Source organism: Serinus canaria, chromosome 2 (genome assembly GCF_022539315.1).
Source record: "Serinus canaria isolate serCan28SL12 chromosome 2, serCan2020, whole genome shotgun sequence".
Lineage (NCBI taxonomy): Eukaryota > Metazoa > Chordata > Aves > Passeriformes > Fringillidae > Serinus > Serinus canaria.
In genome coordinates, this window is record NC_066315.1 from 39,483,953 (window position 1) to 39,556,041 (window position 72,089).

The following is a 72,089-nucleotide window of genomic DNA, read 5'->3' on the forward strand; positions in this document are numbered from 1 at the left end:
TTAACAGATGTAATTTGCCACTGCTTCTGTTTCTGGTAGCAAGACCAATTCCACTTAGTGAAAAAATTATCTTGTTACAAGCCAACTAAAAACTTCTGTCCATGGGGAAATGCTGGAAGAAGTTGCTGAAATTGAGAGGATGCTGTTAGAGAGGTGCCAGAGATAAAACCTTTGTAGGCCTACTCCTCCCTTCTCCTTCTGTATCTCTCAGTCTGGGGCTGGGGTTACCTTAAGAGAGAGGGATCTTTGCTGGTGAGATGGAGGAAGGGCAGCAGACACAGACTTCACCTGCAAAGACATCATTCCTGCATGGAAAGGAAAGGTGTCCCAGTCCCATGAAGTCAGTACTATCAGGAGTTGTGGACCCCAAGTTAGAGGGGAGAAACAAGGACCCTGGCATCTCTGACACAAACCTGGCAAACACTGAAGGGTTCCTGTAAAGCCCTTTTTAATGCCATGGTTAGGCTGAGTTTGCCACAAGTGTGGGCACATGGAGCAGCCTTGGGGTGAGACACCATTACCAAGGCAGCAAGGGAACAGCACAGATCCTGGGAATCACTGATTTTGCCATAGGTGAGTGTGCCTTCATGGAAAGCAGGAGACAGGCTTTCCCAACCTCTCTGTGGTGAAGATGAACTCTGGCTGTGCTCATTTGATGCTGGGGTTTTGTTAGCCTCTGTCAAAATGAATAGAGAGAAAAAAAAGAGCAACACGTGAAAGGCATGTTGGTTCATTGTGTGGTCATCCAGGATCCAGAGGTGAAGAAGCACCAGCAAGGACAGTGGGGGTGTCCTCATTGTGCTCATTCTTCATTGCTTCCTCAGATCAGAAATCTTTCCTCCTGGTCAACAGCAATTTCAAAGAGAGAGCAGCCTGCTCCCATGCAAAGTTACCACATGAGCAAGGCAGATGAGGAGGTTTTCCTTCTTACTTAGCAGCTGAAAAATGGAATCTAATGTATAAAACACTTCTTGTAATTAATCAAGTGGCTTTTTTATGCCTCCTAAGCTCAAATTTGAAAACTGTCTGGAAACTTGAAGTACCTTGGTGATAAAATAATGGGCATTAGGCTTATTTTCTAGCAAATGAAACTTTGGGAATCTGCCAGCAGTAGTCAGGCTTACTGGACCATATCTATTCAAAGCAAGGGAAGGCATGAGCTGAAGTCATTGACTACCTGAAAGTTCAGAGAGTGATGAGCAAGAGTGGCCTCTCCCAAGATGTGAAACAAATAATAAATGGCCAAAAAGAAGTGGTAAAGAGCTAAAAATAAAGTCCAACTACACTGTAAACCCTTGTACAAATGGTGAGGATCATTTCACATTTCAGCCTCTTCTTTGCTTCATTTCAGGGAAAAATGTGTTCACAGAGCACCTCACTAAGCAGGCTTTTTTCCCCTTGCTGTTCAACTGCAAGCTCTGTAATGAATGTGTCAGCATTCTTGGCTAGAGGCTATGTAACCCTGAGGAGTGTGGTTATCCCTTCACATCCACACTGAAAAATTCCACTGACTCTGACTCTGAAGTTGCCAAGCAAGGGCTGGGGTATTAGGAGGTGAAAATGTATTTGCAGCACCTCCTTTTTAGAAGGAAAAAAGAGGTGTCTTCAATGCTAAATAATCTGAAGGTGTTGAATGGGTCTGTTTGAATCATGCTAATAAACTCTTTGATGAAATAAATTGGTTTTAAATGGAGGAACTGGACACACAACCCAGCAGACCTGAGAGAAACCTTAGGTAAGGGATAGATCTGTCAAAAAATGTGAGACTTCATGAAGCCTTGTGTTGGAAAAAGAGAGATGTGGGTGCAGGTTGCTGAATCTTCTGAGTGCTGCCTCCAAGCTCTTACCTCAGCGTGAATGGACACACACATGCAGTCATATCAAAGGTATTTACTGAATTTAACCAATACAGAGAACACATTTTCCAAATTAAAAAAGGTGACTTTGATGATTGAGTGAAAGTTGATAGAGATGTTGGTTCTCTCCAAACCCCAGGGTCCAAAGCTGGACTGAGAAATGAAGAGCCCACCTCAGATTGCAAAGGAAGGAGTGATTTAAAGGCAAGAAACACAGAATCACAGAATTGTTAGAGATGGAAGATACCTCTGGAGATAATCTAGTCCAACCCCCAAGAAAGCAAACATTCTGCACAAGGCTCTTCCTTTTAAAAGAGAGTAATAAGATGGAGCTGTCTCCCTTGCTATGTGCTGAGTAACAGCTGTGAAGGTATCTTCAGTCAAGGAGCAGGGGGAAGCAGATGAGATTCATCAGAGAGCTGAGACTGAGCAGCAAGGAGCTATGACAGGAACTGCAAAAAGGGAACGAGTCAGAGACAACACACAGAGGCAACGGTGTCTTCACAAATCCTCCTTCAGATGAGAATTTCCTGTGAGTGGCTGTCAGGAAGAAAAAACAGACAGGATAATGTCGGGTATGATCATAGTGGGCATGTCAGAGCAATGATACAGCAAAACCTGGGGTGAGAGAGAGGAACACTGAGGGCAAATGGCAGAGCAGGGCTTTGAATTCAGAGTGAAACAATTCCAGCACAAAGGGAAGCAGCACTGCAGATACACAAGCAGCATCTTGGCTCCAGCAAATGCATTTGGGGGAAGCACAAATGGTAAAGGCCATTCACCTTGGTTGCATTAGCAATTTCCACAGCTCACAATAGTGCAGTTTTGCTTAAGCAGTTGTGCTTGCATGTAACAAGGCCCAGCCCAATATCCACTTCCACTGGAACAGATCCCAATTTGCCTGTGTGTGCCCTCCTTTGCCTGCTGACTGGGTCTCACTTGACAGAGTGTGGGTTGAGACATACTGTGCTTGCCATACATATTTGTCCCGTTTTATTTGGTACCACCACCAGGATGCTTCCCTCTGCTAGTACTTCTGCAGGCTTTATTTCATTACAGAAATAATGCACGTCCTCAGGTTCTTTCCCTCACACATCCTCTGTGTTTAGTCTCTGAAAATATTTTCAGGCACAGTGCTCACTGTCTTCTGGCCTATGTGACATGTGAGAATGGAAAACTGATATTTACTACTGACTCTTAGTTTGGTCTTAGACGAGAGGTGAAAGCAAGAACAGCAATGAAAAACAGAAGATGTATATTGGAAAGATTAAAAAAAAGATTAAAATATCAAACTACAACAGACATGTGTTGTGTGTATTAGGAATTTAAGGTCCTCTTTCATGTAAAACTTCATGGTGGTCTGGATTTTTTGAAGCTGCTCAAACAGCTGCTTCTGATGTCACCTACAGGGCCATTTTTTACATGGCAACTTGCTTCTTAGCCCTTTTCAAGCACTGTTGGCATTTTAAGAGGAGTATGGCCAGTTTCTCCTTTATTTGAACTGTGTAAATCTACAGAGGCTTCTCTTTGTTATCAGAATATTCTCTGTTAGTCTACTGCAAATTCCCTTCCTCTTTTCCATCACATTGTAACTGCAGTCTTCCATTTGCAGGGAAATGGTCTCACACAAGTAAAATTATATCCAACTCAAAAACTGCCAGGAATCTTGAACTAATCTTTGCTGTTGTTATACTGCTTCACAGTCCATCTCTGACAGAGATTGTATTTTTCCCAGTGAATGAAATAATGAGATGTTTTCAAAAAACTTGACTGGTTTTATAGCTTTCAAAAAAAGCACTGCATCCCACAGGACAAGGAAGGTCCCAGAGCTCTGTGCAAATTTTCCAGTAATGCTGTTTTCACCTCCTAGCATTGAGCTGCAACAAGACCCAGCCCATCACTCCTCCTGCAGCCCTCTGATAATGCCACTGGTGGTGCTTTCGTTCTGAGATTGTGAAGCCCCACCTTACCTTCAGATTGCCATTTATAATCAGAAAACACAGGAAAACTGCACCACCGTGTTATCCACATGTCACTGGTGCAAAGTTTGAACTGGTTTTTTTGGTTTGCCCTCAGCTGGAAAGTGGAATGAGCGTCTCACCTTTTGATACCAGTGTTGGATCCATCCTCATTCATAACGAGCCAGGAAAAAGCTGAGAAATCACTTTCACTCATTTATGAGCAGTGTCCAAAGATTGCTAACAAAGACTGGATGACCAGAGCCCTGACTGCCTCCCTGCACTGCTTGCAGTAAGTGCTCATCAGCCAGTGTGAACGTGCCTTTTTTTGCAAGTGGAACACAATGAAATCACATCTGCTCCTTTTCGTGCACACCACAAATGTGGCTGTGGCCCATCAGGGCCCTCTCCTTGTGCTGACAGGTGGCAGAAATTGAGTTGGTCCTAAGACCCTAAAAGTTAATGAAGGCAGACATCTGCAGCAGAGCAGTCTGTAGCTGAGCCACTTAGAAAACTCCCTGTGCAGCCAAGAGGAGAGAAGACACTTCAGTGGAGCCTTAATTTAGATGTCTATTTTAGGGTGGGCTGAATCACACTTTGATGCTCATTCAGCACTGACCTCTCCTGGTCACCACTCAGCCCAGGTGACCTACATTTAGGTGAGTGACTCCCACCCCTGCTTTATTCAGGCAGATGAAGTGCCTCTCTGGAAGAGCACTTTTGGCTGGGTGATGTCTGTAGCAGAGCTGGCTCTGCCTTTGCTCCTGTAACCATGACTGCTCGAGAGGTTATTTTGGGGCACCCGGGAGCAGTTTAAATTTGCTCTCCCCGGCTGCAGACAGTTTCCTCCATCTGGTCCTGAGGTCCAAGAGCTACAGCTATTGGAAATGCAGTTTGCATCCCACTGCATCAATAAAGGTGATTCAAGCACAGTAAGGGGCTCTAAAGGCTCATTTCATTGATGTTTGCTGTTATTGAGTACATACATAACTTTCCAGCCAGCTGGAGATGGCTGTAATAAGACCAGTCTCAATAATATGGAAAGGGATCCTTCCAGAGAGAAAACACAATGGCTCACACCTCCTTCCCGAATTGTTTCTTACTTACAAGTTTCAGAAAACAAAGTTCTGTTGCCAGGATGTTTTCCTTGTGTTTCTTCCCTGCCTGGAGGGAACTTGGGGACAGACACAGACAGTTCTTCTCATTTCACAGAAAGACTGTGATACCCATTCAACATGCAACAAAAAGGACGAGTATGACCAGTGTTGCTAGAGCACAGACAGCCCCACGGGTAGGGGTAAACCCTATAGGCATTTAAACCAAAAACATCAGCACAAGCATAAAATTACCCTCACACGCCCATCCTTGAACATCTCTGAGAGACCTAAGTGGTAACAGGAGGAAAGATCTCAGAGTGACTCTTGTCTGTTTAACCAACTTTATGCTTAAGGAGTTTTTTTTTTACCACACCAAGCGACCTCTGTCTGACTAAAAACTATTTTCAAGGCATTTTCTTCTTAATAGAGGTGAAGATTCAGAAACAGATTTACCATCCCTTTTAAAATTTTTTTCAAAGATTCATACCCCAATGTTAAAGAAATGGTGGGTCTTCTTGTCCTACAACCCTTTCTGGCTTCCAGAATTTGAGCTTAATAACCCCTGTTCTTGTTTCCTGCTGAAATCTGCTCACTAGATTAAGTATTCACTGATCCCTACCTTCCTTTTTTTCCCTATTTCAGCTGCTATCAAGCTACTTCACAATAAATAGATCAAACCCTCTACAAATAAACCATTTTCTCAAACTCATCAGGCCTCAAATCATCTCTGCACATTTTCATTTTCCAAAATGTTTTTCAAGATGCCTGCATCAGGACTTCAAGCAATATTTCAGTTCCAGTGGAATCACTTCCCTGCTCCTACTTGTTCATCTCATGTTTATGTAGCTGAGCGATATATTTGCTTGTATTGCCAGAGCATCACAGGGGGACTCTGCTTGCTCTGTGGCAACTCTGAGACTCTCCTTGTTAATCCTGCTTCCACAACTCTGCAGTCTCAGCCATATTAAAAAGCTTTATTTGATTATACTCATGCACCTATACTTCATGCACCATTTCATATAGTTGTCATTATAATTTCTATTCCAGCAGCATATGTGATATTCACAGGTTTGTTTTAAATCAACAGGAATGTTGCATTTAATTCCAGATCACTGATGAAATTGGTTGGTCAACACTATTTCTAGTACATACCACCATGGGATGCCACTAGAAACATACTCATTCAGAGAAAATTTTATGTTAGCAACAGCTTTGCAATCTGCCATTTAGCAAGTTCTAAATTCATCTTATCCAAGCTTTATTGACACTAATTGCTCATTTTTGCAACCTTGCCATGCAGTTGCTCATTTTTGAAGAGCTCAGATTATTCTATGCCAGCAAACAGTACACATTAAACCATAGAAATCTTTTATGTCTACATGATAGTAATTATCAGCCAAACATATAATTCCTAGTAAAATCAGGCTGTATTGACAGGATTTATTTTTTAACAGCATCATATTGACTGTCATGAAATGGTATTCACACCTTTTACTTCTATTTACATTTTCATTAATTAAAACATGGCAATTTTTCCTCTTATTTTTCAAGAGACATACATCAGGATAGCAAGGTGATTGCCCATATTAGCCCATTTTTCCTTTTTACTGTACCATCACCAAAGGATTGAAGCAATTTTGATGCAAGTTGCCCAAGTCGGGTGATTTATAAACATTCCTTTTAAAGACATGGCAAAACTTCTTACTTTTCAATGGACTGGAAAACATTTGAAGTTTTCTCCAAATACAGAATATAAATATCCTTTTCTCCAAATACAGAATATAAATATCTATTGTTAATTTCTCTCTTTTTATGTCTATTGAAGTTATGAATGGTCCCATTTTCACTTTGCAAAGGTGATCTTTTATTACTTCATCTGCTTGTACTATGACTCAAAAAGTCCTTATGCTAAACCTGGCAGACCTTTTTTTCTGTAATTTCTTCACCTTTCTTTGTGTGTTTTGTCAAGTGCTAAGTTCTGACTGGTAGCTGTTGTTTACCCCTTTCTAACACTTTTACAAAGCACCAGCCCTGTGGTTTATATTCACTTCTTTACTTACAGTGGGAGGTTCAAAGCAGAGAACCATCATGCATGTGTAATAACAGCAAATCACAGGGCATGAGAAGAAGATTAACACTACTTCCTCTGTCACAGTCTGAGAGAAAAGAACATCTTAAACTTCTCCTGGTACCCCAATCTTTGACCTTGCTGGACCCCTAAGCCATGTAGAGTGCCCAACACTAACTCACCCTTAAGAGGATTGATGGCCTGAGAGCAGGAGGTTTCAGGCTTTACATAAGACACGTAGGGAACATTTCTGAGCATGAAACCATTGTTTCATGCTCTCCACAGCTCTGAACTACTGTAACTCTGCTGAAAACATTGAGGTCCACATTTCAAGGCCTGTTTCTTAAACAAATTAAAATATTGCAAGGATCCTGGAGCTTGGAGGCTTGCACATTTTTTTCTCGAGGTTAGGAGTTCATGTAGTGAACTGTTGGGTGATGGCTTGGGTGATGACTGAGGTGTAGTGAGCTGTGCAGAGCAGCCATTATATTTACTAGGACAGAGGGGCTGGTAATCAGGATCACAGAGTAACTTGGGTGGAAAGGGTCAGGAGGTCTCTGGCTCAAGCACCTGCATGAAACAAGGTAAACTTCAGACCATGCTACTTGAGGGTTTATCCAACTGGGTCTTGAAAATCCTCCCAGACAGGAGACTGACTGCACAGCCTCTTTGCTTTGCTGCCTGACTGTCCTCGCAGTGAAAAATCTTCTCCTTAAATCTCATGAGAATCTGACTGTCTGTCCACTATTGTGCCCAAATATGAACAGCTCGGTTTCATCTTTTCTGTGAGTTCCTTGTACTCACCAGGCACCTGTTGTTAAGTCCTTCCAAAGCTATTGTATCTCCTGATGGAAGAAGCCCATCTCTCTCAGCCTCTCCTCATAAGGCAAGTGCTCCTGCCCCGATCATCTTGGAAGTTCTCTGCTGAACTTGCTCTGGGTCATTGGCGCCTTTCTGGTGTTGCAGGAGGCAAAGCTGGACACAGTACTCTAGATGTGGTCTAACAAGTGCTGAGTAAAAAACTTCCTTCATCTAACATCTGTCTTTCAGCCCCAGTCCTTTTCTTCACAGCTTTTCCAGGTCCCTTAAGTGGATTGCTTGTACCCTGTCTCCATTTCTCGTGTCATTACCGCTTCAGTACAACAATCTGTTGCCCTGCTTTTGAAACTCTCACAGCTCTGCCTTGCAGTCTGCCTGAGTAATCAGTATTCAGAAATAAAAGTGATATTTTGAAAAGATGAGCACAGGTCTGGCTTTGCTAATGCTGGCTGCTGTGGCAGACTATACAAGAGAAACCAAAGAAAATCAAAAAGTTCTTCTGTCCCTTCCCAGAACAGAGAGTGACAATAATGGATCCGTTTCCTACAGCAGCAGCCATGGGAGCCTTTTCTTTGCTAAAAAAATATGCCCTCTCTGCCCAGCCTACAGCAATTTTTTATCAAGGAAAGCCTCTCAGCACTGCCTTGTTATTTATTCTGCCTGCATGGCCCTTCAGTGCTGTGGCTGCCGCCAAAGGCAGACTCAGGATGAGGCATTGCCAGAGAATGTTAAAAGCAGAAAAAGTCCCAGAAGCCACACAAATGGATGCAAAACTGTACATTCTCTTCTCACTCCAGAAAAAAAAAAGCAGCAACTGTTGGTTGTACACAGACTTCACGGAACGTTTAAGCTAAAGAACCCTGAAATGTCAGGGGAATCATTCCAGATGTTGTGAAAATGGATGTGATTCTACACACAGAATATTGAACATTTCATTTTAGGAGGATTGCCAGCATCACTCACTACAGTGGCCAGATAGACCTGTTCAACATCAGACTTTTCTATTAGGCAAGGAGCAAACCTCAGCCGTGTCTTCCAGGTTGGTGAGCTCTGAAGCAAATATGCACAGGAGTGCCCAGTATGCCATAAAAACTGTAATTAATACAGGAATTAGGTACTCCTGCAAGGAGAGGACAGATTATATAATATTCAACAACTAAACAAGGCAGATTTTCATGACATTGCAAATTTTCATGACATTCTGTGTGTTCTTAGAATTTCAAACTTCCATACCTTCCCTTTTCCACATGCTCTGTCACAATCCTTTCTCAGCCCAAGCCTTCCCTACTGGTGATCCTAGATATCACCTTTCTTTCCCAGGGTCTCTCGGATTCTTCCTGGTAGGGTCCATCTTTCCACCTGTGTGCTCTGCATCAAGAGCAACAGAGAAAAAGAGGTTGAGATCCATCAACTGGGAAGCTGTGCAAAGACAGAGGGCTTAGTGTTCTTTGACAACGTGATTTGAACAGGGAAAAGGAAAGTTTTCCAGGGGGTAATTGGCAGTCAATTATGGCACTTAGCAGCAAGACCACATATCGGCCATGTTGGGGTGCCTGTGGAGTAGGTGCAATAAACACATGAAAATGAACCCATGTGGTCAAAATCTGCAAGACAGACTGATGTGCAAATAGAAGGACAAGCAAAAGTTTGGGGTTCTTATTTCTTATCAACGTGTTTTTTCATCCTTCAGCTCAACCTGTTGCAGCTGCTCTCCCAGACATTTCATAAATTTGTAAAACCTTTAGGCTACCAGGCCCAAACACCCAAATAGATAACTTATTCAACCATTTTCCAAACATGACATTATCTGTGATTGATGATAACAGAGTAAATGAAGTAAAAAAACCACAAAAAATAGAGAAGTTGGTAACATGGTGATTGGGATGCTCCATTTTAAAACAAGGCTGTTGGGCACTGTGAATACCATAATTAAGGATAATACAAACCATTTTTGCACACTGATTTCCTGTGATAGGTCTGAATTTCCTCAAAAACTGAGGAAAGAATCAGTAATTGTAAAGATTATGTAAGTCTGGTAAGCATTACACCAGCCAGGGAATGTATTTCTTTTTAATCACTTAAACACGTATATTGACAGTTGTAGAACTGACTGAAAGCTCATTTAGGCCTGTTCTAAACTGGGAGCTTAAAGAGGAATTTAGACCTGATCCTTATTTGCTTAAAGTAGGAATGAGGTATTTCAAGAAAATACTTTGTTGAGAACAGTGAGGGGAGAAACTCTGCTCAAACGAAATGGCTTTTTTATGTTCTAATATCTATTCCATACAATCCAGTGCACATGGAAGGTCATTCAAGCCCAGGGAAATATTTTTCCCATCTCACTGTTGCTTGTTTCCAATTTCTGGAATACAGCAGTGTCCAGTGGCTGTGCTAGCTGCTGGGGGAAAATGTCTGCCCCAAATGTGCACGGTTTGAACACATCAGAAAGATGATAAACAGTGGGAGGCCGTAACCCTCGTGTTACAGAGGCTGACCCAGAGACACTGAGTGACTGCACTTGCCAAAGGTGACCATGGCAATCAGCAGCAGCACCAGGCACTGGATTGCTGACTGCATTATTGTCCCTGAAACTCCCAGCCTCTGAAAGGACATCTTTCTTCCATTATTTTTTCTGAACACGCTTTGCTTTTTAACAGGTGGTGAAACATAATCAAAGAACATATTCATTACTGATGTTTGTCCAAGAAGTTTATACTAACATCAGCCTCTTTTCCTCCATACAATGCCAGTTTCACAGAGTCATTTGCATCACATTGGGGAAGTCCTATTCATGCATCATTTGCAATATGAACCATCTGTTTTACTCAAAACAGAGATAACAGACAATGCAGTCTCAACACTGAAGGGATTCAATTTTTAATCTTTGTGCACATTTGTTAAAATAAGCTACCTTTGAATTTCAAGCTCAAAAATACTGTCAGAGCAAACACCGGCCTGCAAAGATCATAGTGATTTAATTAAAAATGTATAAAAATGTCAAAGTTGGCTTAATGCTCCAGTGGGAAGGAAATATGGCCAAGTTTCTACCCATCTTAAGTATATATTGGCTTATATTAATTGCCCCGGAAAGGAAACAATCTTTTCAATCAGAATTAATTATAAATTAAAATTAGTACAAGTGTATTTACATTTGATGGTGACACTGGCACATACAAAGCCATATGCAATCTCTGTTGTAATGCTGAAACTGTTCTATGGCTCATTCTCAAGATTTCATGTCAGAGAAACCAATAACTTCCTTTTCAGCTTCAGAGATTATTTATATATTCACATCTACAATAGTTATTCCATCTCAGCAGAGAAGTAGCCAATTTTTCCCTAATTAAAGCCTCATTATGCCATCTTAATAGAAACACATAGCTCTCTTCCACCTCAAAACCCTTGCTAAGTTTTAACAGTGCCCAAGGACACTCTATAAATCAGTAGTGGCAGTACAATTAGTACTGAGGATTTCTTGGCTCTTAGGTCTATATTCAGCTGCTAAGCCAGCTCTCAGTTTTCCATCCCCTGCCCGCTCTTTTTGGTCTGTATCAAGTTTTGTAGGTCATAAATACATGCAATGTCAAATTAAGTACCCCTTAGCCTCCCCACTCACTCAACAACAACAACAACAACAACAACAAAAAGCAGAAAAGAAGATGAATGAATATTCCTTGTCAAGGAATAAACCAGTGTCTATTTAACAAAAGAGATAATGTGATACACCTTGAGGGTTCATGGGCTCTTTTCTTCCCCTTTCTGGCAATATATTCCTTGTGCTATTCTGACAATATAATATGTTCCAAAGAGAAAACAGAGAGCTAGTTATTTTTTTTAATAAGGTACCATATTTTTATTTAACATCCAAGCAAAAGCTTCACAAATGGGGTTGAAATGTAAAGTAAGCTGTTTCCTAGCACCAGTGGAAAAACCTTCCCAGTGACATTAAAGGGAGGTCTTCATGGACTTCAGCTTGTCCCTGGTTACCTGGCACACAGTACAGCAGGATGGCTGTATCCCTCTTACTGCACTGGTGCTAGACAAGAGGTTAAGGGATGGGAAGGACCACTCATGTCTTTTTTCTCTGAACTCAAACAGGCATAACTGGACAAATATATTTAGTGGTATTAGCTCCAAAGGCTTTCTTCCCTTAGATTTCTTTGCAACACCTGTTGCCACATTTTGTAAGGAGCAATTTCATATGTCAGTGTCATACAACAGGCTTGGTACTTCTCTTGATGTCTATCCTAAACCTTTCTCTTATCTATTTTCTGCCATGGCTGTGTGTTTCTTTATTGTTCCTTCTTCTCTACAGCAAAATAAACCTTCATTAGATATTGAAATGCTCTCCTTTACTGAATGGAGAGGGATGATCATGTCTCTGTCTCTGCTCACAATGTCCCTGAGGATGGAGCCCAGGATCTGATTTGACTTTGTGGCTGCAGTAGCACAATGGGAACTGGGGTTCAGCCTTTTGGCCAACAGGACCCCCACAGGAGATTCTCTACTTCTGCACCAGTGAAGATTTCCTACAATTTCCTTCTAGGTCCAGCTACCTGACCTAACTCTAATAATGAACAAATCTTCTTGTAGTCTCATCTTCATGTAATTTTAGATGCTCCTTCTCATCCTCAAATTCAAATCCTGATGATAGGAAATGCTCATTTTAAATCCATTTCGCATTAAAAATCCCCCATGTTAGGACATCACTCCATCTGCCATCTCAATCAAAATTGTGGTTTATTTGACTACTACATGTTTGATTTTGTTCAGTAGTGTCCTTTGCCGTGTTTTTCTTTCCAAAGTCTTGGTGAATTCCAGGGGAGGAAATGCTCTCATAACCTGCACTGGGATTTCATACAAAATCAAAACAAACAATTGCTCTCTCATGTCTAGTGACACATTAATGCCAAATTTCTCTGCTTCGTCTCCACAGATCTCCTTGGTTCTCAAATGACCCATAATCTGTGGAGCAGGAAGGTTGGGCTGAAAGCTCTGGTACAGCATTTCCTGAACCCTACAGATTGCGGCATCCCTCTTGTGTGATCTGAAGCTGTCACTGCTACATGGATAAAAGCAGCTTAGTTTAGAAGCATAGAAATGTTCAACTCATTAGATTTACCAGACCTTCAGCTGATTTCCAGATGTGGTTCCAAGTGCTGGCTTGAATCAAAGTCTGTTGGTAATTTCTCCAACATCCAAAATTGTTACTGAACCAGATATTATTTTAAGTCAAAAGAACAAATTTTTTTTTCCACAGACATAGAAAAAAGGCAGATGCTCATTTACCCTCTGTCTCTTTCCCTTTTATTAATTTTGTGTTTTAGGGAGAATGGGGGTGAGGGGGCATGTTGGAATTTTTTTTCTTCTTTTCTATCTATTTAGGTAAAGAGAGAAACTGGGGTCTTTTCGCTCCTCTAGTTTGCAGCTGAAGAAGTGTTTTACCTTCTGTATTGCTTTCTTTCAGTTCAATAAAAAGGATTGAATAAAATATGACTATTAATTATTATTATTATTATTATTATTTTATTATTATTATTATTATTATTATTATTATTATTATTATTATTATTATTATTATTATTATTATCTCATTTGGTTTTTCAGACTGAGCTAAATGACTGCTAAGATGTAGAAGAGAATGAGAAGAGAACTCACTTTTATACCACATCCCTCAGAAAAGTTTATTTTTCTGACAGAAGTTAAATCTGCACTTTTCTGTAAGGCTACCTTAAGCACAACCATCATGAAGGGCTTATATCATGTTGTAGCTTCTGGGTATTTCTGTATTGTTGTCAGAATAAAGGTAAGGCTGGTGTCATGAAATGCCAGGAACGCCATGCCCAGCATAATGCAGATAAGCTAAAAGCAATGTAACCTTTAAAAAAACATCAAGCTGCTATTTAGCTACTGCACACATTAGCTATCTGGCACCCCAGGCTAGAAAAGTGGATGATGCAAGTGTCTAACCTTTAGTGCAAATATATTTGTATGTGAATTATCCCAGCTTTGTGACCTGTGGCTTCCTATCCAAACTCACCTTCCGGCACAGAACATGGGATGAGACATTTTTCCAATCACAGGGAGGAAATAAAGAAGGGGGTTTGGCTAGAGAATGGGAGACAGAAAAATCACATAGCAGGGAACAGAGAAAGTGATTCAGGCACTGCTTAATGAAAGTGGTAGACATGCAATGAGCTGATGCAAAGCATGACAGCAAGAAATGTGAAGGAAATATAATGGAAAATTGTTACATCAATTTAGACCTGCTCTGGCACCATGGACCCAGTGCTTTTAAACAGCCTGTGAGTCCACATCCCCCTACTTAATGTCCAGTCAGCTGTAAGTAGAAGATTGTAGATTAAATAAATACTATTGTAAATGACAACATTCATCTCTCTAATTACCTGCTTGTTGCTGTAATTTATCTGACTTGCAAATCTGTCTCCAGCAAGGTGGGAATAATTTAATTACTCCTCAAATGCAGGAAAACTTGGCAGACACAGATCTTAGTTAGAGGTGCTGAAAGTGTTTTCAAGCATAATATAATGAGGTATTTTATTCAGGTAGTACTCTGGGGGTTCTTGGTTGGAATCTCAGTTGAAATTATGATGTACTGTTCTGCTCCATATTTGTTCTGCTCCATATTCACACACAGAACATATAATTGTTTCAGCTTTAAAGAACAACCTTTTAACCAAAGAAGCATGCAAGATACTACATGCTTGTTTCACTTTAATGTTTGTGGTTTTTTTGAGTCTGAGCAGAAGGCAACAGCCTATAATAAGCAATGATGAGAGATCTATAAATACGTTAAATATTCTTTTTGTTTTCCAGGAGATTGTTTGACTTTGGGTTTTCTTTAGCAGGAGAAGAGCACATTAGTCTAGTAAATGATATTAATGACAGACTCAGGCCTGGTCTTCAATAGCTAGAGATACTCCCCTTAGGCAAGGTAGGATAAATAGGAAAGGCATGCAGCTATGTCCAAGGGAGCCTGTAAATGTCTGTGGCAAGTCAACCGTCTTTGGGCTTTAAAGTGTATTTTTATAGGACTGAAAATTGAAAATATGAAAATAGAAAGTCTCTGCAGACCAGCGGGATGTAGGCAATGGTTGTTGTGCAATTCATTTGGTAGCAGCAGGCAGCTGCCTTCCAGACCCTCTCCTGCCAGAACAGAGAGGAGTTTATAGGGGAAAGGAACTTAATTCCCACAGTAGCATGTGGAAGTGTGGAGAAGCATTAAACACACCTAGCTGCATTATATCCTACTTTCCTCATGTGATAATCCTCACACTATGCATATACGTAAATAGGTATTTGTTTTTAGCACAGCCTTCTTCCCAGAAACTCCTTTCAAATAATTTTCTGACTAGCAATTTATCTTCTTTTGATATAACCATGATTGTTCATGCAAACGCAACGCAAGCTGAACATGGATATCTCTCCAGGATTAGAGCTGCTGAGTGTCCAGCCTGGGAGACCAGCTACAGTAATAGCAACACCTCCCTAAGCAGAAGAACAGCCCCTGGCAATGCACGGAACACATGATTACTGTAAACCACAGACTACAGCCTTCTGTGCCCTCCTGGTCGACCGTGTACACACTGGTGGCTCTCCCAAAAACAAGCCTGAAGCACCCTGACACACAGATTAGGAACCCACTGCCTTCATTACAAGCCTCCATTTCAGATGTACTCAACCTGCAAGGCTTGTCTTTCTGTTCACCTCCGTAGTAAAATACTGGATTTGAAAAAGAGAGTACTTTAAGATCTCTGTTTTAAGTATTCATAGTCCTTGGGACATGAGTTTGGAAAAACTTCTTTGCCATCAGTCTAAAAACAGTTCCAGCTGTGCTGCCTTACACTGGGGATGGGACAGTGTCACTGAGAGCAGCCAGGATGAAGTGCCAAGTTTCAGCTTGTATGGGAGTGATGCTGACTGCACCCAGGCACAGCTCTCTCATTGCAGCCTGTCCAGTGCCTGGCTATAACCCCTGAGAGTATCCTTCCCAGCTTGGCTCCCAGAAGGAGCCATTACACACTGTCCTTGTGCCATCCCCATGACAGATAAACTCAGCATGGGTTGGGCTTTTTTAATTCCAAACTGGTTCCAAACTGCTGTTTGAGCTGCTGTGTGTAACACAGTCTGTCTGTCTCTCACTGATACTGGAGTGCACCCTGATCCCCTATTGGAGGGGGCCATGAAGCTTCAGAGAGGTTGACCAGAGAGGGTGTGGATTCTCTCCCACTGGAGAGACACAAGAACCATCTGGACACAATCCTGTGCCATCTGCTCTAGGACAACTCTACCTGAGCAGGGAGGTTGGACCAAAGGACCCCACTTTGGTCCTTTCCAACCTGACTCACTCTGTGAGTTTGTGATTCAGTGAAGTCAGGTTTTGCTTGAAAAAAGCTGGGCAAGTAAAAGACATCACACTACAGCTCTGTTAGGACAACTGTATGCCATTACTGTGACCAGAGATCTTTTTTCTCTTGATGCCAGTGATGAGCACCTGTCAGTGTCACTGGGAATATGGTACTGTCATGGAAATGAGAAAGGCACAGCAGAAAAAATCTGGAAGGAAATTACAGTAAGAGGAGCACAGGTTATAACACACAGCACATAAACATGTGCAGTCCTTGGCACCGTCTGCTTGCACACAAAGAAACTCCCTGTCCCCAGCCCAGTGCAGGTCTGCCTGCTGGTGGTGGGGCAAGAATCCTCCTCCCACTGGCACTGGCTGCTGGCTCCTGATGACCTGGTCAGTGTGGAAATGGCAGTGACAGATCAGTGTTTGTGCTCAATGTGCTCGCAGCCATGCCAAGCCAGCTGTTTCCCACATGTCTCTGCTGTTTGCTCTCTCCAGATCATTAGCTGGAGGCCAACACGAGCAGCAGTGGAACATGGCACAGCTCTGTGTGACACTGCTGGTCTCACATCTCACCTGCTGCAGGTGTGGGCCAGAGCTCTTGCTCCTCCCTCCACTGCTGCCAGCCCTGCCCACAAGGGAGCTCTCCTGGCCCTCCAGGGCTCCCAGTGAGTGCAAAGCCCAGGCAGCTGGGGCAGAGTCATCTTTCCCCATCTGTTGGAAGCTGGATAAGCTTAGCCATAACCTGAGACTTCACTCAGGAGCTGCACAACAAGCTTGTTACATGCAGATAAGGCAAAAGTCACATTAAATTGTGCATGAAATAAAAACTGACCCCCGGTGGAGGTGGCAGGGTTAGGCAGCTGAGCCAGCCTTACTGGGGCTCTGTCATTGCATCCTGATGCCAATGCAATTTCCACAGCCTCCAGCTTCACAATCCTTCCTTTGATGTGACTCAGTGATCTTTTCAGGTGGTTAATTCCACAACCTGATCTGCTTTAGCACTGGAGAAGGTTTATACCTGACCTGAATCTCTGCTTCTTTACACAGAGCTGATGAGCCTTCATTTAATCCCTCACAGTTTTGTGTAAGGGAAACTGTTTTTCTCTCACTTCTTTTCACATTTCAGATGTTTGTACAGCATTATTATATTCCTGTGGATTTTGGCTTTTTATTGAAGTGATATGAGAGAGGGGAAGAGAGGGCACACCAAGAAAGGGATACTTAGAGATCTCCATATTAAATTATGGAGCAAATATTTGGTATGTGTATATGCCGATGTTAAGGTAGGAGGATGCTGTATTTTCATATTTACAAAAAATATACATACATAAGCACAAACTATTTTTCATCATAGAAATGCTTCATTAACCAGTTGCTCTTTTAATGCTGTACGAAAATTCCCCCCTTGAAAAAAAAAGAAGGAATTCTGAATGCCTCTGACCCCAGCCAAGCTGAATCAGAACAAAGTCTCTGGGAGAGGGGACCAGGGAGGAGTTTATTTATTTACATATCACTTACTGAGCCTTGTGAGCCTTCTTTTCAGAGCACCTGATCCCAGAGCAGGATACCAGCATGGATGCCTCAGCAGCCTGATTCTATACAGCAGGCTTTATCTATCTGCTTTTAATCTAATTAACAGATCATCAAGAATACAAATATTATCTGAATACACGGTAAAGGGGTCACAGAACACAGCAGTGTGGGCTGGTGCCTGAGCAGAAACCCCATGATCTCCAATGCCCATTTATCATAATGCCTTTAGCTTGTCTCTGTGCTCCTGCAGCCAGTAAAGCTGGGTCTCTCTGGGCACCAGACACCAGATACCCAGTGCTTCCCACAGGCATGGAATAAGAGATGACAGCTTTGGCTGCTGCTCGTGTCCTGATCACACTGAGGCAGGGGATGGCACAGTTCTGGGCTTTACTTGTCCTGTCCCTGCATCTCTGCCCTGCACAAAGGACTTGTGCCCAGATACTTTTTAATGGGTGAAAAGAGCTCAGACCCAAACTTAAAATATGGCTCAGGCATCCACTGGACAGGTGCTATGCTGCTGTGTTGGGCTTGTTCAGGCTACAGATTTTGTGTGGCCAAGCAGGACTTTGGGTTGCAGATAGCCAAAAGTCCACCACATCCCTTTGGGGCCAGCTGCTGACCCATGAGATGGCTGATCGTTTTCCATTCCCCTTGCAGAGTTTACCAACAAAGCCTCTCTCCAAGACAACTCAGCTCTATGCTCTTAGCTGATGATCTTCTCATGGTTTACACTGAACTGAAAAAAAGGTCACAATTGAGCCATTCTCTGAGTATGAAGAAAAGCTCAGTGGTTTTCTTTCTGTGAAGCCTGAAAGGCATTTCAGATCTGGAACTGCTGGAAAATCAGCAATCCTCCCCAGATTTAATTTTCAAAGGCGTTGACTTAATTCCCAGAAGGCAGTGATAATGCTGGCTGTAATCAAGAGGGCTGTGCCTAAGAAGAATAAGAATTCCCCTCCAACTAATTTTTACTGCCTAGTTACATGAGAGCAGAAAACTCTGCAGAGACAGGGTAGAAATTCCCTCTCCCTACTCCCACCTCAGATACAACCAGATCTGTCCTGGTGGGACAGATCCATGACTGCTTCCTACCAGCTTTACTTTAGTGCAAATGTACTGACCAAAAGAAATCATCTCTTCAGTCTCAATAAGCTTAATTTGCCTCTGCATCCTGCAGATAGTTCTGTTTTAATCCTACAATGCTAATCTTAAATGACAAAATGATCAGAGGGGAAATCTGGAGGAAAAGTAATGATTTCTAGCTACTCAGAGTCCCCCTTCTGAGGGAGTCATTTGCTGTGCTTGGAGGTGCATGTTTCTCCTATTGCAGGGAAATAGGGGAGAGCTGGCATTTCCAATCACCAGCTTCTGAAAGGCAAACTGAGTGCAGCCTGTCTGCTAAAATCTGGCAAGGGCTGAATTATGCAGAGAAGAAAGGAGGACCATATCATTTGCACAGCATGCTATATATTTTCTTTCTCTGTGTTCTCGTTATGCCTCAGCAGTCTTCTCTACCAAAATACTGAAATACAATCCTTCCTTCTGAGAACACAGTGAATAATTCTTTTCTAGATAAATTCAATCCCAGGAAAGCCACTGATCTTAATGGCAGAGCAGCTGATTGAGCTAAGTCTCAATCCACTTAACGGCCAAATAATCCGAAATCTGCTATTAAAATTTTCATCAGAAGATGCTGGCACGGAAAAACAGACTTCTGGTCTGTCATGCAGTAGCAGTTATTGCATGAGACCGTTCCCTTAAAAAAGATGCTTTTCTGTAGCCAGGATGCCTCTCTGGCTGGTTGGACCTTGCACATTGCTGCAAGTGCCCCTCCTGTTTGCACTGTGGCAAGTCAGAGCTGCTGGCAGTGCGTGGGCTGGCCAGCAGCGAGTGCTGTGTGCAGGGCAGACGGCTGCTGTTGTCAGCCACCTCCAACGCCTCTCCCGCAGCAAATGTCATATAAGGGAGAACTGGAAAACACATTTGACTTACAAAACTATTCCCAGTCGCCTTCTGTAGAGTCTGGTGCTCTACCTCCTCTCTGCTAGTGGCCTGGATTTACTTTTTCGGCCTTCCATTCCCTTCTTACATCAAAAAGAAGGTGACCATTCAGGCCTGAACTGAATGGTCACTACATTGACTTTATTATTTGTTTTCTGCATTGACAAATGTATCTGCATTAATGTGTCTTAAATACCGGTTCTCCATTTTGTATTGTATTTACTATTTTCTTTTAAATTTTAAACTTGTCTATGTTAAATATTTATTTTCCCTAAGGTTGATATATTCCTCTGGAATTTTATCATCTTACCTGCACTTCTCTTGTTTCTTCAATAATAAAAAGTTTCAGGACTGAAGGGAGAATTTGGCTACTTAAGGAATGGTTTCAGTTTTTCTAAGAGAGCTGCTGAGAAACAAATTTGTATTTGATATGATTCCATGTTAACAGAGGTTGACCTTATCTGAGCACAGCCTTAAAAGGAAAGTCTGCTCAGTCTCAGGCTTGAGAGTACACAGACATGTGGACCTTATGTAAGTAGTAATAAGTGTTTACAGCATTGCTCAGATATCTTCATTGTTCTTAGCTGTACTTTTGCAATACTTTTGTTTGTTCAATTTCCTTTCTCTACTGTAATCTTAATGTAGTCATAATGGATTTGATTATATGTTGTTGCTCATTCTTGGCTTATTACAAACTGCTGGCAAACAATCCATGGCTCAAATGTACTCCTGCAAAACCAGCTGCTTAATAATGCCAAATAACAAACAAGTCCTTGGTGCAGAATCTGTAAACCAAACAAAGGGACACATCTCTGCAGTATGCTAAACAAGCCTCTGCCTGCAGTTAGCAGTGTGACTGACAGGTGAAGATAAAGGGCAGCAGTTTTTGAAGCTTACACAAAATACTTTTTTCTACAGAGCATGCATCACAAATATAGCAGAAGTGCTATGGACTAGCACACAGGATACGTGAAAACTTCTTTGGCATGACCTGCATGTCTGATTTCAGCCTCTCTCATGAGGAACACCCTTGTCCCAAACTTAAAACAGTACAAAGCCTCACAGAGTGTTTGTGCTCTTCTCCTCCTGGGAGACAACAGTCTCAACAGAAGATGCCTATTTGTGAGTCATTGGATAAGGGAGATGCCAACGCTGGAATTTATAACAGCTCTGTGAAAAATCCAGCTCCTCATTTCCTTTCCATTTTTTCAGGCCCTTACAACAAGCTCACTTTTGGAGTCAGAGGCAATTCTATGTTCAATCTTGAGATTTTATTTCCTTCCTTATTTTTTAATGACAAAATTAAAATAAGGCATCTATTTATTAATTTCACTTCTGAGACAACTTGGACACCTCTGTCACTTTTATCTGCTATCTCTTGTTTTATGCTTGTCTTATAAGCTCTTTGGGCCAAAGACAGGTTTTCTCTGTAGTGTTTTTGATTGCCAGAGTACTAAGAAAAGAAAATAGTAGTTATAATCTACTGATGTTTGTTCATAACAATAAATAAATGCTGAATGTTTCCTGAAGTGAACAAAACCACCATATCTTGCTTTTAAAATCCTTAGATTTGAACTAATCACTCATGGAGTCATTTTCTATGCATCTATGTGATTTAGACTTGCATCCCTGTGGAGGGCATCTTGGAAGCACAGACTGAAGCTTGTTTGGGAAAACACAAGCGTGTGTACTCCTAGTGCTGGACTGGGCCTCCAGGGAGCAAGGGATGGCTGCCCAGGCACAGCTGGGTGACTCTGTGCTGATTAAATTGAGGGGTATTAATGCTAACTGTTTCTTTAATCTGCTCTCATTTATACTGAGTCTGAGCAATGGTCTGAAACATGACTGCACCCCCTGGAGCAGAGAGCCCTTTGTTAGAGGACTGGGATTATAGGTGCAAAGAGGAATTTCTTCAGCCTTAGCTGCATGAACTAGCCAACACTAAATCATGCATCAACATAAAAACCTCAGCATATTGATTTTACAGACACTGATCTATTTTCCAAACAAATCCATGCAACCCTTTCAGTTTTCCCCAACTCTCCACTGAGTGGTGTTATTGTGGCTGAAGCAGCACAAGGTATAAACATTAAAAGGTCACCTCACAGCAAGCAGAACTGTGTGAGACACAACTGGTCATCAGTAGGACAGAGATGAAATGATAGAAAAGTTTACATTGGAAGGAACTTTTAAGGTCTTCTCATACAAACCCTCTGCAGTGAGCAGGGACATTTTCAACTAATCAGGTTGCTCGGAGACCCATCCAACCTGACCATGAATTTTTCCACAGATGGGGTATCCACCATGTCTGGGCAACCTTGTTCCTGTGTTTTATCACCCTGATGGTAAAAAACTTGTTACTTACAGCTAGTCTAAATCAACCCTCCTTCAGGTTAAAACCACTGCTCCCTGTTCTATAAAACAGACCCAGCTAAAAGTTTTTTACCCATCTTTCTTGCAGGCCCCCTTTAGCTACTGGAAGGTATCATGTCTCCCTGGAGCTTTCCTTTCTCCAGGCTGAACTCCAACTCTCTCCGCCTGTCTTCAAAGGAGAGGTGCTCCAGCCACTTGATAATCTCTGTGGCTCTCCTCTGGACCTGCTGTAACAGGTCCATATCTTTCCCATGCTGAAGAAAAATAGACATGCAGAGGGTCAGAAAATCCAGGTGGTTTTTTCCTGTTTAAAATATTTTGGAACAGAGGTCAGGCATACATTCACTCTGAAAAAAATTTGTCCAGATCCCGTGATCTGAGCACACTATCCACTGCCATGCAATGCTGTCACAAACATTGGCATGTCCCTCTATCCCTAGAGTTTAGCACACAGAAATGGCAAATGTACCATGACCAATTTTATTCTGCAGCGTTTACAATACCTGATGCCTTTGTCACACACCCAGTATTTTGTTACCAAGGCTGTCACTGAAACCTGCAGAAGCTGAGTTTACCTGGTTACTCATGAGGCAATTCCTGCTCTGCACAATCCTGCATTAGGTTCTAGTTTTCTCCCAGGTGAAGTTCTCCTATGGCAGACGGGATTCCACCTCTTGTTCATGTCCAGAGGAGCTGAAAACAGCAGAAACTTTGCTCAATTTGGCTCTCACAAGAATGAGCACTGGAATCAGAGCAAAAGAACCTTTTCTTCTTACAGGGGTGCTGGAGGCCCATCTGAAACAGAGAACTTACCTTTGTATGTGTGACTATCTGGCCAGTGTGTTCCATCCTCCCTATGTGTGCATGGTGTTGTTCTTCACATAATCAGAGGTTGGGAAAGACCTGATGACCCATGGGGCTGATCTTTGCCCAGCCGAGACCACAGCAGCACGTGGTCCTTCAGCCTGTATGGGGTAAAGTTATACTGACTGACAAAATTTAAGCTTGTTTCCATGAGATTGCTACTCCTTCACTGTATTTTCCTAGAGTCACAACCCAGAAATCATACATAGTGCTCTACGTATATACAGCGATGCCTAAAAAAATGCAGTACTGAAAAATAATTAAGATCTTCTGTCTCAGAAAATTTTCTGCAAACCTTGCCTATTCTATTATTTTCAGCTACTGTCATCTGATCAGAAGTACATCTTTACAGCCTAAAATGTATAGAATTGAAGGAAGCAAGCAAATGCTATTTTAGTGAGTATATTATCTAAAGTAGGACTTCCATCTGTTTCAGACCTAATTATTACATCATCTTTATGTAGCACAATTTACAATGAGTGAATTAAATGCTTATGTGAGTGGTTCATACAATGTGAAACACAGCTGTCATTTTTACAGACAGACCAGGGCAAAATGTTCTTGATACACTGAATTTCATTTTTCTACTGTGTATACAAAAAAAATCCCTTTGTAGCAAATATTTTTCCCACTCTCTTAGTAATACACAATTGTATTTTTGGGAACCATACAGAACATGCTCGGATTGCAATAAAATGCTGGATATTTTCATCTGCCAAAGAAAAGACTGAGTTTAGTCATCATAACAGCAATCTCTTTGAAAAGCATTCAGCTGGTTCTTCCTAACCTAGCTGTTGCCAAACAAAGACAGATTAAGATTAATTGCAGTAATTAAACAAAGGGACAGGCTACAGCATTAGTAGCAGCAGTGTATCACATTCATGGTTCCCAGATATTTTATTCAACAGCAAAACAGAAAATCACAGGAGTTCTAGTCAACGTTATGTCCATTTTCTATAAGGATTAACTCTTCAGCTGATACCAGTTACAGGGCACGTGCATGTATAGTTTGCTACAGCATATCACTCTTCAAAAATCCCTTTAGCAAGTAAAAGCAAGCTAGATTTAGAACATATTTTTTGACTAGATTATAACCCTCTAAAATAGTTTAATGGTAGCAATTTTTTTAAACTACCAATTTTTTACTTGCGTTTCAAAATTCATCTGACAAACTGTAGTGAAAAGAGAGGTAGAATATAGATTAGGGTCTAGAAAAAGCTCTTGTTTCAAACCACATAAAGAATAGTCACCATTTTATTTTTGTTTTCCCCTTATCCAAGATTTTTACTTGCTTTTGGGTCGGGTTCTGGTTTTGTTATTGCTTGTTGTGTGTTTGCTTCGAAAGAAATGTACCCCGTCTGAGGCCAGTTTTGGTCTCCTCAAAGGTTCAGGTTACAATGTCACCAGGCTCCCAGCAGGACACTGCAAATTAGCTGTATTGCACTCAGAAGGCTTGGCTGTGTATCCATTCTGAAAGTCAGGATATTGGCTGTTTTTTTCTCAGAATGTAAAACCAAGGACTGCTGGATCTCTCAAACACACATCCCGTCAGGGTAGAAAGCTAGATTTAAAAAACATGTTCATATTTAGGATATTCCAAGGGATATAAATAGTCTTGTACCAATAGTTTATGGACTCAGCATAGATCCATGTGTCTCCAAAGCTTCTGCTCTCCCAGGACTTTTCCCATCCCTTTTGTCCCCACAGAGCTGAACATAAAAGTAGTCTCGGCTTAGCAAAACATGATCAGAGATCATGTCAATTAAATTTAAAGAAAAAAATTCCTCTTATGTCCACTTCAGTGTGGCACAGACACAACCTGTTTTGCCGGGGCTGGCACAGTTTAAGGCTTAGTCATTGGTCATTAGGACAGAAATACTCACGTTAAGAAATCAATAGGCAGTTTTGCAGCAGAGAGGTAGCAGAAAATAAACAGAGCTGTACTCTAGGAAGCAATTATGTATTTTCCTCATTTAAGCTTTGAACTGGAGACTGAATCTGATGGTGGGAAGAAAACATTAAGCTCAACTGAGGAGGAGAGAATGTGTCCCTTGCAAATAATTTCCCAAGAATAGCTGCCTGCTCTGACATCTTTTGATCGAGCTATTTCTAGAGCTAACCCTCTGCTTGTAAATATTAATGGTGTAAATACTTGAGGCTAATCTTGTTTTAGAAATGTTTCATCTTGGCTAGGCATTAATAAACACTGTCCCAGAAATGCTAGGAGTCCAGCCACGCACAAGGCCTTGCTATAACAGATCAATAGTGGAGGCAGGTGAAGACCAGAAGGATGTTTAGATGCCTTTGTGGTTCTTCAAGCACATTTTGATTCAGCCAAGATCTGGTTTGGCTTTCCCTTTTCACAAGAAAATTTTAGCGTGTGTAAATGGTCACAGAAAATAATTGCTAGTTCACAGGTTGAAGTTTGCTTGATGAGAAAAGAAAATTTGATTTGGTGGAGAGAAGAAGACCAGTGTAGGGCAGTCATTCATCCGGACAGTACAGGTAAAGCAAGGGGAAACCTGCTCTCCCTCCAGCTATGAGTTACAGCAACAGCCATTACAGACCATTCACTAATCATTTACAGAAAGCAGGGTCTATTGTATAGGCCAAAAATAGATTGTGGATTTTTAAGTCTCCTTAAAGGAGTCAGATTTTCAGGGTCAAAGGTCCTCAAGGCAATCTCATTCTTCAGTTGTTTTTGAAAGCCATAATGTATAGATCAGTCTGTTAAATAACAAGCAAACTACAAGAAGCTGGCTGCTATTGCAGTGAATTATTATTATTATTATTACTATTACTTGCTATTATTATTATTATTACTATTACTATTGACAAAGATTAGCAGCATGGGTGAAACAACTGGAGACAGGTCCCCTCTTTGAAGGAAGTTCTGTAAAATATGCCACACAAAAAAGACAAGCTCAGCTCTAAATAACTTCCACTCTCAATGATGCATTAAGGGAAGAGAGAGAAATATTACTTTTCCTTATTCAGTGCATTGATAGCGTTGAACTTTCCCCACTTATCTGTGGCTAAAGGCTGTCCTCACTTATGCCAAATAAAGGGTAATAATAGCAACAAGTGTCACTGGACAAAAGTGGTGAGTGAGTCTTTGGTACAGCCTGTTATTGATAAGACCCTGGTCCCCTGCCCAGCTGAAGAACAAGACTACAGCTGCCAAACAAAGCGCTTTTGTTTGATGTGGTAGCTGCAGCCATGCAGGGAAAGGTGCCAAGTATGATTCTGAAGTAGCCTTTTAATAGCAGATAGCTAAAATGAGAGGTTGCACTGAGTGGAACACAGCACACGTGGGGGGAGGCAGTTTTGCTTGATGTGTGAAAGCTTACTGTTTATACAAGCTGATGCACATGGCATTGCATAATTGTAATTGGATGCTTTTTTGTCTCAGGAGACATCTGAATTGTAGCTCAATCATTTGTACGTGACATCCTGCAGCTCCTATTAACAAAACAAAAGTTTTGAATTGTACAAAGATATTAAAAAATCCCAAATGGAGTTTAGCAGGGACCACGTTCACCTTTTCTTTCCATAGCTTTGCCTAAGACCCCCTATAACCAGCGTGATGTTTATGGAAATGTATTTCAGGGTAAATTATTAACAATGCAGACAGTAATGTTGTGATTCTGTCTCAGTAATGTTATGATTCTGTTTCATTTCAGTAAAAAAAGAAATGTACTGTAGGATAAAAGTCAACAACTCATTACACAAGTCACCATCTAGTGGTACCTAAGAACATGAACTACTATTCTATAAGCTAGGATGTTAAATAAACCTTGGGGTCTTGGGGACCTGAAATAACCTCTTCAGTGCTGCTCCAAATGAATTTGTGAATACATATATGGGTCCATATGTGAATATACAATTTTTACATATATGTTCAGTTTTTAGATGTATACATAGCTGTAGTATAGAGAGCTATTTTAAGTAAATTGGTATTAGTCTATGCAAATTTGAGTTGCAATAAAATTTTATGACATGTATTTGAAATTATGGAGCACAACAGTTTGTAGGGTACATGTCTTTTTAGCCTTTTTCTCTTCTCTGTATGCATTTATGTGTGCATTTCTCTATGTGCATCTGTGGCTGTATTTGTGTGCTTGTAACTGATGCTCCAGAGCATCCCGTGGAAGGGGTCAGTATTTCTTACTAGGCAGCTGAGTTGCAATGCAACTCAGTGGTTTGCAGTGTCAAACTTGTGGTTTGCTAGTACTATTTGGTTGCTGCAGGAAGAAGTGACATTTCCCCCACTGCAGCTATCTGTTCAGAAGGAAAGCTATTAGGACTGACAGAGAAGCTCATTCTTGCTCATTATATTCCAAGCCCTTACAGATGAGGCAATTTTTCAATCTTCTCAGTTGTGATAAAAGCTGAGGACAAATACAGCATTATACTCTATTCAGGCTGTATCTAAAAATGTTCTGAATTTATTTATCTCTGAAGAAAAGCTGTATGCAAGCCAGCACTTTTTCTCCTCCCCAGTCTACCTTTCCTATTTGCATTTATATTTAGCGTTATTTCACCTGGGGCCAAATCTTTGAGACATTATTTGACTTTAACCCAATCTTTCTTCCTGCATTAGTCACCATATGAGATTTGTCCGACAAAGGACTAAATTAAAACTTTGCAGACAGGATGTGCACTAGAACTTCCTGATGAAACAAAAACCACATGGCAAACAAGATATGACATCAGATTACAAAGCTGCACTGATGGCAAGCCATAATATTTCTGCTCCTAGGCTTCCAAAATGCCAGAGGATACATGGGGTGGAGCTGGAGGCAGAGAAATGAGATAGGCTTGGTGCAAGGAAGGATAATCTGCAAATAAACAGCTATGATTAGTACTTGGCCACGTGCAGCTTTTGTTGCTTGGACTCCCACAGAAAGAGCAGTATGACCTGTCACAGAAGCTAATAGCAGGTGCTGACCAAGGCCAACTCACCCTTCTCCCCACAAGGCTGCTAAGAGCAAGAATTTGACCATGTCATGCTATTCTAACTATCCTTTCCTTTTGGGAGACTTTTATCATGGATATCTCTAAAGTTAAGGCATTGTGGTGGGAAATCTTTCATTGGTGAGCACTGTGGTGATTGAGCCAGACTTCATTAAAGGCAAGAGCACAAAGGAATGCAATGAAACCATCTTACAAAGCACCAGGTGAGCTTTGGGGACGAGTCTTCCTAAAACCTAGTCTGCAAAGCAGGGACTTCTAAATACTTTTACCAGTTTTCAATTCCTGCCTCCTTGTACTGAACCTGGAATAAGGAGAAGAGCAAGTACTTTCTATGTGGACTGATGCACTGGATTTGGTTCCCTCAGTGGCAGGGTACCGCAGATTAGCTTAGTCACAGGTCCTGTCTATACCCTCACTTTCACTGCTTTAAATGCAAATCAAATATTTTACCTTAAATTGCTGCATTTAGCTAATGCATTTTAGCCCATTTAGTTTATTTTAGTTTAGGAGCAGGCATATGGCCACTTACTTCAGCTCAGCCCAAGAGGTAACTGCTTAGGTCTTGGCTGTCTTCTTGAATTTTAAAGTCTGCCTGGATAGTTCTCCATGGAGTCTGGGAAGGGGAAGAAAGCTGAAAGGAGAGAGAGTAATGTCCCTGCCTCAGATATCCTAAGAGCACTGATGCCAGTAGGAAAAATGCAGACTCGTACTTCCCCAGATTATGTACTAACCTTAAAAATCCAATTCAGTTCTCTCCTGAAGGAATTTTCTGGCTTCCTATAATATTTTCTTTTTAAAGGCATGCAATGTAACAAGTGGCCAAAGGTACCTCTTGCCTGATGTGTACTTTTTACCTGCTCTTTAAAAAAATGGCTTTTTGCAGATGGCATGTAAAAGGCAAAGTAGAACACTTGAATTTGTAGCACAAACACAGAAGAGTTAGCCAAAACACTCTAGAAGAAAATAAAAAATGCCAAGAAATGGTTTAGGAAATGCCAAGGCTCCACTGCAATTACTGGACCACCGAGGAAGATAAGTAACAAGGATAAGTGGTCAGATCTACAAGTGGTATAAACTGGCATGGCTGAGGTAAATTCAGGGGCACTACATTGATTTTCACCACTGAGGACTGAGGACTGTAACTAGGGAGGAATGTGTAACAGCCTTGTGAGGCACAGATTTTCCTTTCTGTGGAGAATATTGTTTCAGTCTCTCCCACGGTTTGTCAGTGACTGCTCCCTGGTGAGAACATGAAGAAATTGTCAGGTCTATTAACCTTAACAAATGTAAATATGAACCCAAAATGTGGAAAAAATGCTTGGATCTGAGATGAATTTCATTCTAACAGACTGCACAGCTAAACAGTCACTTCTGCAGCCAACCCAGCAACAGCAGCCACTCAAAAAGAAAATTGTTCACCTCGTTCCTTTCAGGTTGTCCTTCCTTCCCATTTCTTGTTTTGGTGGCATCTCATACAGACAGCTGCACTGAAGGAGGTTGGAGTCACTGATGTGATTTATCCCAAATAAATTGCCTTGCAAATGCAGGTCTTTCTTCTCCAGTCAAGACTACTGCTCACAATTTTTCTATATAACTGCAAACAAATCACACTCACCAGTTCACTTGCAAAGCTGCTGCTAGGAACAAGATTTATTCTCAGTTCTTGTAGCACCTGACTGGAACCAGGAGCTGTATCCCCTTATTGCTGTTCCCTGAAAGAATGGCATGTCCCATGTCCCCTGTCCCACAGGGAAAGAGGTATTTTTTTGCCTGATAAAGGCTTTTCCTCATCATAGGGAAGAGTATGGCATCAAACTATGACCATTGCTGCAAAACTGCTTGGAGCATGGCTTAGTTTGGGATGGAGTTCATAGTGTTTACATTTCCCATTAAATCTGCTGCAATAAAAACAAATAATCAAAAAAGAGACTTAGCCCACATTTCCATGTCTGTGCTCATACAGGAGGGCCTGAGGGATCCCACTGCACAGGATTGGGATGGCAGGAGCTGTGTGAAATGGCCTATTTGTCCACATTGTGAAAAGGCCTTTACAAAATTGCTTCCTGCAAGGACCATTGCCCTGCAAGGATTGGGATGGGGCTGGAGGGAGAATTGGACTGGGGAATTCTTTACTTGGCAGGTCCTTTGCATTTCGTGCCAACATACACAGACATGCCTGCAAGAAATGCAGGAAAAGCTCCAACTAAGTTTCAGTCTGTGCTTCAGGATCAGGCAATACTGGCAAAGCAACTCTGCAGCTTAAGGTAGAGAGAAGCCACTCTTTGGTCTATGCTCTCAGATTCACTTCTCCAAGGTCCAGATTCATACAGAGACAGAAAGTTGTGCACTGTATTTTTTAAGGAGTCAGAGGCTGGATTCTCCTTGGTGCTCCCATGGCCCAGTTATGTACTAAATGGAGGACTCCCAAGCTCAGGACTACAGGCTGTAGAAGCTGAAGGTGTTCCAGCCCAGGGCTGTCCACCTGTGTTTCTGCATCTCCAGCTGAGCCTCTGCTGCTGCCTCTGCATCAGCAGCATGGCACACACTTCTGCATCTCAGCAGCTTCAGTGCCAACCTGATGTCACAGGTTGAACTGCTGGGCAGAGAGGATGGAGTTAGCCTGAAGGACTGGGCACCTCTGTGCTCTCAGCTCTGTTTGACAGGTAATACCTTCCAGCCAGGGGTAAAAGTTTGTCTGTCCAAGCCTCTAAGTGCTGGGGCTGTGCCTGGGAACTGGAAGTCCAAACCTGGAGACAGGAGACACTGAAAGCAGAGTAGGGGAGAGAATCTCAAATTTTGTCTTTTCCTTGTCTGGTTCATCAGTTACCTGTGAAGGAGGTTTTCAAACTCCAAGGTCTCACTGAGGGCTCAGGCACTGGTACTGTGCATTCAGGTGCTGGCAGGAACACGTCTTTCTCATTCTGCAACAGAAAACAGGATTCCCTCTGCTTACCAACCAAGTGTTCTAGGATACTTGCCCAGACAGCAGACTTTGAATTTCTGAGTGAGAAAATAAATATAAAATAGGAGAGAATTCCAAAGCATTAGGAGAGTTGCCCTTAAATGCAAGAATATTGATGAATAATTTCTATAATATAGTGGCACTATAGAGTATACACAATGGGACAAAGATAAAAACAAGACTAGATTTGTCAGAATAACTTTTTAAAGAGTACATAGACATTGGGTTCCTCTAGCTCCATTTGGATTTAAAAAAAATTATACCTACTGTTCTTTTCTTCCCTTAACAAGAAGACATTTAGACGTCAATGGAGATTTTATTTAATTTTGGAGCTTTCTTGTGTTTTTCAGTTTCCAAGTCAGAGGTAAAATTGGTAGCCCTTCATTTTATTTAGCATGAAATGAATTACAAGAAAGTGGCACCTCTAGGAATAAAATGCCTTCAGTCTGCATGTTCATGTAAGTGTAAAACGTACTGCAAGGCAGATTGCTTCTCCAATTTCACTACACATTTGTAATAATAAAAAAGTGGACTCTGAGGAGAAGTGAGCCATGGGCTGTGTGATTTGAACAGCTACATTAACACACAAAGAAAAAGGAGCAAAAGTTCTAGACAGTTCTCTATTAATAGAAAAATCAAACAGCACCCAGAAATGCATAAAGAGGCAGTAAATGAAAGATTGGATGATGTACATGGTAAGAGCCAATCTAGACAGATTTCCATTCGAAAATAAATAAAGGCTCCCAGTGGCAAGTAAATCAGGGGAAGGGAGGCAGAAACAAATGAGCAGACAGAAGAGGGGAGGAGGGATCACACATTGCAATGTACAGTTACTGGTACTTGGCTACAATAGTGTTGGAATGAATGAGAACCTACATCAAGATTCTAATTTATAATACAGAGATACAGGGAATGTTCCATCAGTGTTTGGTAGGAGGGAAAATGAATGCCTGAGTCATTCAGAAAGCAATGATAGCCTGTTTATAATGCCCACATCTGTCACACCACTCTCTGTTGTAATTACACTCCCCTTGATGGTAAAGAAGAAGATTATGGAGAAGATTATCCCAGGAAAGGATGTACTCATGAATCTGCAGGCAACGTTCAAAGAACAATCCACTCAGAACTTGGCTAATCCAAGAAGCAATAGAGCATACTGAGCCACTGAGCCACATTTCATCATAATAAAGCTAAACAAAAAGAAGGCACATACTTAACTCTGAGCAGACCTTTGATACCAAAGTAAAGGAAAAGAGATGGAAACTGGAGGAAAACACCTAACTAATAGCTAAATAACTCATTCTGGGCCACCTACAAGTAATAGAGGTTGGATCTTAAGGACAGAATAGAATAGAACATTTTAGGAAGCAGTCTTGCTTTTTGAATGTCTAGTAGACAAAAAGCAAAACAACTGTGTATCTCTAACTCCCACTTGAAAAACACCAATCTGAAAATGCCTATCCACCATGGAACAAAATATATTTTTTAGCACTCAAACCTACTGGATTTTGCAAATATTTTCTGCTTTTCATTCTACTTTGAGACAACTGTAAACAAGCTATAGCACTTCCAATTTAAACTTGATGGTCAGTGATTATATTATAGGTTGTCCATGTAGCTCAGCCTTAGAAAAAAGATGTGGAAAATCAATAGGATTCTACACTAATGATGAATCTGTAATAGCTCAGAGTAGCTTGTTCTCTTCAACTGATACCATCAGTGTAATGGCAGTGCCAAGGAAATGACAGACTTGAGCCTTTGCAAGATAATGATCACATTTACTCCTGTTTAGAAAGGAAAAAAAAAACTATTAAGGACATATCATTTTAGCAGTACAAGCAAAATAGCATGTTACAAACACTGTTAAAAAAAAAAGGCGGGGGGGGTTGGGAATGAAACTGGGAACAAATCTTACAGCTGGACTAAAACCTTGGTGATTTGGGGAATCTGTGAATTGGTCCCTCAAGACTTCCTCTGCCCCCTCACTTTCACCCAGATATCCTGTAAAGATTTTTTTTTGCAAAAAAACTGTTTAGAAGTGCGGCTACCTGGTGTAGCTACGCATTTTCCTGTGGTTTTGTAGATGTTTCCACATCTACATTTTCCTGTTTCAAGGAGAAAGTCAGACAGTACCACCTCTTTGTTGTTCCACTTTTGTCTCTCTGTGGAAGCACAAAAATCCAGCACACGCCAGAAAGTGCCCACACATCTTCCCAAAACAGACAGGGGAGTTATGTGGGTGCAAGGGCAAGGCTGGAGATCAGTATTTTCCTCTAGATGAAGGTGATCTGACCAACCCTGCAGTGTGATGAGTCAGGGCCTTGAAATGATGCACATTTAGTTCCCAGTGCTGAAGTACCAAGAATTTTTTACACACCACATGAAAATGTAGCGTGATTGTCAGAGCCTTACACTTTGAAAAGTTAGGGAATTGGCCAGCTAAATGGGGTTCTGCAGACAGGCACCTGCCACATGTGCCTCCAGGACTCCAGGTGCACAAGTACCAGTACAACATTTTATAACATTGTTTTTAATTTTCATCCCAAATCCCCAGCATCCCATATGGAAGGGGTTCATTGTAATTAAAGAGTACACCAGCTGTTTCCATGTTGCAGCTTTGTGGATTTGCTCTGGTTTATGTATATTGAAGCTGAATTAATGTACACTTAAGCTAATGGGGGATCTCATGTGTAAAGCATCACAGAGAAGCTCATACATCCTCTTTGCACCCTGGGACTATAATCTATTTACATCCCAAGGCTTATTTTGTTTCATACCTGCACAGGAGTTTCACTTTGGTTTGCACTGTGGCCCTTATTGTTCCTCTTCTCTCCTGTAGCTGGCAAAAGAAAGCTGCAGCAGCTTTGTATTTTGTGCCTTGCCTGTAAGATCTGTGGCAGTGTACCATGTTTAGAGAGTGTGAGGCCAGAGGGGATCTTTAGCTCATCAGCTTCTGCTCTTTAAACTGCCCTCAGAGTAACTTGTCATTGCCAAAAAATGACACACCTTCAGAGAACATGCCTGTTCTGGAAGTCACTGAAAGATGGAGAATCTATCACTTCACTAGATAGCTTGTGTCAATCACTCCTACCAGAACAACCTATGTCTTGTTTTTAGTTTGAATTTGCTGTCCTTTAGCTTCATGTTTCTTTCTGTACTCTTGCTTGCTAGATTAAATGGGTGATTCACTCACAGTATTTTCTCCGTAGTACGTGAGTATTCTGTGACTAAGATGTTACTTTTCTCCCAGATTCATTCTGTAGTGCCCAGCACCAAATTCATCAGCCTTTATACTGTTCCTTGGAGAGAAACAAGTGAGATCACTTCTATCCTCTTTTATTTATTCAATTAAACATGTTTATTACCAAAATAAAATCTTCTAATTACTCCCTGGCTAACTATCCTTCTTGACAGCTTTTATAGTTTCACTGACCTGTCAGGGTGTGCTGCTACCTGGAACAATGTGCCAGCAGGTAAATCAAGTCTTAACCAGCAGAGATTGACATTAACTAATGTAAAAGTATTCATAATTTCAGCTACTATCAGAGAGAAGTCTGGACTGCTGGTAACAGCAGTTATCAGAACATTTTAAAGGCTGGAGGGCATTTTCAGTACTAACACTGAGTGACATGCTCACTGTGATGGCTTAGTCTAAAATATATATTGTCTAAAGCACAGTTGTGCACTTTTGGCCCAGCAGCATTTCCTAGCTAGCAACTGGGTGGAAACACAGAAGCCCCAACATGACCCTTTTAGGTTTCCCTGTAAAAGCCAACAGCCAGAGAGCTTCAGAGGCATTCTCACCAAATCAAAGTCAAAGGTGCAGAAGTCTGCGTGGGCTGAACAAAGCTGAGGGTGCTGGGAATGCCAGCTGTATGCTCCACCACTGGAGCTCCAGGGACACTGGTCAAAGCAGAATCTTGTCCCTGAAATCAACCCTCAGCCTTGCCAGGTGCCTGCAGGCAGGTCTAGCTCTGGAGGGCAGGGCTGTCATTCCCCCAGGGAACATGCTTGCAGATTTTTTTTCCAACCAGTTTAATTTCATTGATCCTGCTTAAGGGCAGGTCAGTACCCACAATTACATCAAGCGAATTGGAAGGGCAGAGAATTGAAAGTGAGAATGTGGGAGCTGGCAGGAGTGCCTTTTTAAAGATGGTAAAAGGCTATGTTAGAAGAGAGTCAGTTATCTACACAAAGCGTAGTGGTCAGGTTTACCAGCTTTGCTGTGAGTCACTTTTAACACCAGAACACCTTCAATTCACTATGGGTTTATTCTAGTAAGACAAATGGTTTCATTCCTGATTATAATGTTGAAAGCAGGAGTGTGCAGACAAAGACAACACAAAGTCATCCTGAGCAGCACTTTACATTTGAAATCTCTCTTAACTGCTGCCTTGGCTCTTTGAACGATATTACATTGTCATCCTGAATTGCTAGTTCTAAGATTTCAATGATAGTTTACAAACTTACAAAGTTAGTCCTAGCCACAGGGACAACCACCCGCAAAAAAAAAATCCAACCCCAAAACCCCCACGAAAACAAAAAAACCTCCAACCCAAAAACCCAAAAGGAACATTTACAAAAACACTCTTTCATACCATCTAATTTTCCTCCCAAGTACATTTGATGCCCTCATCTAAATTCCTTATCAATGGAATCATTGTCATAAATTTCAATTTTAAAATTTAAAATTGTATATACATATTTTCTTTTATTCATTAAATTCTTTTTGTGTACAACTGACACTAACTTATTTGAAGTGCTGCCTTAAAAAAATTGATATTCAGCACATTTTTTTCAAAGTTTGTTCACAAAAATAAAATATTCTTCCTAGTCCTCTGTTTATGGTTGGATTGTAAAATAAAAACTTCAGAGATATGAAACAACTTTGGGGGAAAGGCAGAATGTTAGTTTACTCCAAAATACAGATTTCCATACATGAAATATGAAAACAGCTTCTAATATAAGATCTTCAGGCTCCTAATTTGCAGGGGTTTGGAGATAACCACTTTGCAGAGAAATTCCTCAGCATTTCTTTACACTCAAGGACGACAAAATGAAAACTACCATGTAAGTCAAAAACACAGTTGTCAAAAATGCAAGAAATAATTTAAATTTTCATAGTATACATTCAAGGCTGTATAATGAGCCATATATAGCTTCCCTTTTTGTATTATGCAGTATATGGACTAGGAGATTATTTAGAATAATATTAATTTTCATGCTATATTAATATGCACTGCTTTATGGCTTAATATTGCTTATATATTCCAATATTCCTGGTGTGATTCCATGATGCCTTCAAAGTAAGCAACAATGTGGAGAACAGTAAAGGGACTGTGCACCAACACATACAGCTGAGAACAGCTATTGAAACATTTTAATGTCTCTGTGTATTGGGATATCAGTAGCCTTTTTAATTAGAAAAAAATTTAAAAACGCTTTTGTGCTTACCAATTACAGCCTAATTCTATGCGGACCTTGGAAAAAATTATTCATCCCTCTGTCATGATGATGTGACCTGACATTCTGCACTTCTGAAGCAGTCACTTCATCAATTTCTGTGCTTTCCTGGTTTTTAGCAATAAAAAAATTGTTCTTTTAACTGTGCTGCACTTATGTTTGTTATGGATTCCACTCTTATGCTGTTTTATTTCTGATTGGCTATATTGAACAGTTGAGGTTCTTTGCAATAACTACAATAAGCCTTATAACAATTATTGCTACCTTTACTGATCCTGCAAAATTATTTTTCTATTTATTTGGGAAATTGCAAAGCTCTTTCTACTTAGGGAGGGTATTGTGATTTACTGAAGAAATTACTACTGCCATCAGTGCCAAAATTACGATCTTTATTAACAATGTAGTTCAGCCAATGAAAAATGCTATGGTAGTTAGACTTAATCTGTAGTTAGACACATATTAGGCACTGTATTCTATATATAACAGACATTATTTAGTTATAATAAATATATGTGATAAAATGCTCTCTATTTTCTGGGAGCTTGAATACACAAGCTAATCTTAGCAATAATTCTATAAGGTGGATTTCAACTTTACTCAACATATGTATCATACTTTTTTTTTTTGTAAGGGTTAAAATTCTCTTCAAATAAAATAAAGAAAGAAACAGAGGATTCTGCAGTTTGAAAAGTTTTATACAAAAGTAAAATTTTTTTTTTGGATGGAGATAATACCTCAGAGCTATCTAGGGAGAAATGAAGTTTCATCAAAGGCAGGTTTGACTTAGTAGCTAAGAAGCCCCCCCATGTCAGAGTCCTCTGCCATCCCCAGAGGAGGGGGTGAAGTTTTCAATAAGCCCTGCTGTAATAAGGTCTGGAAACTTCCAAGACTTGTCTGAAAAGTCTGTGCTTCACAGCTCTGTTATGCACACAGTAGGTACTAATATTCAGAAATAAAATACCCTTATGTCTCTTTTTGTCAAGTATTTCATTTTTCCATAGCTATTAAAAGCACTTCACAAAAGATAGTTATTTTCCTTTTTTGTGAATTGATCCTCACCTGGGTTACAAGTAGAAGAAACATCAGTAGTTATTTATGCAGTGCCATATCTGTGATCTTACTTCAAGGTAGTCTTGGGAAAACTAAAAGAACCAAACCAAAGTCCTCGCTTTGTAAGCTTTGTCAATAGGTTTTGTTAAAAGACTTGATTTCTGCAGGCTGAATCCTACAATGCAAGCAGGGCTTTATTGAACAGTTAATTCCTTAGTGTAGTTCTGCAGAGGTTTGATGGACAGGAATCAAGGCTTCTGCTTATGACTGTAGAAGACCAAAATGGGAGGTAGTCTTTTAATCCAAGGAAGAGTTTGGGAATACCACCTGGCACTACATTTCTCTCTTTTTTTCAGGAATTCCCTTTCCTCATGCTTCTTGTCTCATTACTCCATAACAAGGGGGTTTTGAAAACAGAGAACTCTCTCTCACACATATCTCTAATTATTACCATCCTTCTCCTACTGCCTCACTTTCTGTACTTGCACTCTGAAGTATCACGTGCAGAACACCTCTATCGCCACCCTGGGAATGTCCTGAATTCATAGTCTAGGCATGTTCTTGAAATAAGTATGTTTTTTCTGCTTAAAGTGGCCTTCCTGGAGGACAGATCTGTCCAAGAGACAACATGAAGTATATGTCATAAATCCCAGTCACCACATGCATACCTTAGCCAATGCAGACATGGGGCATTAGAAGCGCAGATGACCAAGCACTTTCTCAAAACTGCCTTTCCTCTCTCCATATCTTTTCAAGAAGTTAATGATTTCAGGGAGACCAAATCTGACACTGCGAGATTTAGGAATTTTTTTCACACCGAAAACATGAAAATCTGTGGGGCTTGGTGAAATAAGCATTCTTCTGTTTACATAGCTTTTTATATCTTTTGAAAGAACAAATGTTTTTTCTACCACACATAAGGAATTTATATTGGTTAAGTTTTCTTGTCAAAACTGAGATACTCTTCCCTCAAGAGGATTACCTTTGAGTAATTGCCTAACTGGTGGCCACTGAGCTGTAATTACTCCAGATGAAACCAATTGTCATCATTCCTTACAGTGCAAACGGCACTCCAAACACTCCAAATAGCATTCCCATTAGTCATATCTCCAGCACAACCTGCACATTTTTCCTGCTGAAAACAGATATTGATTTGACACCGTGCTGAGATGATATGATGTATAACTGATTGTACATTTCTGTATAGTATTAGATTAGACTAATGCATCCAGGTTTTCAATCTAATTACGTCTGCTCAGCTGATGGAGAGAGTTGCACCCTGTGCAATTGCCTTGGCAATTGCCAATATCACTTAATGATAATCTACTTAGAGTAAAAGAATCGTAGTGAAACAGCAAGAGGCTGAGCTTCTCCCAGATCTTTTCTAATGTCATTTGCATTTTCAAGAAGATTAGGCTGATCTCAGTTGGTAAATAAACATTTGAATCCCACTCATGAAAAATCACAGAAAAAAGTACTCATCATTTTCATGGTCTTTGAAAGAGCATATCACATTGGCAGTCTATCACTGTTCCATGAATGCACTCTGGTATGATTTGATCTTGACAATTTATGGTGATAAATACTTGAATTGTGCAGCTGGCCCTGGATCTGGACTCAATATTTCCCCTAGTGTAAGATTAGCTAATATATAATTTTTTATTCCCTGAACAGTACCTGCTTGATAAGGCATACAGTCACAGAGAGTCATCTCAAGTTTGCCAGGAAAATTAAGTGGTAAGCATTCCATTTATGTCCAGCTGGATGAAGAGAGGAACAAAACTAAAATGGGCAGGAGACAGAAAGTACAAATGGTCTTTGATCATGAGTAGCTACATTTTTTAGAAACAAGGAATTTCCAAAACACCACGGAATAATTTTTGTTGCTCTTCCTTATCCATTATTTCTCATGGAAATCTGAGTCCTATCACATTGCTTTCCTAGTTGTTGCAAAAGTACCATAGTATAACCTGAAGCATGCCAGGGAACCGTCTCACTTGAGAGTCTTTTGGGTCTGTGAATGATCAGGATATGAAAAGAATGCTCAGCTTCTGTGAAGCAATAGCCAAGAAACTAAACAGCATCAATACACAAACCAGAAAAAACCCCAGAACGATTCCCCTGCTTGGACTCTTTTTTTGTGGGAAACCTCATTACAACATCTGTGTGATACTGAATTGACTGTAAAACAGATGAGGCTGCTTTTGTCCTTGAGAAAATGGACAAAAGTAGCAAATTTTCAGGATGAAGATGGTGGTCAGGCAGTAGCTCTGAAAGAGCTCAACAATGAAATAGTTTGATTACTGAAAGTGGCGGATAATGCTCTTAAACCTGCCTCACATATCTGAAAATGTCAGATATGATACTAACTGACCAAAAAACAATTTCAGGGAGAACCATGGAAGTCCAGACATGGATTCCTGATGCCTGACCTTGGCTTCAGTAGCATGCTACTACCACAAGGAAAGGACACCTGGATAAGGATGATCAATTAGGGAAGAGTCCACATGCTTTTCTCTAAGGCTCTGCCTTACCTTGCTGGTTCAGTGGAGTAATTTGAAGACGTCAGGAAGGAGTTGAATAGAGTGAACTGGCTGGTGTGGTGTGCCTGTCCTAGAGCAACTTCAGTAGATTCCTCACATTCAATTTCCTGAGCATTTGTAATAAACATTAAAAAATAAGAGAAGTGAAATGAACAAATATGATGGTGGGCAGAAACCAGAAGGACATGTGCAGGAGCCTATTCTGGTTACAATATTGATAAATGAACCGTCTGTGAAGAAGTGCACAACTTACAATAATGAGTGCCTGTGTAGATCACAGCAGCTGATAGCTTTCAATATAGATAAACATAAAGGGATGAGCCCTGGACAAAAGTACTTCTAATGTCACATCTTAAATGATGGGCTCTGAGCCCAGCACTAATATTCAGAAGCGAGATTGTTCCATGAATACATCAGTGTATCGGTCAGCAGCAGTCAGGGATAAATAGAAGTTAAAATTGCAGACATTAGTAAGAATAATAGAGAGTGCAATAGGCAGTGTTACTGTAACACTGTATGGATGCATGGCTTGACTACAATTTGAAAAATATGCAGTTTACATCTGCCTGTGCCAGAAAATTTATATTAGAATTAGAAAAGGTGCCAAGAAAAGCTTGAAGGATAATCTGAAATGGAAAACACCTTCCATAAAAGTAATTGAGCAGGCTATGACTTCTGAGTTGGGGGAAATTATCCAGAAAAATTATGATTGGTATGACGATAGTAATTAGAAAGCAACTGTGAGCAGTGTTGTCTACCACAAGAACTGCAGATCTTCAAATGGAGCTGGTGGGAGCCAGATTCAGAACAAACAACAAAGGAAATGGCTCATTGTGCATCATGTACCTGACAAGTTGAAATCTTTGCCAAAGGATGCCATAGAGTTATGGAACACTTATATGATCTCCTTTTGTTCAGCAAGTGCTTGGTAATGAGAATGTGATCTTGGGTTAGGACTATCATACAAATTCATATGACCAGATCTACTTTTTGGTGAATTATAGATTTGGTGCATTGATTAGGACCTGGAGAAAGGAAACACAAAGCCATAGCAAAATGACTACTGAGGGAGAAATGCTGCTGATAAATCATATATAGTATGTTATTTTTCCTTTTCTTTAGTGCCATCAATGTTTTCTGAAGAGGCAGGAGTCCTACTGTCACACCTGTAACTAAGACCATCAGCAACATAGGGTTGTGTATCAGGGCAGGAACCTGCAGGCTGGAAGCCAGTGAATCACTGATGCTGTGTTCCAGGTGGTTTTACATGGTAGAATAAGAAGTTCAGGGCCCTGGAGAGTTGGTACAACTAACTGCATGCTGTGCACTGTAAATCAGGGAAAGCAGCTTGCAATTAACAAGGAGTGTTGCAGGTCTTGTCAATATACTCCGTTTTACTGATTTTCAGAAAGGTCCAAAACCTCTGGGTCAAATTGTTAGTGAATGTAAATTTCAGTCAATTAAAATTAGAGTTTTAAACTTTCAGAATCAGGTAAAGAAAAAAAATCCTATGAAAAAGGGAAAAGCAATCATAAAACCTGGTCAAGAGAAACAATTCCCTTTTCTACCTCTCTTGACTACCACATATGACTGCTCCAGCTTCACCAAAAGAAGATCTCCATCAAGAGAGTCATTGACTACATAGTAATCTGCTCTACTTTCTTGCACCCATTATTTTTACCAAAAAAAAAGAGTAAAGCATTGATATTTTACCTTTATGTCATTACACCCAAGAACTGGAGCCTCATGTAAACCCCCTTGAAGTCAGGAAAGGCTGTCATTGACTTCAGCTGGCATTGGAACAGAGTCTGAGAATGTAAATCGCCTGCTAGGAAGCTAAATAAAGATCTGGGTTCAAGACAAGTTGAACAGAGATAAATTTAATAGTACTGGCATCAGCGAAGTTATACAGGTCTGCAAGCACATCAGCCTTCATTCTGTTTGTTGCTGTTCAGTTGACTTCAGTAATTCATTCCATGAGGCAACATATCAAAATGGCATTTGATAACGATTTTCACTATCAGTGAAGGCATGAAGCAGAAGATTAAGTAGAAATCAAAGATTCAAAGGGTTAATAATAATATCTTACAAATGGGAAAGGATATTTTGCACTGTTTATGCCATGCACAGTATTTCAAAAAATCGAAGCCAATCCCTTTTTCAAGACAGCATGAAGTCAAGCCCTATCTAAAAAAAGGTACATTTATTAGGATTTCAAGAAAAAGTGTTCTTGCTATTACCTCTGGGATGAGATAGACTTTGCAGGAATGACATAAATATTCTTGCCTCCAGTGTTTGATTGGCATAATCTGTCCGCAACACCTACAGAATATGATACTATATTGCAGGAATGTGGCATCAGTCTTTTTTTAGGAGCAAATATTTAGAACACCTTGAAATATTTCATTGTCATACATGTGTCTGTGAGTATGATAGAAAATAAATTTTGCTTTTGATGTCTTGGTATGAAATACTAATTGCCGTCTTCATTAGTGCATAGAGACATACCTTATTGTGGTATCTGGGCTGGAGAAGACAAGAAGAAATAAAACAGAAAAGGAAAAAAATTCTTGCAAGTATTTTTGTCATCTGAACAATTGCTTTAAAGGGAAGAAAACAGGACCTGCTATGCAATACAAGTTTATATTCTATTTTTTTCTATTGCTATACAACAAGTGTCACAAATTCACACGATTTACAACTGAGTTTTGATTGGGGTTTTTGCTGTGGTTTTTTGACTGACAACATTTTTTCCCCAGTATCTCAAAGAAAATCCGCCAGTGTTGTTTTTTGCAAAGACTACATTAACCATTATTGGTGGGAAAGAAGATAACCCTCAAGAAAACCACTTGGAACTAACCAGTTCTTGCCCAACTCTTTCATTCCTAATCACACAATGAGAACCTTAAATATATTCTGAGAAGCACTCAGAACCCAAAACATCCCACCTGCTCACTGAGATATTTTGCATAAACATTTTTGGTCATGTGGGCAATCAGATCTCTCAGACAGGATGGTCAGTTGCTGTCTGGATGGGAGTCTCCATTGCAAGCATTCTTGCAAGAGCAGCTTCTACAGGAACCAGGTGGGATACCACAATTTGTTCTGATTATTTCTTACATCCCAGCTGGTCTGTGGTCCTACATGATGACTACAGTACATCAATGATCCATTTCTATTTATTATCTTAAAACTATGCATAGAACTTCTTCTAGCTTTCCTACTATACTTTTCCTACTTGTACAGTGTCCTACAGAACTAGAGAATGCTTTAGGTTGGAAGGGGCCTATGAAGGTCATCTAATCCTACCTCCTGCTGCCCCAGATCCTGCCCTTAATTAGTTCAGGCTGCTTAGGTAGTGAAATCTTGCTAGTTATGTCTAGAACATGTCCAAAGACATTTCTGCACCTGCATTTTGAAGACTATTTAAATTGATCCATGCGGCATTTGGCCAGTCTCTGGAACTAACAGTGTCATTGGGACTGCCCAGGATTCCTCCACCAACACATTGAAGCACACAAATAGTGCCTAACTGGTCTAGGCACAAGAGGCAATTGTCTGAAATTTCCACCGTGGCAGTTTCTACTCCATTGCTGTGCCATGGAACAGCACAGAGATCAATCTAATGCCTAGTTGTCTCAAGCCAGTCCATTGTCACTTCTACTCAGAGATCACCAGGAGAGTCCATGGATCAGCCACGGAGCTGAAGACAAAATGCATTGGCTATGTGCACAGATAGAGTGCTGGTACCCATCTACATCAAACCTGAATTTAATCCTTTTATCACAGCTATAGTTCAAACCCAAGCTTGTCAAAAATGCTTCATTCTTGGGTCTAACAAGGCCTACCACTTCACTAAATGTAACAGTAACACACACATAATTATGGGGTAAGAGAAAATTTTCCCACTTCAGCACTTCCATGCATTCAGCCATGTGATAGTGTCACATTTGGGAAGCATGATTCTATTTATACGTTCAAGTAGCTGTCATAGCAGCCTCAGCATCAAATAGCTGCTCTGCTGGAGTGGGCAGATAGTTGCTAATGGGAAATATTACAGAACTCCTGTGGACAAACCTCATGCTAAGCAGCATTGCTGCTTACTGTAGGAGTCAAATTAGAACAATTTTGCATCTCTGAAAAAAAATTGCTGCTACATAAATAGGTGGTTTTAGCTGAGGGTGGTGCCACCAGGGAATTATCTGGATACATGTATTTCAGCAATTCATTTTACAGAAATCATTAGGAATGGATGTCCATCTCAGACATACAGCTGCCTCACAGTTTTCACCCTGGGTTAAACTAACTAACTTACAAAAACACCAGTCAGGACAGATCACCAGCATCATATTTTGATTTTCCCTGAGACACACTGGTGATTACTTTATCAACAAAGGAAATTGAATGTGAGACTTAAATGGGAAACAAAAGCACACAAACTAATCTAGAATGGATGCGTGTCTCATATTTCCATTTGCATGCAATTCTGATATACTAACACAGTACTTGCTGGTACTCCCAAAACCCCATAATACTCCAAAACCCACCAGCTTTCTGAGCAGAGTACAGGGACATGTACTGTTCTCAGGCACTCCTCTAACACACTTCAGAGGAGGGGCCATTTTTTTCAATTTAATGGGATTTTTTTCTTTATTGCTTTCTGTAACTTGAAGACTTAAGAGAAAAAAAATAGCTTCATTCTAGCCATGGATATTTTACTGAAAAATACTGCCTTCTGTAATCTTATAATTGACCATGATTTGGAACAGAACAGTGTTTACAGTGCTTATAGTTTTGAATGGGAAAAGTTTACCATCTTAAGGCAAGAGATGCAGTCAGGCATGACTTTGGCTTACAGGGTCAGATCTCCAGTACCTCATGTATAATCCAGAATTAAATTAGCTAAAAAACTTATTGCATTTATTCTATATTTTTTCATATAAAGATATAAAATATTTTTATATTTAGACATATACTACATATAAAAACCTATATAATTATTATTAATTATATTAATTTATCTAAAATTAATTAGAACTAAAAATCCATAATTTTATAATGGAATTAGGACCTAACAGCCAAAAACATTAAAAACTTTTAGATCAAATCTGTGAACTCAGAGGTTCATTTGCAATAGAATTTCCATACTTCCCTTGATGCTTCCCTCAAGGGAAGGGTTTCTGCAGCTTCCCAGGCAGGGTGGCTCAGTGAGATGAGGGCTGAGCATGGCAGCAATTCCAGTGGAAAAGCACTTCTGATATCTTAGCTCCATATGTCAATTTTTTAGGGTGTTGGGGTACACAGGCATGTTCTGTACACACATACCTGTCTCAGAGCTGCTCTCCCCTCCTTACAGATCTTGTCATCCACTGTCCTCCTCTGTGAACCCAGACTCTCCAGCAGAAACCATGTTATTTGTAGCACTGCCAAGTCTAATCCACCTGCAGAGGCACCTGGGAAAAACAATTTATACACACACAAAAGTACCTGTGGAGTTTGAACACACTACATGTCTTAGCAGTTCTACTTCAGCTAAGAGAAACAACATCAGCAAACATAGGTCAAGAAAATGAAATTTATTCAAGTAATCAAAGTTATCAGAAGAGCCCAGTCAAGCAGATTTGAGTCTTCAGGTAGCCGTGAACTCACATCCTGACTATCTGGAGTTCTTTGCAGAGAGTGAAGCACTAGCTGGATGTGCCATGGGAGCCTTGGCACTGAGGATGTGCCAATCAGTAATCCATACCACCAGGATTTACTTGCCAAAGGGTCAGTGTTCCAGGATGTCAAATTGCCATTTGAGAAGTGATAAACTACAGATAGATCACCGTTCACCAAGGAGTGGAGACTTTGGGACAGACTGAGATATTATAAAACATTGTTCATTAATTATGCCCCATGAGAGTCTACCTCCAACAAGGGACTGCTATGCTGGCCAGCTTAGTGTAGATGATATCAGATTTTCCCTGTCTATTTCAGGATCCTTTTGCCTCCTTGGTCTTTCTTCACAGATTGACTTTTTGCAAGCCTTGGACCTGGACCAACATCCTGGCCCCTGCATATCACTGGCTCATGGTCTGTACTGGCTCACCAATTCAAAGTGTGGCCCATTGCTACCTTTCAAGGAAAACAAAGAAATGGTTCTAAAAGAAGTCTAAGGATGGAGGGGTAATTTCCTGTTGCAACTCATTGGACAGCTCCCGCCCATACCAAGCTGTCATTACAAGAGCACATTTTAGCACCCCTGAGTGAGAGAGCAGCATCTCACAGTGACACAGATAGGATATCAACAGGGGCTCTAGGAAAATAGATCACTCTGTACCCATTAATGCTGGGAGATCATCTACTCATGTTGCAACAAGACTTTATATCCTGGCTGGAGTCCAGGCTTTGTTACAATTAGCAAATTAGCTTCAATTACGTGAGCCAGCAACTAGCTTTTATCTAATATCTGTAATTTACCTTGGGAAGAAGTTTGATTTTGTCTGTCTTGTTCCTGATGTAGCTTGATTGAGAGTGAATTTTATGCAGAATATTTCCTCTCTGGCTAAAATGCTGTCTATTTCTAGAAGCTCTGGAGTCAAGGTCCTATTTCACATCTTGGGAAATCTGGAATGGGTTTCCCTGTGTGCCCAGCTAGGGTGCTGGTTGTTTGAAGATGCCCAAAACATCCAGAAAAAGCCTTAAGTTTATATCTCACTCCAAGATAAGTTTCAGAAGGGACTCAGCATAGAAGGGTGATGCCAAAACTTCAGTGTGCATACCCCATTTGGGAAAAAAGCAGATCCCCACCAGACAAAGCACTGGGAGAACTGGGAGAAAGGTGTCATATTAAAATATTGGCTGATGATTCAGACTTGAGACAACTTCTCTGTTTGATTGTAAACTTAAGGGACATGATCTGGGAAAATTTAATATTTTTGCTTGTTTTTACAGGGGGTGGGGGGAGTTCAGCAACAATGACTTCTGCTGCTGACTGTAGCACAGAAAGAATAAGTTCACAGGTAGTTGTGAGGCATTTAAATGTTGCAGTGGAAAAAGGCCATGGATATGCCTGGCCAAAATGGTCAGGTCTTTGCTTTATGTTAATATATATGTTAACCTTCCCTCAGTAGAATAGTGGCCTAAAAACAAATTCATTCTCTCTCCTTAAAATAGCCTAGACATTGCTAAAGCAACTGAGGAACAAAGGACTAAAAAAACGTTGGAAAGCTGGGAGCTGTTTAAGCTAAAAAGGAAATGGTTATGAAGGATTAGAAGAAGATGTAGTAGCTCCCCTGGGCCTTCAGCTTAGCAGAGCATAACCATGACCAGCTCTTGTGATGACCCTGAGAGACTAGGAGAAGAGCAGCAGGTCTAGGATTTGTGTTCTTACATCAGGTAAGACAAAGAACATTCCATTAACTCATGGCAATGTGGGAAAATGGAAGAGCAAATGTCGATTGACTGCTTTTTTAAAGTGAGATATGAAATGAGACACTTATCACCAGAACAACTTCTGATAGATGAGATCAGAAGAGAGAAGAGGTGCCCCAGCTAAACAGTATTCCTAGGAGTTTATCTGTGGATAATCCACATTACTCTTTTCACAGAGCTATGATCTGATATTTAATTTTTCCACCACACTGTGTGTTTTGGCAGGATGTTTTTACTATCTCACATAAGAACCAAATTGTTTTGCAGCTTTAGGATGACAAATTCAAACTCTTCTTCAGGGTAACACTAAAAAATGAAGAGATGGAAAAAGACTTCAGTGATGCACAGCCCTTATGTGTTGTTTTGTTACAAGACATGTATCATCAACTTCCCACACATTTTTTATGCAGGAGATCTATGGGATGCTCAGCTTGGTGCTCCACAGATGCCACCACCACCAAACAAATGACAGGAAATTGGCAGCATGCTGTGGATTTACTTTCTTCAGCTGAATGGAAAACACTGTGCAGTATGGATCTAATACCTTTCCTCTTCACCCACTCCTGCCATGACTCCATGCCTTCAGGTTTCCCAAGCAGGTCTCAAGTTGAAGAAAAACTCAGTCTTTCATAAGCTGAGTGTAAGGTTTTGCCAATGTACAGCAAGAACCTAGCCACTCCTCAGGTGTCACTTGGAAGACATCCAGCCCCTCCCTCCCCCTCCCCAACAACACTCCAGAGAACAATTTTTTTTCATAAAGGGGAAAGCTGGAAGAGAAAACACTTAATTAGGAATTTCAAGAAGAATTAGAGTGGGTGGGACATTATCATTCCATCTGTGTTTGTGTTACAATTTCATCTGGAAACTAAGCAGACCATTGCACATGCCACTATAAATGACAGCCTGTCCCCCAGGCTGTTCACCCCACAGACTGTCAGCAATTATAGCAGTGCTCTCAAGGGGCCAGCTCTGAGTCACACCTAGTACTTTTCGTGTGTGCATACACCTTAAACATTCCACAAGCTGCTAAAAAGGCATTTGCCAACGAGGCTCTGAAAGGTTTTGAATTGTGTATCTGTCCTGCTTTAGATGGAGACTAATACAAGTTGAGAAGTGAGTTGCCTGTGCTGTATTCTCCTACCTCTTAATCCCCAGGGTTAGCCCTCCCTTCACACAAGCTGAGAGCAGCTGGCTGCCAAACTGGCCCAGCAGTCTCCTGCATCCCCTTCAAGTCAAAGGCATTGGCACAAAGTCTCTGTGCACCTAAGGAGCTGCCAGGAGCTCCAAAGACAAAAGTCTGTCAAACTGCTTCTAACAGCCCTAGACTGAATTGGTTTCCTTGCAGATGAACCTTACAAATACACAGCATGACTGGAGATGACAGCAAAGGCACAGAATCAGTGCTTACTTGTATTATTTGCTGGTTTATACCTATACAGCCACAGAGAATGGCCCTTGGTACGTTCCAAGCTGAACAAATACCATCTAAACCATGGGATTTACCTGTGAACAAGCCATCCTCAAGGGAGGCACTAATATTTCTTCCAGGCCTTTCAAGATGATTCTGTCTGCTCTTGAGCTAGGCCTGGCACAGGGCTCTGGGGTAGTGTGGATGCCCATCTCCAAGTCTGTGGTTCAAGGCAGAATTGATGAGGCAATTTTCTTCCCTACAGAACATTTTTCTCCTCCAAAGCCAGGTACGATTATTGGGTCACCAACCAGGGTGAATATCAGCTGCCTAAAAGAAATCACAGAATGGTTAGGGATGGAAGGCTGTTTAACCTAGGCAAGAGAAGGCTCGGGGGGGGATCAAAGACCATCTCATTAATGTGTACAAATACCTGAAGGGAGAGTGAAAAAAAGGAGACAGGTTTTATTCAGTGGTGCCCAGTGACAGGACAAGAGGTGACAGGCACAGACAAAAATACAGGAGATTTTATCAAAACATAAGGAATCACTTTATTTCTGTTTTTGCATCACTGAGAGTGATGAAGCAACATCTTGTCCTGGGAGGTTATGAATTCTCCATCCTTGGAACTCCTCAGGAGCTGTCTGGACATGGTAGTGGTCAACCAGCTATAGGTAGCCCTGCCTGAGGTCCCAGATAAAGCTCGTTTGTGCACTGCTTTCCCTCACACCAGATTACTGGCAGAAAGACATGTAATTTCCATCAGAGCTAAATAGAAAAGGAAGCACAATTAAGACTGCAAAAGACAAGCGAAATCTAACCCTTACAGCAAAGAGCTGCTCAAAACAATCCTGGTTGATACAGTGGATAAAACACGTGAAAGGAGAAGCTTGAGGAAGGACAGATGTGATGTCTGGATCTTAAGGCAAATGCAGGGTGGCAAATCTTATCCCTACCAGATGGCCCTATGATTACACAACCTTTCAGCACACTGATGGAGTTTGAGATTTTCTGTCTTGCAAGAAGCTGCTTCAGATGAGTTTCAGCAGAGTAAATATGCACCATTGACTTTTATTCAGTTTTAATAGACTTTTGCAATTCACTTTTTAAAACATACTTCTGCTTTATGACTGCTACTTTCTGATACTCTCCTCCTTATCTCTTTTCTTATAGATGCTTAATTGTGTAGAAGAATCACTGTGATGTATTTAACTTTCCTATGATTTCCCTGTTTGGTAATAATACCCCCAATTAACTACTGTTCTCATTAACCAATTTACTAATTTATAATCAAGGGCAATGGCTTTAACAGTTTTAATAATATGCCTTGTTAATAATGTCCTAATGAGGATTACCCTTATACTGCTCTCAGAGGGCTCCCTTTCTCCCTAAAATGAGAAAAGGCATATTAATGAAAAATAACCTTCTATCTCCTGGCTAAGTGTTTTGTTGGAATAAAAAGAAAATATGGAAAAGTACTGTTGATTTTTTACCTCCATATTCTGCCATTTAGAAAACCAGTGAATTAGAGTAGGTGTAGTACATGATGCACTAGCCCATAAATCAGTTCTGACTCTTTCTTACTTGCTATAATTAGACACCAAAAGGCTCCTTTTATATCCTCAGCTGAATCAGGATGCAGGCATTCTTATCAGCTTCACTGGACGGAGCAAAGAGAATACTGTTAATTAACTCAGGGCAAGAAGTGAAATCAAAAAGAAATATTGAGTCAAGGTTTTATTGAATTAAACTAAAAGATCAAATCTAAGAGAATCTTCTCCCATAGAACTAAGGAAACACAATAAAACTGCAATGACTGAATATATGTTCTGCTAGCAGTAGCATCAAATATTTAGTGTTTGCAATTGAACAATAAGGAGACAGGATTACCAATGATTAGCAAAAAGAATCTGGAATGGCCATGTTAAAAATAGCAGCTCACACATTTGCAGGAAAAATAGAGAAGCTGCATAAGAAACCTTGCATTTAAAATAAAGGGGAACAGAATCATAAGTCAATGCATGATCAGGCAGTCCTGGAAGTTTAAGTGTTGGAGGAAGAAGCACTTGGTGGAAGGAAACTAATGCATCCAAACTGATGGAGAACTGAATGCATCTTTCCTTTCACAGTTTTGCCAAAACAGAGCACCCACAGGCTGGTCTAGCAGTCTCTGAGGGGCAGAAACCTGTTCACACTCACCTGTGCAATGCGTTTTTGCTATGCTGCATTCTATACACATAAAGGCCCACCGACCTCTGATGATCATAATATTTTAGGACAAAATTACAAACCCTTTAGCCCTCCATCTTCCAGCACATAACTCAGATGTTTCTGTATTCCCCATTCCACCACTGTTAGGATTTGAAACTTGCCTCCAGTGTTCTATTGGGTTTTTAAGGCATACTTATGTGAGGAAAATAATTTAATCTCATTAGCTCTAAGTACTGAAGACATGGCAATTGATATGATAAACACCTATGCTGAGATGGGGAGAAATTGATCTACAGAAGTCAATATTTGCCAGCATGTGGAAATGTTGGTTTGCCATAATCAGTTCTTTTCTTGCCTATATTTTGGTTTTAATGAATGGAAACTAGAAAGATAAAAAGAGCAATGTCCAAACAATATTTCTGTTCCAGGCAAGCATTGCAGCTAGAGCTATAGTGTCCAAATACATTCATTCAGTTTGGGATTTAGAACACAGTAAAAATGTAAATGTCACACTGTTTTCCAACCTTTTGCAGACAGGACAGATCAAGGCCTATTCACCCTACACATTTGACTATACCTTTAATTTATATTTTGATCAAGCACAAAGTTGGAAGTAGCCTCAGTATTAATTTTTAAGAGGAAAATTTCTAAGAAGAGAATTCTCTCACTCCAAACTTTCATTAGTTTCCATTATTTCTCGGAAGGTTCCCATGATAACAAGAAATACACATGGATGAAATCTTGTTTGCACTAAACTCATCAGGCATTTTCCAACAGACTTTATTGGCGGCAATATTTTACCTAGTATCTTAGGAGGAGTAGATTTTACTTTCCCTTGAAGAGTCACAATTTTTACTGGTAAGCAGGCAGTATCCTTTATACAGCAATTCTGAGGCAGCTCATGCAAGTGATAAGAACTCACTGAACAAATTTTGATGCATTCTGAGACCATATGAGAAGGTAATTAGATAAATTCATAGAATAGAGTTTTCAGAAAAACAGGGATGATTTTGTTCTTTTCCTTGGGCTTCAAAACAATGTAAGCCCTCTGATTTGGTACTGAATTAAACAATGAGCTCCTTGCCCTTGACTGCGTACAAGCTACTTTTAAATCACTGGCATGCCAGTTCAATTCCATCACTTATTTATTTTTTTAGGCTGGAATAATTTAAAGCCAAACTTAATTAAGCTTCTGACATTGTGAGATGGCATACAGAAAACTGTTTAAAATACGAGCCTTGTGTGACTTGGTTCTTGATATCAATCCCATTTTGATTTCCTACGTTATCACTGTTTAAAAACATGTCTTAAAGCTGTAGGGTTTTTTCCATGGCTGGTGTTTGTCATCTTTTGTACAGATCTATGACTTCCTTTGCACATAAAGACATGCATGTTCCTATGAAATATTTTATACCACTTGGCTGGCTCTTGATTACATCTTGTTTCTCCCCAGATGAAAATACCTGGGGTGCAAAGGCAGACAACTTCACTTTTCTGTTTATTGTGAAAATCAAGCTGAAGCTAGAGGGGAAGAAGTGGGGATGGAGCCAATCAGCACATGGTCTGACATGTTTTAGGGCTTACCTGACTGTTAATGAACAATGATATTTCCCTTCCTATATTTGTTGGACTGGCTTGACCATGACATAAATAGGGATGAGAGAGGCCACAGAAAAAGACAGAAAAAAGTATGGCCAAAGGAAGGGAATAAAAAATACACACAAAACATGACAGAGTCATAAACCAGGACTCTGGACAAGTAGAAACCAGGACCTCCTTGGTCCAAACTCCTCTTGCAAACTGTTACACAGCTTTAGGTAACGAGCAGATTTGGCTAGCTTTGGAAAATGGAACATTTTTTCATATCTTCTGGCTAAAATCTTGGTCCTATTAGGCTTCAGCATTTTACGAGTCACTAGGATTTCAGTGCTAATGAACTGCATTCCAACTTCACTTATGTGAAAGCCAATGGTTCAGACAAAATTACTCATTCACATATAGTGGTAGCTGTTCATTCACTTAGAGAGTGAGAAAAGGCATTTGAATGCAAAATAGCCTTCTACTTCTACCTCCTGTCTGAGTGTTTTGTTGGAAGGAAAAAAAATATACTTAGATTTACCATTTGATTATGCCCTGCATTTTAAATCACACTGAAGTAATGTGATTGACTGAACTTTGTTTAAATAAACTGGTTGAGCCTCGTGATAAATTTCTCTCTGATAACCCAGGACTGATACCTTAAAGTGCCATCAGTTTTCCTGCCAGATAAGGGAAAAGGCAGGTAAGCAGCAGATCCTTTGGAGGTGGTGTAATACTTTTTATCATATTGATTTCCTCCCTCCCAGAAAGGCACAGCTGCATCTGACAGTGTAAAACTCCCCACCGTGGAAGGTATTGGGTGTTCACATGAAAGCCAGAAGGTTTTTTCCCTCCCAGTAAGGGAGGGAAATGGCACAAGGAAAAGCATGGCCAAGCAGCAGTTAGGTCATTAGAAGGGGTCACAAAACATCAAAGTCCCCCAAATTGCCCCCCAGCTAATTTCCACAGTGTTGCTTCAAACAGTGTAAAATCCCTCTGCAGGGGAGGGGTCAGGTTCCTGCTGCAACCTAATTATTTTAAAATTAACCTGGCTCATATATACACAGGTCATTCACTGTCTTTTCACTCTAATCCACCACAAGGGATCTATTAATTCAGTTACCCTGCCTCAGAGGCGGGTTGTAACAACTAAGAAATAAAAATCTATAGAACTGGCAGGAGAGGCCAGAAGTGTCAAAAGTGGTCATATTACCATTTAAAGTCCTTAGCTGAAAAATTAAGAAATAGCCATGTTCTGTTTAAAGCATATGAACAGCATATAAATGAGGAAAATATTTGTTTACACAATCCAGTCTGCTTTGATTCAAGAATCAGTCAAGCAGCTGCCCAACTTGAAAGATGGATTACACATTCACATACCACAATCAAGGTCAAGACAGCTCTCCACCATTTCCTGGTACATAATATTTCAGACTTGAGTTTTTAATCATTGGCTTTTTAGACTCAGTTAGTTTAACCCATTTAGCATCAGCTTGGATGTGCTGCCTGAATATCTTCCATTTACTTGTTCTGAAGGGCTGTGGCAGAGACAGGAGCTTATTCCACCCCTTGTCATTGGTAAAGAAAACCCGGGTCTGTGCAAAACATTTATACTCTCAGCCTCAAGATCCATCCTCATCTGCTGAGGTATTGTCTCTATTCTGGCCTCCTGGGCCAGGTATTCCTTCTTGCAGCTTGTGATGGAAACCTGGCAAACCATCACAAAAGCTTAAAGTCTACTCTTCAGAGTTCTCTGGGGAAAAAAAAAAAGTAAAAGCTTGCAGAAGAGACCCAGCAAATACTACACAAATTAAAGATTAAAAGAAAGGGCTGTTCTGGTGACATATCTGCTGGGATCTGGCTCTGTGCTTTTACTTCTGAAAGATAAACCCAGGACCTCCCTTCATGAGTCAGCAATAACATAAAAGTAATTGAACATCCTGCAAGGAGAGGCCTGTCGTGTTCCTGTATTTCACTGCTTCAATAACCCAATGTTATTAAAATTTCTTGCAATCTTCTTGCTATTAGGCAGTGCCTTATTTGATCAAATGATTATGAAAGATGGAGGGGGCTGGTAGCTTATAGAGTTTCCTTCTGATACAGAATTACATGGTAGGCTGATTCAACCTGAGTGTAAAAGCAAAAATAAGAATTTCTTTGCCTCCTTGCTCATTTTTCTATTTTGATTTCCTTATATTTTTTATCCAAGAATGTCATAGACTAGTAATATCCCGTGACTCCATTTCACACTTACTTAGCAATGGTATTTATGACTTACCTCTGGTAGCAATCTCCTTGTGTGAAGGTATGCAATATATCTTGGGATCAGGCAAAACCTCCTTTTTCCTCTTTTTAGATGATATCCTTGCACTCTTTTATCTAACTGTATTACCAGTTTTCTCTACTACTTTTCTGTAGCTTTTTACTCCTTCACTTCTCTAGAAGACAAATCTCAAGATGAATGTCTGCTTTTACAATGTATTCCTTGGAGGAGGAGAGCACAGGAATTTGCTTTGACACGTTCATGCTTTTAATTGTCTGGAGTATTCTCAAGACACATCAGTGTATTATTATTTCCTAATTTCCTTTTAATCCTCTACACAAGTCTCTAAAGAGCTGATGTTGAGTCTCTCTCTGATATCCCTGGATGTAAGGATGTTCAATGCATATTCTCTAGCAGAAGCAGAGTCATGCCAAGGCTCAGCCCCAGAATGCAGCATTTTTAGACCAATACATGGATGTATTTGAATGCTAGGAATCTCATGCCTGTTTATAGTTATGGTTGTAATGTTTCCCCCAGATAATAACATGGAAATGGTCTGGGCATGACAAGAAGAAAAAGAAAGCCCACCATTCTGTTAGAATCTAGTTTTACATCCCAACAGACATTTCCATTACCTTCTCTGCTATGCCATAAACACAGGACTAGGTGTTTCTCCCTGTTCCAAACAAAATCCTGTGAGAACCCAGACAATGGTCTCAGTGAACAAGCTTCTGTAGCAAAGAATAGCCAACCCTCTGGCAGAAAAAAGAGGCTTCAGGAGGCAAAACTATGTGACAGAGAGGACAGGCCTTATTGCTTTTGACTCTTCTCAGCTTTCTTAACTGGAGATTTTTTCCCCCTGTCTTTGGCCTGATGATGTAGAATTTGCTTACTATGGCAAACAAAGAACAACCAGAATCAAACAATCAATTTAGAAACTTATTTACCAGAAAGTTTCCCCCCTTATATTAAAAAAAAAAAAAAAAAAAAAAAAAAATTGAGCTATTGCCATAAATCCTTTGCTGGCAGATGCTACTGCTGTGATGATATCCATCTACCATATCAGTCCCATTCATTCCTTGCTGGACTTGGTACTCAGCAGCCCCTCCACCACATCCATGAATGATCTCTCTTCTGAATGGCCATGCCAGAGCTTGGACACACTAGCTGCATCCTGAGCCTGCTGCTGGGTCTGGGAAGTCCCTCCTGGTGCTTGCTCAGTTCTTCATGCTCTATTTCACACCTTTGGAGGGAAGCATTCATTTTACCTAAAACAACTGTGGCTGCCTGAAAATTAGGTTTAGACTAAACTAATTCACTATATTGATTCTGTAGGCCATGGTGAGAAATAAGAATCTACTAAACACTGATGCTCCCCACCCACCTCAGGACAGAAGGACTGCTTTTCTCACAGAGAAGTGTCATCAACTGACTGGGCAACAATCTTGAAATACTGATGCAGGCTGTGATAGGCAATATTGCACCACTAAATTTATGGCTTTTTAGTTTTCTAAGCAAGCAAACAAGGATTAGGAATACCATATGTGCAACAGAGATATCCCATGCATTACAATATAGTGACATTTGTATCATTAAGGGACATTGTGACAGAGTGCAAGACCTAATGTACTGAAAGCTGATATATAAGGCTGAGGTACCGCAAATATAGATCCATTTCAATCTGCATGGCATGGTCATAGCTGATTTTGAGACTGTTATGATCTATCTGACTATATATTGACAGTCCTGCCAGATTTTGAGGGCCGTTTCCTTCCCCTTTCCCATATACAGCTGCTCAAGCTAGAAAACTGTCACAGGCCCCCTGTACCAAAGAATAAACTGAAATTATGAGACTAGGAACTACATTTTTCTGTTCTTTATACTCTTCTACTAATTAATCCTTTTTCCAGTTCTCTTCTTCTGCACTGCTTTTCTGAGTCTTTATGTCCCTCCCTTCCCCCTATTCCCTGTAGATTATCTGTCCTTTTAAAATTCTAACACAGTAACCATTTCTCATGCTTTTGATGACAGCTCATAATTGCTGACAAGAAAGAGAAGTAAACCATGAGAAAATGTGTATGCATTAAATTGTCATAATGTAATAGACACTCCTGAGATCAGTAATGAGGAGGTTGGGCTTTAGTTAAGACAGCTAGACAGCAAATACATACCAGTAAGAAATGGCACAATATAAAAATGAATAAAATAGAGGCTGTGTAAAGATAAATTAATATAGTAAGGAAAGCTCCTCACCAAGAGAACAAAAAGGTGACAAATTCTGCTGATGATCCTGCAGAGTCCAGCAAGAAGGGATTTTATGAGAGAGGCAGTTGGAAGTTGGAATAAATGTGGTTTGTTTTTCTGGAGCAATGTCTACAGCTCCTGCCTCCTTTGCAACCTTCTAGGAGTGTTCACTTTTAGACAGAAACATCAAGAAATCAGCACTGTAATCCAGCTCATTGCTGGGTTTATGGGTGGAATTGCAGTCCATCTCTGCTATAAAATGTGGCTTTAAGAAAGCCAGCTTGGTAAGGACTTGGCAGACAGTTTATTAAGACAATACCTTTCTGTATCTGCTGTGAAGGTAAAGGCTGAAGCAGGAAAGTTGAGAAGAATTCACCTCTTTACATTTTTGAGAAAAAAATTCATTCCACTAACACTAGATTTAAATTTAAGCCATGATAATCAACTCCAAAAAAGTCCCAGTGAGCAACGCTGAATATCCAGTACTTACCCCAAATCATCTGCTGTTGAAAACCTGATCATGTCTCCTGAGGTTTCCACAAGTGGTTCCAGTAATTGGGGTTGCAGCTGGCCAGCTGCTGTCTAAGCCAAGCTCCCCTAATTAGGAGACCTGCCCCTGCTCCCCAGGGAATGGCCTCATCAGGACATCCCTATGGATTTCTGCAGACCCCTCAGAGTTTCTGCTTTCAAGGTTACCTGGAAAATGTGCTTCTCAGAAACACAAAGGGATTCCTGCAGCAACACCGATATCTGTTGGAATGTATTAACTTTGATTAGGATAAAGTGGGGAAGGGGGTAGGCAAGGGGAAATAACAAGGAACTGATAAACTACATGTGATCTATTCTACAAACATCAAAGAGGGTGAGATTTTGGGTGGGTTTGTAGTAGAGATTTTTGGTTTTTTTCATTTCTAAGGATGGATGAGCACTCTAAGGGAGAGAGCTGAATGGCTGAGGTGTGTTTTGGAGTTCAGAGGAGAAAAGGAGGTGCCAGATCTCAAATCCAATACACATTTTACACAGTAGAGGAACTATTATGGAAATCTATTTCAGTGATCTGGGTGTGTGCAGGAGGGATCCCAGATTTCCACAGTCCCTTTTAAAATAGCTTGCACATAGCAGTGAAGCTTGGCACATGACCTCCTTTCACATTACTAGCCAGTCTTGGCTGACTAGCTTTTATAATCAGCCTGTAATGTAAAACATACAAAATACTAGTCTTAAGCACAGCTTACATTTTCCTTCTTTCTCACCTGATTCTGATCTCAGCAAATCAAGTTGGTGGCTCATTAGTCCCAGGCTTTACTTATGGAACTCAAAACAGTTGTTCTCATGCAGTATTTCCCTCATTAAATTCTTGGTTGAGGTAGGAAAAAGTAATTTTCTCTCTGGAATCTGAACAAGATGGCCACAGCCATAAGGTTCTGTTACAGATGGGTTGATGGGACAGCTGAGACAAGAATCTCTTTGCTGAACAAGCTAAGGAATAAATGCTCCTTGTGCTGGGAATGGAAGCTAATAAAAAATGTTCAGGAGGAGGAAATTACTTATCTCACAACTCCCTCTGTACAACTGAGCATCTCACCAGCTTCCCATCACAGAATACTCTGGCTGGTGCCTAAGGTACTCAGATGAGTTTCATTTCTTTGCTCCAGTGTTTTCCATACTTAATGCCTATTCTCAGAAATATCCCATTAACATCCACTTTCCTGTAAATGTCCCTGGTGACTTGACATTTGGGCATAAGCAGCTCACGTGGCCTGAGATGGTAGTTAATTTTAGCAGCGGCAAGACTTGAGATAGCAGTCCTCCCCACACAAAAATATGGGTGGCATGCTCATAAATCCAAATGTTAGTGGTTTGAAAAGGCTGACAACTTCTCCCTGTTTCATGGAAAAGAAAAAGAGGCATTTTCACTAAAAAAAAAAGAGGAATTTGCACACATTTGCCATGTGAGCTCACTGGTACATACTATGCCAATCCTGCCAGGTTTATCAGTATCTTGGTGAAATACTCAAATCTGGCATATTTTACTGCTTTATGCTCTTTGTCTTCCAATACTCTTGCTATGTCTGGAGAGAACTGCCGGGGCAAAAATAACTTAACTGTGCATTTCAGAGCACTGCCTTCAGCATAGCCTGGATTCTGTCAAGTTAAATTTCACCTGGGGAAGAAAATGAGGGAAAGTCCTGCCTTCCTAGGTCACTGGGATCAATCTTGTGAAAAATTAGTTATGGACATCATCCCCACACAGAGCTGGTGGTCTGGAGGAAGCACCCACAGTGAGTCTGCCCATATGGAGAGCTGGATCCACATAAACCTCTCACACCAGAACCAGAGCTGCAGAGGGTCAATCATAAGCAGTCCCCATGATGGTCTTGGGAACCTGCAGCATGCACAGCCTCCCTTTCATCCCCATGACAGGACAGGCACAATACACCCTACTAAGGGAGTTACTGCAAAGGAAGAAAGTGAAGAGGAGATACTTTACCTCCCTTGAGTTACTCTGTGCTGGAATACCTGGAGGAAAGATGTAGGTTATTAAATTCTGCAACAGAAGAAGACTGGTTTCTGCAGGTTGAAGTCTTGAGGCTCATTGATATTGCTTTGTAGGATGGTACAAGTTATGGCTGAAAGTCTGCCTGGAGCTGGGACAGGTGTAAGGCCAAGAACTCTGCTTAGTGGGGTCCCACTGCACTCACCAGCAGGGTGTTTGCAACAGGGTTCCTGGTCTTCCTCCTTTCTTGTCTTCCAGACCTTTGTCTTTCTCAAGTTTGGGTGATATCATACAGCTGGTTCAAAAATTACTGTGGGGAGAGGGAGAGATCAACAACTACATATTCCCACAAGCACAAGTTTTATAGGACACCATGTGTCTGCATCAGCTGTATAATTATTCCGATAGAAAGTCTTTACACTTTAAATAGAGAAGTCTGAAAAAAAATAAAAAGGCTGGCTCCTGGAAGTGACCTTTCTGTTATTCTGGGTCTCTCTGACAAATCTGGCAGCAGGTCACCCTTGTATCATTGCTCAGTGCAGTCCTGTCCTCCTTGTCCCTGCCCCAGATGAGTATTCCCAGAGCTGGCTCAGTTCTCCTTAGCAGACTCCAAATTGTGTGCAGCACCCTTTTCCATTCTTGTTAACACAAACCTTGTTTCAGCTCTCCAAGTTCCACAAAGGTGAGGCCTGGAAAGAAAAATCATCTAGACCCACATTATTGGTGGGTTGCTAATTGTTGCTACTTATGATGTTGGAAGTTCAAAGGCCATTTGAGGGGATGCTGAAGACACTTGGGGGTGTTTTGCTTTATCCCATAACACAGAGTAATGTGTAAATTCAGGCATGTGGGGAGAAGGTAAGCTAAGTGGATTCCTGTAAAATCTGTGAGAGATAATTTGCTAGCCCAGGCTGCATTTTCAGAGTGGGCTGCTCTCACTGATCGTGTTGGGACACTGGCTGAAACATGTTATCTCTCATCAGTGTTTCAGGGTTTGGTGGAAAACAGTAACTCTCAGAAAACCTAGGTATTTCACAGCTGGGAAAAAAGAGTCTGACAACATTCTCTACACTTTTGGGGCAAGACAGAAGGAGTGAGACACTGGTTTCATGAGGAGTCCAGACATAATAAGTGGAAATAATACAATATAATTTTCATGGGTCACCCGTTGTTAAGCAAAGCTCTCATTAAAGCAAGGCAGAAAAGAGCAAACTCTGAAGAGAGTGATAGCTTTAAAAGTGGATTTTTCAGCTTTTGTTACATTTCACTGAATTTTTCAGCCATTTATACCACAGATAAGCAGTGTCTGCTTTGCACTGGGGTGGAGGATTATGGCAGCTAAGATGTACTCTTTTATTTGTGGACTTCTCTGCATTTCAAACCTTGGTAATTAAAAGGAGAAAGGTTTGTTCTCCTGAAGAATTTCAATTGCCAAAGAAATACAAGAGAATTTAATCTCCCACCCTAACATTTCTGCTATCTTTTTTGAGATGCAAGAGGTTGTTTCTAGTGACTGTAGGGACCTAGGATACTGCCAGTTTTGAGAAACATCCAGATTTGATGACTTACAGCCATGTCCCCCAAGTTCTGGGAAACAGACTGAAAGGTTCAGTTTTTGGAGGAAAAATAGTCCTATAACCCTAGGTATTGAGCCCTGAAGTTTGGCTCTGATTTACATTTCTGTTGAAAAATTATAAACCCCAAAGTGTTCAGGAGATATAAACCCAGGTCTCCTAGAGCACGAAAGATAATGATGCAGTAACTTCAAGTATTATATGACCACCCCTTTATTTGTCACTGTGCATTTCAGGGCTCTGCCAAGTTGAGGTGGAGGCCATGCCAAAATATCTGGTGCACAATGAAATGAAGACTAAGAAGATTAGATATGAGCCTCAAACTCCATTCAGGGACAATGGCCAGAGGAAAATTCACAGATTCATTTCTTTGGGGTTTGTTATGTCTTAGGTGGGTTTTGCAGTGTGTGCCTTAAATCCTGCTGCTGATTCTGACTCCCTTCTCTCTTTTTTGCTACATTCTGCCTTCTCTACTACAGGTTTATCACCTGGGTCTCCTGGTCACTGCTGAGAACTGGTTTCTTGCGATGGTATCCTTTCATTTCTTTTCTCTGTAAAATCATAAGAACTTATTGAAAATTACTTTCCCCTGTTACTACTGACTTACTAATCTATCTGGGCTGCAATTTGATTCTTAGAACATTTATTTCTGATCACAGATTATTATCATTATTGGAAGCATTTGACCTGAAGAGAAACACAACTGACCTGCCCCCTTTTCTCTTATTTAGCCAAACAGAGCTCTTTAACTCTAAAGTTCCCAAATATTACAACAGATTTGGAAGGGATGAGCCAAAAATCTGGAGTTCATCTATCCTCATGCTTTCTGAGTTTAGCTTAACATCCAAGAGATAGAATAGGGCTGCAGGTGACAAAATTTCCCTTTATGCCAAGTATGGTCCAGCCTGTAAACACAACTTCCTTGCACACATCAAATAGAAGGGAAATCATATGATTATTTGCTCACAGAGACTTGGTATAAAGATATCAGAGCAGAACCAGAGTTCAGTGATTGTCACTATGGTATGCTATTGCCAGCTGCAGAAGAATGAAGGGACATGAACAGACTCAAAAGTCTGGCAATCTTTATTGTTGCATTTGATTTTGAAAAAATCTTCAAAGTCTCTCTTGATAAGCAAGAGACATATTGAGTAATTTGAAATAAAATGTCCCTGTCAGGAAGGCATTCCAGTGAAATTCCAAGTACTCTTCTCTCACCTGTTCACCCATTACATCAGCATCCTTTTCTTGTGATAATACAAATAATTTCATTGGCACGACTGTTGTTCTGGGCCATAGCTCCTACAGGGACATCTGTGACTTTCCAAAACCAAAGAATGGAACAACCAATTAATTTCTTCATAGCTCTACTTCTCTTCATATGCTCCACTTTCATATTCTAAATAAATTTTCTCTCAAATCCACTGCAATGTGAAAACAATACTGAAACAAACCCCTTTATTTCATAAATTATTTGCCTGCCCCATTCCACTGGATTACTTTCATCTTTAACTGTGAACTTGAAAATTTATCAGAATGTTGCTGTATTCATTTTTCTACTATTAACTATGGTAAGGAAAGGAGAAGCAAGAGAATAAACACCAAGGGCCATTTTTTCCAATGGAACTCCAAAAATCACAAATAGTATGTGCTGGTGAACAGCTGTACATGAGAGTAGATATATATTTACATATACAAAATACATCATTAGCCACACAGTGTTTTATGAACGTGGAATGTCCCAGTGCCTGCACAAACACAAACACTCACAGATACCCTGAACATATTTCTGCAGAATGACTCACAATTTGCCTTGAAAAGGCAAATGGAACTGGCAAGACTGTGCTGATATTTCTACAGAACTATCACCTGTGCTCCTTGGGTATGAAACCCAGTGAGTCTGAAGTTGTAACTGTGATTTCTTAATGATCAGAGAATCACATTCTTCAATAAGGTAATCTATTTTTTTTTTTTTTTTTTTTTTTTGGTGGGGGGGAATGTGCTTGTTTTTGTTTGTTTGTTCATTTGTTTTTAAATGTATTTCTCTCACCACCACCAAAGAGCATTGTAATACATTTTAAAAACAAATTACTTCTGCGAGGAGAACAGAGCATAAGTAATTTCAGCCCAAAGGGTAATTTTTCTGGAAAGCACTGTGCAGCTGAATAGAAGGTTTGGGCATGCGAGAGTTTTTTCACTCATAACTATAATGCCTAGTTATAATGAATGTCAGAAGTCAATCCTTCATTACCCAGCAAACAGAAATTAAATAGAAACCCAGTATGTGACTTGGATTTCAGACTCAGTGACAATATATTTCCATCAGTCCAATTTAGTTTTCTTTTACCATAAAGTCATTACCTTCTGAATGCAAATCTGGAGAGTGTCTTCACAGCCATCTTTGGGAATATTTGGAAGTGCATTAGTAGGCATCTAGCCATTTCAGTTACAGTAAGGAGCATTAATCACTAATCCATACGAAGCATCTATCTGATGACAATATACTTAGTATCTTCTTCCTAATGGACAGAAGGAATGTGTTCTTAGATATATGCAGAGGGACCACAAAGTTATCTTTATAATTCATAACTACATAATGAGAGGCAGAAAGCAAAATAAAACAAACTAATTTATTTATTACATAGAAAGAGCATTACTTTTCAGAAAAACATTTTAATTTTCTTAATTACCACAGACCTTATGTTCTTCTGCTTTTTTTTCCTAAGGGCTTGTCTGTGCTGTGTGTTGTACTTCTGTGGTCCACTTTAAGTTCCAAACTGACACAACCAAAACCAGCTTTTTAGACTTGATCTCATTAAAATAAACACTTTCCAAGGGATGTGGAAAGGGCAATAAGGCAACAATATTAATATTATTCTAAGTTTCACACACTCACCAAGGCAATTAGAAGGTCCCCATTGCCATCACAGTTACATTGAGCCCTGGGCCACTGGTCTCCTGGGAAAGGGAAGCATCCAGAAGCCACAGGAGAATTTCCCTGGCAGGTCTCATGTTCAAAGACCTTCCTTAAAAAAGACTCTATGTACTTCCTAACTGCAGCTCCCTTACATGCCCCAAGCTCTAAGCCTGGAAGAAAACACCAAATTTTAACACCATTGAGGAAAACCTGTGTTGAGATACAGAGACTGAAAGTAAAGATAAAACTTTTTTTAAAAACCCTTTGCCAGACTTCCTAACTAATCTAGTAATTTAGCCAGAATTCAACCACAGCATACTTATGGGAAATCAGTGCATGTACTCTTCAACTCCACTCTTCATTACAGAAATTATAAGGGTAAACATCAGGGAATCTAATAGCCTGTGAGACCGAAAACCCCAAGTTACTTCTCTGTTTTTCAAGAAGTGAAGGCTTCTGTTGTTAAAATATACAAAAAAAGTATGTCTTTAAGGACTGATTTAGCAAAAGAGATGAGCAAATCTGGAAGAAAAACAGGAATAACAGTTTGTGTGATATAAGGTAAGCAATCATATGTGACTGTAGGCATATCTCTCTCTAGCCTAAGTGGTTGAAGTTGATCTCTGAGCTGCTGAGTAATCCTTTGCAGTTACTAAATAAACCTTTTTTCAAAACCACTTTCCATCTAAGTCACTTTAGAAATTCAGATCAATGTTCTATTGTAAAGAGTCAGCTCCCAGTTGAAATAAAGCAATTCTAAAGATCTAGAAATGCACTTGATAGCAATCCAGACCATGAATCTGTACTAAAATTGCATTTAGTGATCAGTTTTGAAGTATGACAAAAAGCTTTAAAGTAAAACCAGATTTTGATTAAATGTTTACGGGTCATCTATGGAACTGACCTTTACCTAAATTGTAGCTTGGAACAGAGACTTCAGCAAGTTTTAAGCATAATTTTAAAGCACAAAGAAGTCAGCTGCCTCTTAACAGAGACTGCCCAACATATAGTTTTTAGCAAAGCCTATTTATCCCGTGGCCTCAGATGCTTTGCATGGGTTTACAATGTGGCATTTGGGATCTGCCCCACAGCACTCAGGGCCAGCTGGGTATTAAAAAGACAAGTGATGTCAGCCTATGGTGGGACCTGAGCACGCTGTATCTGATCTGGGTATTCATCAAATCATCTCAAAATCAGGTACGACATGAACAAAGGAAGTCTGAAAACCAATTACTTCTGAGCCAGAAAAGTGTGTGTGAATCCAACCACAAAGTTTTGTTCACCTCTTGATGATAGTCTCAGTTTTCCATACTGAAATAACTGTCAGGCAAACCACTTTGTTAATGAACTGTTGTCCAAAAACTGTTGTTGTGAAGAATAATAGCAAATATGAATAAAGGGGGAAAAAATGTGGCTGTAAGGAAAAAAAAAATCTCCTTCACCCTTTTCACTGCATCTTCAGTTTTTAATTTTTTTTTTTTTGGTTTCCCTGCACCATTTTCTTCAAACACCATTTTCTTCTTGTGGTGCCATTCAGCCTTTTCTTTTTGTAGAAGCTTAAGAGAGAAGCAATGGGAAGAGACTGGCAAACTTTTATGTGCATGATGTGGGGAAAGGGTAAGAAAAAGAGAGGTGAGATACTTGAAATTCAATCTCTTTTAACTGAAGGTTTACTAACTTACAGGCTACCTACCTGTTCCTTGGGGATCAGGGGCATTTTGATGTTTAAAAAAAGAGGGATGAACTTGGAGCATGCTGAGTACCAGTTTTAGTCTAGGGAGGGAGCAAGGAAGGATTTAACTGTTGGCCCATCTGTGAGCAGCATCTGGGAATAAGAGTTTGGAAATCCTTATTAGGCTTATGTATTATTAATACTTATTACAGGATGGCTTCAATGAGTTGGTTCAATTAATGTGGTGATCAGATCTTTAAAACTTTTAAAAAAATAGAAAACAGCTGAACACTTTCCTAAGACATGCCTACAATTTCTATAACATTTTTGAAGCATTAATCCATTAATCTTTGCAACATGCCTATGACTCAGGTATCATTATTTGTATGTAATGGGAAAACTTAGACTCTGAAATTAAACTAACAGAGACAGTTTTAGAGTCACAAAAGCATCCAGCTTTCCAGGTGGAATTCTGAGTGTCTGCAAGCACAGCTACTAACATTTTAGCAAGTGCCCTCCCAGCTGCCCCAAGACATGAAAGCTGGAATCAGAGGGAGATCCAAGGCCAACAATAAAGCTTTGCAGCATCTTCACAGAGGAAAACTTAAGGACTTGCATTAATTGTGAGGTGAAAAAAGTACCTTCAAGTCAGTGGCAAGTCACACAGATACTGCCACATACTGAATTGCATGGCTGACTTTACAAAAGCTGAACCCTAATAGCCTCACTCTAGACTGGACTAGGACTGGAGTTCAAGTTTGTTATATGTAGCCATCCAGGCTACTTGCCTAGCTTCCACAATCCACACAGAGAATAAACACCTCTAACAGAATAGTTCATTCTCTCTTGAGGTGGGAGTTGAAAACACATTTTTCCCACGGACAAGAATGTTACAGCACTGAAGACTGCACATCTCAGGTGGCTGAAGGCAGGGAAATGGGTCTGACCCTTAAACAGGCTTACTGCCATTTCTCATGATTTTTCCACTTCACTTAAATCTCATTCTCTCTTTCTCTTTCTCCCTTTAAGTCTGTAAGCTTAAGATAATTTTTCCTGAAATTTCATACTATTTTTCACCACTGTTAATATATACAAATGAGAGGGTTGAGGTTTTAAGATAATAATACATCCAAACCAGATTTTTATTTTAAATTATAAGGGGTTGCCACAGTGCCAACACACTTTGGTATCATCCAGAGCACAGTCCACTTGTTAAGCAATTCTCATTAAAACATGAAACCAGCTGTGGGTTGATGGTACTAATGGACCAGCAAGAGATCAGCTCAGTGTAATATGTTTTAAAGGAAAAAACCCACCTGTTATTAAGCCTTGTCTTAACTGTTATGTTTTGTCTTGATGATGAAAACTCACTTAAGCAAGTTATCTACAGTAGCCACTATTATTCCTTAACCAAAAAGTCTTAGTTCACACTACTCTGTTCTTGTTTGGAGAGAGAAGATGCTCTCTCAGAGCTCAGCTTGATAAATTATACAATTATATATCCAGGGATTTGGTTTTGATGCTTTTAGTGCCTTCCGCCTTTGCAACTTAGAGAGCCAGAAGCAACACAGAGCTGAAAGCTGACAGGAAAAGTTTTAAATCTTTTCACTGTAAAGACAGTGAAAAAAAGGAACTTGAAGGAACAGTACAAACTATGTCAAAGATTCTGCTTTGTTAGAAAGCAAAGGGGGGGAAAAATAGGACCTGAAAGTCACAAAGGTTGGCTCTGCTGACCTAGGGAGAAATCAGCTGGCAAGCAGAGATGCTTTGCAGACATTCCCTCAGGCCACTCTGACCTCCAGGGAAGGACATGCAGCCCTCACTGCTCTACAGTATCCCTTCTCTTCAGCCTTTCCTTGTTGCCCTGGGTTGGAGGCAGATGAGCTGTGGAAGCTCCTGGTGCAGATTCAACCCCAGGGACTGACCAAATGCAACACCTGCTGCTGCAGCACAAGGAGTCAGCCTAAACTGAGACCAGCATAACACAAATAAAATGTTATCCCTACCTTAAGTTCTTGTTTTCCAAGTGCTTCTAAGCATAAAGAAAGCCATCTGTGACTGCTCTCATGAAGAGCTGTATATGATGCCCTGCTCCTGTGCATTCTGTTTTAGGCTGCAAGCTCTCTGGAAGCTGCAGTTAGGCCATAAGAAGGAAAGATTTTGCCTGAGCAAAATCCTTGGGCCCCCCCACCACACACCACGTAGTTCCTGCTTCTTAACCTGCACCTGCAATGCTCACTAGTGTTCTAATTCCAGGTAATAACTGTGGGTTTGCAGCAAGGCACCAGATGCTTGTGGGTGTAACTGAGTGGGCTACCTCAGTGCTGGCACTCCTGGCTTCATGCAGCCAGTGCTCCAAGCACAGCCACCCTGACCATTAATGATGACAAGTGACCATCTCACTACTACACTATCACAATCCTCTACACAGTTTCTTTACACATGCAATTACGGGATACCAGATGCAATATAACCAAACCACAGCCCAGCCCAAAGCAAACAGCAGCAGCACAATCCCTGCTTTCCAAAATGCATTAGCCACTCAGCTGCTCTATGCCCTGGCCCACCCAGGAGTAAAGAGAGACTCTTGGGTTAGTTTAGGTCATAACTGCTACTGAAGTGACTACAGAAGGACTTGGGGAAAAATGATATAAAGAACAGTAACACATTGCCAAGACCAGATGGTAATCACTCATGAGTTTTAAAGCAATTCAAGGATGAAATAGTTGAATTGCTGGAGACTTGTGTAACCTTTCATTTTAAACAGTCTGGGTATTTAGAACTGGAGGATAACATATGTGATGCAGAGGTCCCAGAGGAGAATTACAGGAATATCAGACCGATGTCCACATTGGACAAACAAAGAGAAACTATAAAGGGTTAGCAGACAACTGCATAAGCATTGTACCATAAATAATCCATACTGATAGAGTCAGTGAAGCTTTACATAAAAGGTCATAATCCTGCTTTTTCTGTCATGTCAACAAGCTTATGTATGGGACAGGGTTATCTGAAGAACACAGCCTATTTTTAATTCCAGAAGGCTTTGAGAAAGACCTTTAACAAATGCAGCTCTTAGCTCTTATAACTTCTTGTAGAGTTATAAGATATGAAAGAGAAAAAAATCAACAGTTCTTTCATGAAAGAGAAAAAATATTACCAGTTCTTTCAATGGAGGGAAGAATCAAGAGGAATTTTTCAGGGGTCTGTGCTGAGACCTCTGCTGTTCAACATATTCATAAGAAAACCTGGTAAAAGTTGAATGGTGGAACAAAAAAAAATTGTTGGTGACAGCACCTTTGCTAGTCAGACTGCAGGCTCACTGTACAAAGTCTTACAGCAAGACTGAGAAACAGGATGTAAAATAAAATTGTAGAAGATTATAGAAATGATAGAAGATGGAAAGAACAATCCTTACTTCACACAAAGAATGATGGACTTTAAACTTTTTTCACCACTCAAAAAGTCCTGGGGCTCTTGCAAGTGACTCCATCGAAACAGCACTTCAATACCTAACTGCAGTCAACAGAGGAACTTGGATTTTTGGCATTTTTAGAAAAATAATGCAGAACACAATGTAAATATTTTGTTACTGTATAAATCTACTGTTTGTTACTTCAACCTTAGAGAAGGTTGACAGAAAGGCAACAAGGATGGATAATCAAGGGCATGAAAGCATTGTCATACTAAGGCTAAACACTGCAGTCTGGAAAAGGGATAACTGGGTATGATGTGGTATACATAAAATAATCATTTCATGGACAGATAGGAACTGATGTTCATTGTCTAATAGTACAAGAAGTGGAGAGCATCAAAAAAAGATAACATCAGCCAGGTCCAGTACAAACAAAATATTTTGCTTATTCACACAGTAAACAGCAGACTGCAGGATTTGTTGCTAAATGACTTAAGGATGCTAAAAATTGGCATGGGTTCAAAGTGCACAGGTACATGGAAGAGAAATATAATGACAATTACAAATACATTGAAATACCAGGAAGTCTCTGAAGTGGAAAAATTTGGGGCCTGAAAGAGATTCAGGAAGACGTTTCACAAGTGTTTGCCATTTCTTATTCTTCCGAGAAGTCTGTTCATAGGTACTCTTGATAGCAGGGTTCTTGGGTTGGATGGATAAATGTTCTGACTCAGGACAGCCATCCTACTGATCTTAATATATTCATATCCCCTTCTGACCCAAGGAATAAGATAAATTCTCAGCTTTCAGTAAATGAAGCCCCTTTGAAAGGCACTGCCCAAAATGAATACATCAGAGAATAAGCCATCCATCACATCACTTACTTTCCTTTAATCTACGTGCACTTGACAAAGGTTTTAAGCTTCTTTGAACATGAGCCTTCAATGCTGGAGAATCAGGCTTTCTTGTGGAAATCAACTGTATTTCTCTAAACACTGTGTCAGGTTATAAGTGTCTCATCTGTTCCTGCCTCAATAAAGTTTATTTCTGGTAGCCACAGTAGAGATCAGGACACCTCAAATTACAATTATAGCAAATGGTTCAGTTAAAGATTAACATTTTGAGATATTTGAGAGTGATTCAGGTCTCCCTGAATGTCTTGAGACTAGGGAAACTCTCTTCAGCATCTCATAATTTCCTTGGAAAGGAAAAGGAGTTGGGACAAGGAGTCAAAGACAAAGAATGGTAAACTTGGAGGGTAGCGCATCTGAGGAATGTGGACAACAAAAGAGAAATGCAGCATGGCAGGTGGCAGAAAACAATCAGAGATGACACAGAAAAGGACTGTGAAAGTCTAATCCATTTTCAAGAGGTTTCAGTCAAGATTCTAACCTTGATAGACCCAGATTCCAGTGCTCTTACATTAAATAACATCTGTTCTGTCAGAAGCTATTTAGAAGACATCTCCCAGATACCACTGGAGCCACCAGGTGGAGATGCCATCAGCATGAGTTGGAAATATGGATCTCATGAAATTAACACAGGTCAGAATAAATATCTGTGCTGAAACCAGTCTCTTAAGAGATGGAGAACTGCTTACAAGCACTCATTCTTCTGAAATAAAACTGGGGTTTCAGGTAAACTCCTTGTTTAAATATCATATATAATTTCTTTAAAGAGCTTACAGTCTTCCATATTCAGAATAAGGAAGATTATTAATTTTTAAGGGTATTTAAAGATAAAGGCAATGGAGTGGGGTGTGTGTACATTAGGTCAAAGAAAATGAAACTCTTTAAAAGTACAGGACTTCCAAGGCTTGAATGAAGTAAAATTTTGCTCAAGGAATCCTGTTCCCATCCTACAGTCAGCTCTTCCTTGCATGTTAGAGTTTCTAGCATACCAGCCCTGGTGTGCTGTGGCTTCTTAGCCCACATCTCTCACCAACTGAACTTTGGAGCTTTACTCCTACGGGTATCTGAATTTTTTTTAGGAAAGGGTTTGAATGACTTTATGGCAAATTCAGTGGTGATGGAGCCAGGATTCCTGGAAGATGCAATGCACTTCTAAGATCTCTCATAGATGTGCAGCAGTATGTTAAAATTCAGTATCTAAGATTGTTCCTATTTTCAGTTTTCAGCACACTTTCTCCCATGGAAGTTGCCAACTTTATAGTAGCAGCTTTGTTCATGAACCAGCTCCTGAGCTACCTAACATAAAACTGAAGGAATTTTACCTATTATCTCCCTTCCTTTTCAAGTAATTCATCTTTCTTTCAACTATTATCTTCATTTGCACTGAAAGAATTATCTGTTAATCATTTTGGTTAATTTACATCTGTTCTTTGCTGCAAGAAATCTGAATTCTATATAGAATAGTTTCAATCTGCAAGATTTTACTGTCTTGATGTTTAACAAAGGAATCCTTATACCAGGAAGTATTGCATTATGATTGAGAGTTGGCTGCAGCTTTTGAAGGTGAGGTTAGGGGTATGATTGTCACCGACATGTTTTATGAAAAATCCTTTCCTTAGGATTTCTCCCCTCCTGAGAAACTGAGAGGCCTCAGGAACAAACTGTAAACAATTCTTATCTGCTGCTGTGGAATGCAACAGGGGAAATCTCTTATTGGCCTCGTCAGGCTGTTTGCAATTAAGAGCCAATCACAGTTCACCTGTCCGGCTGGTCTCGGTCTGAGACAAGACTTTGTTGATTCATTCCTTTTCTATTCTTAGCTTAGCCTTGTAGTGAAATCCTTTCTTCTATTCTTTTAGTATAGTTTTAATGTATTATCTATCATATAATAATAAATCAAGCCTTCTGATACATGGAGTCAACTTTCTCATCTCTTCCCTCATCCTGGGACCCCTGTGAACAAGACAAGAGTATTATTGCATAAAATGCCCAAGAAAACAAAACTTCTCACTGATCTCTGACTTTATCCTTACCTCACTGTCAGA